Raw genomic sequence first — 72089 nt, forward strand, 5'->3', positions numbered from 1 at the left:
GGAAACCAATAGGAATTAAACAGATACAGATGGAAAAACAGAAAAAAGAACATTCTAGGAAGAGAAAGTATGCAAGTGTCCATTAGTATCTGAGATCAAGAACCTCTTGGGGGACAGGGCTGGAATATGAAGTTCCAGAAAGAATGTTCTAGGAGATGAATCTGAGATCTGAGGTTAAAGGCAGACTTAGAGTGACCTTGCAAGACTCCCTAGGGAATGTGGATTCTGTCCTGCAGATCACCAGAAGATGTTTGATTTGTGCTTTGGAAAGATAAAATGGGCTATTTTGTTAGTTAAGTTTCTGTGACTGTGACCAAAATGCCTAAAAAGAACAACTTAGAGAAGGAAACATTCATTTTGGCTCGTGGTTTCAGAGGTTCAGTCCATGGTCAGCAGACTCCATTGCTCTGGGCCTAAGGTGAACTTCATGATGGAAGGGTGGGCAGAGGACAGCTGCTCTGCTCATGGCCCCTAGGAAGCAAAGAGTGAAGGAGAGGGGCAGTAGAGAAAACACACCTTTCCAGGATGTGTCCTCAGTGACACTCCTCTTCCAGCCACACCCTACCGGACTATAGTTGCTGCCCAGATAGTCCATTCCAACTGCTATGAACCAATATAATTATCATCATCTTATAATTTCACTTCTGACTATTACTGCACTAACACAGGAGCTTTGGGTGAACACCTCATATCCAAACTATAACAGCTCCCTGTGTTTCTCTTCAGATGTCATTAATTTGTCTCCTTTTAGGAAGATCATATGGACTGCAGAGAGGTGAAGGGTCTGGGGAGATCCACGGGGAACAGGGAGACCTGTCAGGAAGCCTCAGATGTGTCCCATCCTCATCTCCTCGGTGTCATTAGTCCTGACATGTCTGATGAGGAGGAGACACAGAACTTAAAGATAATGGACAAAGAAGCAAAGGTGTTACTTTCTACATGGGCCTACCAAGAGGAGTCACTTTGGGACTGGAAATCTGCCTTCAGTGATCTAAGTAACATCAGCAATGTTAATAATGGATAAGGCGACAGTATCACATAAGCAGTGTATCCAGTTCAAATGTCACTCAATATGCAGCGAAGTTCAATAATCGTATGTGGTTCTTTCCACAAACTGCAGATTTTTGGATTTTAATCACCATATTCAGAAGTTTCACTGGGAATCATGGATATTGACGACAAAAGAATGTATTGCTTCACCACTAGATTTTATTAGCAGTAAGGTTCAATGACACATGTCAACCTCCTCCTAACACGGGGTGAGGGTGAGCAGAACGTCCTCCCTCACAGTGTCAGAACTGCAGAACTTGAACCTGTGGAGAGAAAACAACAATAGATCAGGTCTTCCTGGCACCAGCTGGAGTGCTGAGCATGAGGTCAGCCACTGCTCTCCTCCTACATCTGGGTGGGGGGCACACCCTGTGCCCGAGGGTGGACATGGAGGGAAGACTTTTCTTGAAGGACTGAATTCTCCTTTCTGATTTTGTTTTGCAGTTGTGCAAGCAGCAGAGAAAGAAGCTGTCAGGGGATATTCCAAAGAACAGGAAGAGCTCCTTTGTCGTGTCAAGCAGCTACGGAACAGCTGGCACTTATCAACCAAGGCACCTAAGCAAGAGCAGAGCCAACAGCACAAGAAATCAGCCCTGCCTGAAACTGAAGGTCCTCACGCTGGCTAGCCGTTCTTATTTTAATTCAACAATTGAACTGAAATGATCCATTTTTCTCATTAGACTAAACAATGTTTAAGATGTTTGGAGCTAATTTTCTCTAATAAAATACATTAGCATGTGCAAAGTAAAAAGTGTTCAGAATTTTTTTTTCTCTTTATTGTAATTCCCCTCCCTGTGGTTTGATGGATACTCTTGTGTTTGGGGGTATTAAGTAAAATAAGAAGAACTTGAACCCAAGCACAGTAATATATCAACAGTCAGTTTGATAACTCAAAGAGCTACCTAGTAGCTAATGGTGGTGTTTCCTTCATTTTTTGATTCATTGGTTTATAGTTTTTACAAGTTTGATAATTATGGAGCCTTTATTACTTAAAGTGTATTTTTTTCTGTCCCTTCTCCTTTGTGGTCTTCAAAGATAAATACATTAGTGTCACTGAAATTTCCCACAGGTCACTGATGTTCTCTGCATATATTTTCTTTCTGTGTTTGGTTTTTGATGCTTTCTCTTATATTTTCAACTTCACTAATATTTACTTCTTCAATGTCTAACTCTTGTTAATTATCTTCAGGGTATTTTTCCAGTGAAATATTATTTGTCATCCCTAGAAGTTCAATTTGGATCTTTTTCTATATATGCAATGTTTCCCTTGATTTTTTTGAATAAAATGGAATAGATGTTTACTAACTGCTTTACTTTTGCCTGGTGATTCTAACATTCTAACTGTGTCAGTGTTGGCTTGGTGCCAATTCATTGATTACTTTCCTCATTATAGGTATCTTGTCCTGCTTCTTTAACTGGAATATTTGAGTTAATTTCATATAGTGTGAATTTTATCTAGCTAGTGCTGGATAATTATGTATCTCTGTAAATCTTTTGTTCTGGGATGCAGTTATTTGGAAACAGTTTGATCATGTCAAGTGCTGCTGAATCTCGATTAACCATTTTCCATAGGAAAGAAGACTGTCTGATATATTCTACCCCATGACTTTTCCCAGGCTGGGTGGAAACAAGCACTATTAACCCTGAAGGTCACTGGCTCGGTTCTCTCTAATCCTTCAAAAGACTATTTCCCTGGCCGTGGCAACTTTGCCAATACACATGAGCTGACCAGTACAGTGCTGAATACTCAAGGGATTTTCTAGAACTCTAGGATTTTCCCTCTCAAGTTCTCTACTGTCTGGTGGGCTGTGCCATAACGTCCGGTTGCCTTAGATTCACTGATTCTTAACATTGTCTTTTTGACTTAGAGGGTCCACTGGACTTTGCCTGCACTTCTCCTGCCTATTTCACATCTGGAAATTCAAGACAGGGGCAGTTTTAACCCGTTTTAAGGTTTCATCTTGGTTGTTTATTTGTTTTTTTCTATCAGGCATCACTCCCCCTTATTGATTAAAATTCAATGTCTCAACTGTTGTCATATCTTTTGCCTGAATTCTTGGTTGCTTCATCTGTGAAGGTGAACGTGGGGCCTTTACTCCACCTTTACCAGAAGCAGAAGTCCCTTCATTGGGTTTTTATGAGGACAAACGGCCTGACGACAGAAGCACCAGAGTTTGGCTGACACTCACATCCTCTTGAGCTTAAATTGGTACTATTGTGACCATCATCAGTTCACCCTTCCTGGTAGTTCCCTTGGTAAACACCCTCTGTCTCGCACACAGTCCAGTCATGGTCAGGGTGAAGGACTCATCTCCTGGATGTCTGTCTTCACCTAGAGGACCAGTGATATGGAGCACATACCTCTGTTCCCTGATAAGTTTAATGAGTTCCTAACAATTTAAATGACAGTTTGTTGAACCCATGAAGTTTGGGAGAGACACACACATTGATGACAAATACAGCAAAAGGTTCATTTGCCCAACAGATTTTTTTCACCATAGGAAAGCCAGATTCTCATTGTAACACTTAATTTGTATCATATAACAACTCTGACTACAAATCTATCAAAGTTGATTTTCCTTAAGTACTGTACTTTCTCCTAAAGACACAGAAGATATTAGAAAGCAGGTGTGGCTGGAGTACAGGTGAACCACTGTAGGAAGTTTAACTTAAAGGAGAATTTTAGTGGGGATAGAACTGTGAACAATAATACTCAATCCTTCTCAGCCCTTTGGGTTTTTATTACTTACACTCTTCCATCGTTTCTTTCCACTCTGATGCTAGATGCTCCTACTTTGGGTAGTGTTGGGTTGATCACATTGTTATACCAAATAAATTTGACCTTCTGCACATCTCCAACATCCACATCGGAATCAAACTCACTAGTATGAGTCTTTCCTGGTTGGAGGGAGCCCCTGGGAAGTTAAGAAAAGAAGAAAAATATACTGAAACACACCAAAACATACACATAAAAAACATACATGTAAATACATAAATATACATATATATTTCTAGAGCCAGTGTACAATGCAAGCCAAGGTGATTAATAGAATATTTATCATCCTAATGCATTAAATAAATTTACACACACACATTAACTCAGTGGTACGTTTTGACTCGTATTACTTTTAGGTTATCTTTATTATTAAAACTGCACACCTAATACAGTTATCTCATACTTGACAAAGGCACCAAAAATACATGTTGGAGAAATGATAGCCTTTCAACAAATGGTACTGGGAAAACCGGAAATTTATATGCAGAAGGATGAAATTAAGCCCTTATCTCTCACCATGCACAAAACTCAACTCAAAGAAGATCAAGGACGTAGGAATTAGACCAGAGACCCTGCCCCTAATAGAAGAAAAAGTAATCCTTAATCTTCATCATGCCAGGTTAGGCCCCAATTTCCTTAACAAGACTCCTAAAGTGCAAGAAATAAAATCAAGAATCAATAAATGGGATGGATTGAAACTACAAAGCTTCTTCTCAGCAAAAGAAATAATCAATGAGGTGAAGAGAGAGCCTACATTTTGGGAGCAAATTTTTACCACATGCACATCAGATAGAGCACTAATCTCCAGGATATATAAAAAACTCAAAAAACTTAACACCAAAAAAAAAAAAACCCAACAACAACAACAAATAACCAATCAATAAATGGACTAAGGAACTGAACAGACATTTCTCAGAATAAGATATACAATAAATCAACAAATACATGAAAAAATGTTCAACATCTCTAGTAATTAGAGAAATGCAAATCAAAACTACTCTTAAGATTTCCTCTCACTCCAGTCAGAATGGAATACAAGAATACAATCAACAATAAGTGTTGGTGAGGATGTGGGGAGAAAGGCACATTCTTACATTGCTAGTGGGACTGCAAATTGGTGCAGCCAATATGGAAAGCAGTATGGAGATTCCTTGGAAAACTAGGAGTAGAACCACCATTTGACCCAGCTATCTCCCACTCCTCAGCCTATACCCAAGGACTTAAAATCAGCATAGTATAGTGATGCATCCACAACAATGTTTATAGCAGCACAATTCACAATACTAATATGACAGATGCCCTTCAATAGATGAACGTATAAAGAAACTGTGGTATGTATACACAATGGAATATTACTCAGCATTAAAAGAGAATAAAATCATGGCATTTTCAGGTAAATGGATGGAGCTGGAGAATATCATGCTAAGTGAAGTAAGCCAATACCAAAAAACCAAAGGCTGAATGTTTTCACTGATAAGTGGATGCTGATTCATAATTGGGTGGCGGTGGGGGGGGCATGGGAGGAATGGAGAAATTTTAGATAGGGCAAAGGGGAGGGAGAGGATGGGAAGGGGCACAGGGGTAGGAAAGATGGTGGAATGAGACAGACATCATTACCTTAGGTACATGTATGAAGACATGAAGAGTATGACTCTACTTCATGTACAACCAGAGAAATGAAAAATTGTTCTCCATTTGTGTACTATGAATTGAAATGCATTCTGCTGTCATATATAACTAATTAGAACAAATAAATAAATAATTTTTTAAAAAACTACAAACATGTTTTAGTTACTTCTTCTCACAATTATGGTGAAATCATTATATTACCATTCTCACATTTTTGCAGGGAGAATAATTATTTACTGTTGACAATTCAGATATCTGATATCAAAGCAAACATTGATGATTTTCTCAGGAAATAGAGAAAAAAGTTTAGAAACATAATTCTGAAATGTATTAAGGTACCAATATGAAAGAATATATTTCTTTTTATTATATGTGACAGCACTCTACTCCCACAGAGTAAAGAATAAACAAACTCTTCTGTCAATAGCATACATCATACAGGCACAGTATTTCAACACTTAAGAAGCTTAAAGTGATATTTTACTCACTTGTAAACTTCATACTGCTTAGAGTTTCCTCCACTTCCATACAAGGAAACTAAGACATGTCCTGTAACTTTCTTTCCAGAAAGTGTGACAGCTATCTGGTACCGCCAACCTTGATGGGGGAGAAATTTGGCAAAATGTCAACTTATAGAGAAGACTCACTTAAAATAGGTTAATAAGGACCCCACTACCACAGAATTTGGAGTAATTTATATATGGCATTGGTAATTTTATGTAATAGTTATACACACTCCTTTATGTAAGTGCTCAGAGGACAGGTATTGAGGAGTGGGGCAGGGGAGTGGTGGCCAAAACCAACAAGGTTAAATTCTTTTAAGCCAAATAACCAAGTAGTATATTTTACTTTCAACTTATTAACATAATAACTTGCTCTTAAATATTCTAAGAACTTAAAGTTAAAAGATCGTGGAAAAATAACAGAATGTAACATTTTCATTAATTTTATTTTCATCCATCAACAAATTTTAGAGTATTGTCATGCTTTTGTCTAAACACTCTATATCTATTTTTAAAATTCTATATTTCAGTTTTTCATTGACCTTGGAAATGAACCAATTTAGGCAGCCAAAAGATTGCCTTGGTATGAGTCAACAGTAAACTAAAAGGTTTTGCTCTTTAGTGCTAATATAGGAGATGGGAAAACATTTGTCTTGATTTTACAATATTCCTAACTCCACTCATTTCAATTTAAGTATTTTTCTTCCTCTTTACCAGAAAGAAACCCAGGAGTCTGACCTCAAGTATCACTATTCCCACACCCTCCACTTCCCATCCCCCCAAGACGTTCTACCTAAATATCTCTTGAATCTGTCAAACTGTCAGTTTTTCTCTGGAATTACTTTTTTGTCTGTACAAAACCTCATAATTCTGCTGAATGAATTTTTGACTGAATTCAAAGTGATTGGAACATAGGAAGCCTTCTGAATTCAGCCGAATCAACTGTGAAGAAATTCATTCTTGTCCCATTGAAGCCCCACACTGTGTTCTGCTATGCAAATGAGCTATCATTACCTGGAGCACAGCACTGTGCATTTTCCCACACTGTGTAGAACGTGTGGAATTTCACACGTTACCAATGGAAATGATAAAATACATATACTTAGGATTTAAGGTAAATAAAATGGAAACTTACGTGCAAAAGTACTGGCATCCCCAGTGTTCAGATAAAATTTCTGGCCCACTCCACTTGTTTTCCCAGCAAATCTATCAGCAAAGTGACCCATCTGTGGACATCCTCCACTTGGACAGGGGAAGCACTTGTTCTATTAGAAACAAATGATGAATGAGAATGCTTTTTCTTTTAATAGTGCACTATCTTTCCCTATAGGTGACAAATTCAAATATTCTAAAGTGAATACTATTATGATGGTAAAAGGAATTCCAAACTATGTCTTAGCGAAGGTTAACAGTGCATCTCGAGATCTGCAAGGATAAATCAGCAATTTCACTGTTGGATAACATAATAACAATAACCAGACAAGTGGGAGAATTTATGTGCATGTAGTTTCATTTCTCTTTTGCCTTTCTCAGTTGTCCTATTTGCCTGAAGGCATCCATCTGTCTGCAAGGTGTTTAGAATTTTCTTGCTTATCGATTGATCAATTGATTGTGGTCCTTCGGCTAGAACCCAAAGCTTCAGGAATGCTAGGCAAGTCCTTTATCATTAAGTTACATCCCAACTCTTGATTTATTTTGGAAAAATTGCATAAGAAGGAATATCAGAGCCAGTTATGGTGGCTCATACTTGTAATCCCAGCAGCTTGGGAGGCTGAAGCAGGAGGATCATGAGTTCAAAGCCAGCCTCAGAAAAAACGAGGCGCTAAGCTAGTGAGACCCTGTCTCTAAAATAAAATACAAAATAGGGCTAGGGATGTGGCTCAGTGGTCGGGTGGTCGAGTTCAATACCTGGTACCCACCCCTCCCCCATAAAAAAAGAAAGAATATCAGAATATTAGCGTCTGATGCCTACAGGACTATTAAGAGAACAATGGACCCCAAAGTCAGGCTTTTCTCAAAAAATAGAACATTTTCCATTTTTTAAAAGCTTCTATTTAGCATATCAAGAACTGCATGTTCACATCTCTGAATCTCCCCACCTGAAGAGAGAACACTCCAGTTGGCCATTAAGGCTAACCATGAGGCCCGAGTCTCAAGAACACAGATATTATGGGAAAATATCCTCTCTTCCTGGGCCAAGGGATGGTTTTAGAAGGGATGAAGAGGGAGGAATAGAACTGGGAAGACAAGCAATCGCCATGCCAGAGGGGAAAGCTGCTGCACTGTAAGGGCAGGTGGTGGATTCCTGAATCAGTGGACCAGATGACCCACGGCAGGTCTCAGACCCAGCATCCTGCAAAAGCCAAGGAGAGACTGAGCTGCAAGGAAGAAGGCCAAAGCTGAGTGGGAAAAAAAAAAGGTGACAGAAGTATGACCTAGACTCCATGGGGTTGTGGTGATCACTTTATAAACTTGCTGACATGACAAAAGAAAGTTATTTGCTGAGAAGGAATAACTGGGGATTGTAGGAACTGAAAAATAACTGTGTTCTTTTTTCTAGAACTATGGTTTGAACTAAGTTAGTCCACATTAGTACAATGAACTGTAGAAGTTAATTTATTCCCCAATCATAATTCTTTACAACCTATGTAACTCACTTAGACTTCCTTTTTCCCCAGCTTTAAAAGGACCCTTGAAATCCCTACCCCTAGTGGACATATTTTGGTTTCTACTGGATTTTGTGTTCCTCAAATTGCAGTTTAATACCCCAAATAAATGCCCACCCCATTTCTTAACAGATCATCTGTGTCTCTTTGGGTGACATTTTTTGGAGGGCTTTGCCTAACCCGGATTTCATCTCTATGCCATGGGTGTGCCCATCAATAAGGCAGACGAGGACATGGGTCAGAATCCAAAGGAGCTAAGAGACATGCACCAGTGAACCCCCACATCATTTCTTCTGTGGTACACAGGTTGACCACTAGCACCACCACTGCCAGGATTAGCTGCCCAACTGCCTCTCGGAGAGAATTTTAGGAAGGGGATCCAAAGGCAGAGAGATCTACAAGACTGAGAACTTATTTTTACGAAAGTGCTGAGTATCACCTAAAAGGATTGTTGATATTCTTGAAAGTGACTTTGTTTTAACTGAATGAGTCCTAAAGGTTTTTTGTTTGCTTCTTTGTTTGCTTTATTATCCATATTTGGGCATTGAGAGGGACAGAAATAAGAAGTTAAAACAAGGAAAGAAGACAGGGAGTTTCTTGTCAAACTGTGTACATACTATTAACAAAACATGTGATCCCTTCCTCATCATATATTTCCTATTTTATTATGTTTTTTAGCTCTGGGTTAAGTAATTAACATACATCACAGTGTTAACTCCTCCTACCAAATATGTTGAGTCTATCATTATTATTTACATTTATAGATGAAGAAATTGCTTTAAAGAAGTGAAATATTTTGTGTAGAATCATTCAGTTATTTAATGGTGAAACCTGGGTTTTGGTCCTCTCTTAATTGCTAGGTTTGTCTCCTTGGTAATTAGGATGCCACTTGAAATTTTCTTTATTGAATGGCATATGTTAGAAATCCTAATTTGGAAAAAAATTGTAGTGAGAAGAAAATCCAAGTTTATGAAAAAAAATGTGTAATAGATATGTCATTTTCAAGAACACACATGAGAATCCAAGTTAGAGATCAAGAGAATCCCAAACATGTTGAAAACTCAAAGAAATAATGAATATTATGAGGATGCACAGAAATAGTCACATGCTGATAACTATAGTTTAAAAGGTCATCATTTAAGCAAAATTTCCACATAAGGAGAATGTATAGTTCAACAGTTTCCTATAAATACAACTCATCTGTCCATAACCTAGATTTTTGTTGTTGCTGTAGTTGTTTAGGATTACTTTCATAACAAACTGGAGCATTTATCAGATACATAGAGAAGTGATAGGCAACAGGGTTACTGCGATTAAAATAAATTTATATGACTAAAGGAATAAAGGATTAGAGTATAAACATTCATTGAATGCTGTCATGTACGGTGAACCATGCCAGTCATGAGAAGGACAGTCACAAATTTCTTTAATAGAAATGTGGGTACTTACTGCAGTGAAATCACTGTAAGAGGCACAAGAAAACCCAGCAAAGCCGGTGGGGTTGACAATACTATCAGCATAATACTTGTAGCTTCTTAAGTGATTACAGGCCACAAAGTCACGACTTCCTGTGAAATCAGACATGATTACACATCAGTGACAGATTTTATTTTTCCACGTAAATGTCCTGAGTAGAACATAATTGTTGAATAGGTTTCTCTAATTAGTGTGAACTCATGGAGGTCATCACACAAAATCATTTAAACTCATGGAGGTCATCACACAAAATCATTTATGAAGTGTATTTATGATTTGTGAAGCATTCGGAAATTAAATACTGTTTAAGGTTATAATAGTTAGTGCCCCATTGTTAAATGAAATGGAAAAACAGCTTGAGAAGAAAAAGATTGGTCCACTTAGTAATGTATTCCCTGAATTAGATCCTTACAAATTTGACTGCAAATGTACTTTCTTTCCCTCAGTCTCCTCATGCCCATGTGTCCAAATGTGAGCCTGTACCTTGGGGATGCAGTTCAAAACCCTTTGTCATATAAAATGTGAGATCTGTACAATTTCAAAGCAAGACAAAAACGCAAACTTTCCCCCAATGAAAACCCCCCTGTACACTTAATGGTTTACCTTCCCAGATCCCATCTATGTCAACAATCTGAGAGATAATGTTCTTCTGACATCCGGGCATTTCTTTTCCTCCATTTGGAAAGAAATCGAGGTGACCCACTGTTTGGCTCATTCCTAATCCTGAAGAATTTTAAAATTAGGGAATATTTAGTTTACCATATAGAAACTATAAAATGCTCTAATGTGTAGACTTAAAACCTTCTAGAAGAACAAGTGGCACTCACCCATGTTGGGAACCATGGGGGCAGAATCTGTGTGAATTACATCTACAAATTGGGCATCACTGGGGTCCAATCGAACTAATTCAGGTGTATCCTGAAAATAAGGTTCTGCTGGATCCAACCCTAAAGCAAATAAAATATGTTAATAATTATGACATTATTCATGTGTATTATTCACTTTTCTTCACTAGTTACAGACCATGAGTCATGCATGGAAAGAGATAAATAAATCCTTTGTTTTTATTTTGTTTGTTTTCCCCTACATTTTTATTGGTGCATTATAGTTGTACATAATGATGGAATTTGTTGTTACATATTCATACATGCATATAATCCAACAGTATAATAAACAAGTTCTTTCTTGCCTTAGTATTTTTAGAAGGGAATCTTGCTTCTAGTTTGCTATTCACATTAAAGAGAATTTCCCCAAACTATAGACATTGCCACTACTTAGGGGTACTTAGTCCCTGGGAGAATCTTGGTCACTAGCACAGTTACCATAAAAGAGGCAGACCTGGGAGTCATGGAACTAAAAGCTGTTCAGGCTGAGTCGCCACTAGATTGTTTCTCCCATAGGGCAAGGATCATTTTTGTGGTCATGGGACCCATAATCTGCCATGGCACAGTGCCTGGCTGAGTAGGCTGTGGTAAGCATTTACAAATGATGGGAAAGACTATTCTGGAAGATCCTCTTTTCAGAAAATTAACAGACAGAAATTCCAAACACCCTCATCAACCCAAATGTAACCAACTTATCCACAGTATTAAAAAGAGAATCAGCAGGTCAACACAGAAGTTGGGAGATTAAGAGGAAAGTGGCCTTTCCTCGGGGAATTTCAGAATAATCATATCCTGGTTGTTTTAGGACTTGGGTATCCAACATGAGACCCACTGGCTAAGTGCAGCCAGTCTGGGGTTTGCAAAATAGTATTTGAAATATGTTAGCAGCACCAGAACTGGCAGCTCAGGACAGCTTGACCCTGTGTCCCAGTTCCCCCAGCTCTGTAGCTGATGAGATTTGGGCTTATTAACCATTGCTATTGAAATGGAATACAATTAATTTTATACATTTGAATTCTGTGACTCTTATTTCCATATTGTTTAATATTTTATTGTATCTATATAATTCAAGAGACTTGTCTTAGGTAAACACAGGTGAATAAGGTTTATAGATGTTCTCAATACTCATTTTAGGCATATGAAATATATTTACATTTTAAAGAGGGTACTATAAACCAAGATTTGATAACAAATTGCAAGGCCTAATTTATGATCATGTGGGCCAATTCAGAAAGTATGACAAGGTAAAAAGTAAGCTGCACCAGATTTCCATCCTGTATTTCCTTTTAGATCCCAATAGACTACATATAATCTCATTCAGAAGCTTTTGCTTTTATGACCAACCTGTGATTCGTGCAATTGCTCCATTGATCCTCCTTCCAGCCTCCCCAGCAGCATGGGAACCCAGACTATGGCCAATAACGTGGACATTGGAAAGGGAATATCCAAACTGAGACTGTTGGAAAGTGGAGGAAACCAGACTATGTCATCCCAAAATATGTCTCTTTGACATAAATATTTTTCAGCTAAAGGCATCTGAGAATCAACAGTTGCAGAAAGGACTATAAGAACTGTCTTGTCTTACCTGTAGCAAGCCATAAAAGTCCCTATAGAAAGATGCTTTTCCTGTACCAACACAAGATGACCCTTGTCACCAGTGAGTGAGAATTGGTGCTACAATAGAAGTGTGTAAATAAACTTATGAAAATAAACCATAATCTCTACTAGTTTGGTGCTGCTTTACCTACCTCTTAATGATTCCCTGGAACTTACTATCCCTAGCTCATACTCTCTTGTGTGTCATTTTTTTCTCAAAATTCATCTTTTTCTGTGTGTCTAAAGTATAAAGAGTTTCTGTTTTGCCCATTTCTTTCAGTCTTCACTCTCTTGTCTCACCAAGGATAGGTAAAAGTTAACAAACATTGTAATATTGTATTCTTTTCTCCTGTTAACCATTCTTTTGCTGATTATGCTCCTAGGCCTAGACAAAATTCAAAAATTCCAAATGATAGCTAAGATGGGTAGAGGTGATCGACAACTTCTATAATTTCTGGTGAGCCAGCCAGAAGGTTCTGGGTCTCTTCACTCATTCCAGAGTCTGTAGATGGGATCCTGGGGGTTTAGCAAAAGGTATCAGAAAAAGATAAGAATTCTTACTGAGTCAGCTCTCCCTGACATCTGTAGGCAGTGCCTGACCAAGAAAGGATACTGAATTTTTATTTGTTCCTTGCTTTAAAAATTCAGATTGGCAGAAGAACACATGTGAGAACAAACTATTTTATAGAGGTTATTTTTGTGGAGGGAGGTAGGACGTAGAATAAGAATCTTATTGATTTTAGTTGCTTTTTGAATAAACTGGCTATATTTAAAAAGAAATATGTGCACCTGTAGGAAAATCAAATTAAAAATGGAAACAAAGAAGTACAATGGACAGCCTTGGGGATTCCCTTAGCAAGATTAAAGAGGAGAAATCAATTTAAAGCAAAGTTAAAGAATTTTAAATCCACCATAAATTCCTTTCCTCCATGAATTCTTTTAGCTCAGGAGAAAAATTTTTGTAAGAAATTGATTGCTTTAAATTTATATTGGTATGGCTATTGATTTGTTAATGATTACTTTCCTCCTATGGAAAGCCTGTTTTTCTTACTGTGATTTGCCTTTCTGTATATAGGGGAAACATGAGTAAGACAGCCTTAGTTTGGAATATGGCCAGAAAGAAATGTGAGTTGCATCCCATTTGCAGCTAAGTATACTAATTGTGTTTAGATTTTCTAGTCCTTTTGCTTGTCTTTTGGGAATCCCTGTATAGAAGGACTGCATCTTTTTGTTCTTCTTCTAGAGATGTTAATTATAGCCAAAAGTACTTATTAGTTTTCACCTTGAGTCACTTGTGAAGTATACCATTGATTCAAGATTTTGATTTATATTCAGAGTGTGATAGAAATTTTTTTAAAAGTTTAAACTTTCTCTCCTGAGCCAAAATATACTCAGAAAGAAAGACGCTGTCTTACTAAAACATTTTAAAGATAAACAACTCTAAATTTGGAACAAGAAATCTTTTGCTTTCTACCTTAGTTGGAAATTTGCTATGGATAGAAGGGAACAGACTGAAGATAATGCAATTAGGTGTATAAACAGTCCCTTGATGTCACTCAGACTGTAACACAAATTTTTGAGGAATTAAAAACAATTGACCTTAACTTGTAAATTAATAAGTCTTCACAAAAGTAGGAATGTATCTCTAGAAAAAGTGATTCTAGTTTTACCATTGCTCAAACCTCATCTGTTCATCTCAGGATGCTTGCTGATATTGTGAAAAGTCAGGACATTGGAAATGGGGCTGTCCTGCATTAAAAGAGGGCAAAATTTAAATAGTAGTTCCCTTGGACTTCTAATAGGCAAATATAGAGAAGAAAAAGGATATTTTCAAAAGAGCTCCATAGTCAGAAGTCAATTGAAAGTTGATATTCTGGCTGTAATTTTCTTTATTAAATCCTGCTTCTCTCATGGAAACGTTTCAGGGGACTGAAACTCCTCTTCTCCAGTTGCTGCTAACTCTATGTTCTGCCTCCTCTACTTGCTTCTTCTCCTGTTGGCCTGAATTTTGACTATTTGAATAACAGGTAAATGAAAGATCTTGTATTTTCGTTAATATTAGTAAAAGTCTTTAGCCACATCAACAGGTAAGCTTAACTTGTCCCATTTTCAAAAAGAAAAAAAAAATTAACAAAAAGGAAAGAAAAAATTAAAAACATGGTTTGGATCCAACATTCCTTTTCACAAAACAGTGAGGTTTATATTATTACACCTGTCTCATGGCTAAAAATGTTAAATGAAAGTTATGATGCCTATATGTAGGTTTATGTTTATGTGTATGTTTATGGTTGTTTACATGATATGAAATCCTCCAAAGAAATTATATTCAAATTGGTTTACAGATAAATGAATGCTCATAAATTAAATATAGCTAAAACTGCCAGATATAGGAATTTACCCAAATATTTTTTCAAGCTCATTGACTTAGTAATCTTGGATAAATAAAGCTAGTTTAATATTGCTTGAAAACAGAGTGTCTTCTGAGGTGTTAGCAAAGTACCCATGTATTTAATTTTAGGGTTCCTCAATTTTGTGATACTCGCCTGATATGTCCTTGTGACAAAAGTGGTTGATGAAAAATAGCTTGAGGGTATAACTCACTTTATCTAATGCCTCACTTAATTTCCGGAGCCAATTGTTGAATAAAATTAAATTAAATATCAATAGGATAAAAGTTTAAAAATGATCTTTTAAACAATATATTCAGTGACCATACCCTTAGAGTTTTGTTAGTTAAATTAAATATGGATGTTCATTAAATATTTAGATTATTTTTGACAAAGATGAAATATTAAAACATTAGTTACTGAATATGTGATTTAATTTTATCTACTTTTGGCTTATTATTACAAAGAAGTTAAAGATATTGGTTCTGTTAATAAGCTTAAAAATTGCACTTGGAAGAAGCACAATATCTAGAAATTATAAAATAGTTCAGTCTACAGCAGTTGTTTCACAACTGCTAGGAATTAAAATTCTATCTACTAATAAAAACTACAAAAAGGAAACATCTGTATGCAAAACTTACATGTAAAAGAAGATGTGTTTTCCTTATAGGAATATTATAGGTAGAACTGAATGAATATAAAAAATTGAGAAAAGATGGAGAGAGAGAGAATCTTGTATGGCCAGACTGACTAAACTTGAGTGAATTTGTCCTAAAGATTTTTGAAACAAGCTTTAATATCAAAAATGCATCAATACAAAACTAAGAATTTAACCAAAACTTTCTTGTGGTAGTAATATGAGATAATAGTAAAAAAAAAAAATTCTTAAACTCATCTGAGGGAGGAAGAAGAGAGAGATTCTATATTTTGTCAAATAATTTCCTGTGCTTTGTATTTTCATTAGTAGAGCTTTGATTACTTAAGACAATTGAAAAGAGGTAAAGTTTTTTTTTTTCTATAACAATGTACCTTCTTGTATTTGCCTTCAAAGTATTTTGTTATCATTTTGGTTAAATGAACGGCTATTGTTTCATAATGACTTGTGATCCTGTTTTTTTTTTTTTCAAGTATTATCAGACTTTTGAAAGTTTTTGCAAACTTCTCCAAATAAAATTCTAAATTAAGTCTTTTTGACCTGAAACTAACTTTGGGATGTTCCAGAGTCCCCTGTAATATCCAAAGAGAGATAGTAAGTAAGCCAACTAGGGTTATTTGGCATTAAATTACCTGAGAAACATTGCATATAAGAAATGATGTTTACCCTTCTTTGAGTTAAATATATATGGACACACACACACACATACACACACACACACATATATATTATATATATATATATATATATATATATATATATATATATATATGTGTGTGTATATATATATATATATTTTATATATATATATATATATATATATATATATATATGGGGCTGGGGTTGTGACTCTGTGGTAGAGCTATTTCCTAGCACCTATGAGGCACTAGGTTCAATCCTCAGTACCACATAAAAATAAATAAATAAAATAAAGGTATCATGTCCATCTACAACTAAAAAATTTTTTTAAATATATTTAGATATATTATTTATATGTGCCCCAGAAGCTGTATGAAATGCCTAGAAATTTGATATGTTTTGGTGTAATGTTATCAATCACAGTTTTGTTATTAAGTTAAAATGTCACATATCACAACACTTGGAAATAACCAGATTTACATGTGAATTATTACTATGAATTGTCAATAGATTTTTAAACCATGGATCATTCTAAGTATTTGACTGTCCACAGACAGTTACTTTTTAGAATGATTCTTCTCTAAAGGCATTTGCAATCAGCTACAATCTCAAACATCTTTTCTTCAAAAAAATTCATGAAAGATTCTGATAATTACTCTTGACAAAAGAACACAGCTTAAAGAACCATTAGGATGGGTAAAAATTCCAAGAACTCTAATGAAGAAATTAATAGGTTCATGAAACCAGTAGGCTAATTCAACACTAAGCAGAACAATAATTAGTCATGTGGGACTAAACTTACGAAGGATTATGATTTTTCAATGAGTTTTTTTGTTTAAAACATTACTGATTCTTTTTATATTTTGTTTTAAAAATTGATAAAAGAGAATAAAACCTCAAAAAGAGAAAAAATATTTTAAGTTATCTAAAGCTTACAATACTTTGGTAAGATATACTTATATGAACAATTGAAACATTTGCTTTTGCTCCCTACCTGATCTCTCCATGATTCAGAAGCTATTCATGTATTTTTTTATTCTTATGGCAACATGGTTCTTGGCACAAGTCCACTAAGAATCTCTTCACTGTAATGGGACACACTTGGAAACTCTAGTTACATTACAAAGGCTTTGACTGGAATGTCATATTTTCTAATATGACCAGACAGCTTTAAGTGACTGAGGTTGACTTTATGGAGCTAGTAAAAAAAAAAAAAAACAAACCCTGGAAATACTGCACTGGTTCCTTACACACGTGGTTCCTTTACAGTGTTTCTAGCTGAGTGATGAGTAAAAACCACCTTTTCCTAGCCAGCCCAGGCACCTCTAGCTATTTGGGGGAACTTGAGAAGAAAAGAATCCATCTGTCACAGTATGTGGTTGAGTCCTTGGATTGACTTTGTAGCCTCAAGAGACTTTTAAGTGCCTGATCTGAGATTCTTTATCAGATTTTAAGTGTCAACAGAGCAAACTTAACAGAGTCAATCACTATTCTTGTTGCACTTAGGTAAATAATCAGGCCAAGTTCAAGGAGACTAAACTTATTTTGCAAACAAATCATTGTAATTATCTTTGGTAAACATGGTAAATATGATTATATAGAGAAAATAAAACCCTATAGTACATATGTTATTAGATTCTAGCTCATTGTTCTGTTTTGTTTTTTGAGATTTTATTATTTACCTGCAAATTGGACTAAATCCTAATTGTTTTAGTTTCCTCCAGTTTCTGGCTATAAATCTCCAAACTAACATTTCCAATTTTCTCCTGCCTTTCTGACTTGGAATCACTAAGATCAAAACAAAACAAAACAAAAATGTTTTTTTTGTTTGTCTTCCTGAAGAAGAAACTGGTTGACATTCAAACTTTAAACAAAACAAAAAAAAATTGTCATATTGCTACTATCTGCCTTGTTATACTGAAGACATTTTGAGCTCAATATCTAAAAACATCCTCATCTGGCTTTCCTCCAAGCTCAGAAACTAGTTGATAGACTACTCTAATCATTACCCTTTATTTTTGTTCTGTTTTTTATAGAAATGCCTCTTATTCATGACCTGTATGCTTGTACCACATAGAGACCTAATGCTAACGAGATCCTACCTTCAATCCCTCCTTCTAAAAATGAAACACAAGTCTTTCATATTTAATCGAACTGGTCTGTTTTTTGGGACTAAGAGACTGATTCAGTTAGATATGGGATAATGTACTCAAATTTGGTCTTTTCTGCTTATTCCAAACTATGTTTTTCTTCCCCTTTGCTGATCTCTGATACAAGAACCTCTCATCCAAATCTCTGAAGAGCTGCCAAGTTGACTCTTACTATGGGAAACCTTCTGAAAATGAAGCCTCAAATGGGGGACTAGGAAAAACCAGAATGGTACCCCAGAACAAGCCTCCTGGGCATAAATATTTTTGAGCTGAAGGTACTAAAGGAGCAGTTGCAAGAAGGACTATCTGAACTGCTTCATCTTACCTTTAGGAAACCATAAAAGTTTCTGGAAGAGAGATGCCTTCCCTGTACCCACATAAGAAGTTCTCTTGTCACAGTGTCTGGGAATTGATGCTGCAATGGATGGTACAAACACACTTACAGAAACAACCCTGTCCTCCGCTGGTTTGCGCTCCTTCGTGTACCTCATACTGACTCCGCTGGAATTCACCAGCCGTCACCCACACGCCTTTGTCTTGTCATTTCTTTCAAAAACATTGTAATTCTCTGTCCAAAACATATAAATATTTCTGCTTTGTCCATTTCCCTGGGTTGTCACCATTTTGTGAATGTCCAGAGATACATATTAAAAATTAACAAAAATTATTTGCTTTTCTCCTGTTAATCTCTTTTCATGTTAACTTGGTCCTAGACCCAACCTAAGATCCCAAATAAGAGCAAAGATGGGCAGAGCTGGTCCTCAGTCTCAAAAAAAAAAAAAAAAAAAAAGAAAAAATGTATGAATGTTCTGAAGTATTGCAGAATTTGAGGTAGGTACCAAAGGAGCAAACTCCAAAGTCTGGAGGGTTTTTGTTTTGTTTTGTTTTGTTTTTGATACCAGGAATTGAACTCAGGAGCACTCGACCACTGAGCCACACCCAGCCCTATTTTGTATTTTATTTAGAGACAGGGTCTCACTGAGTTGCTTAGTGCCTCGCTGTTGCTGAGGCTGGCTTTGAACTCATGATCCTCCTGTCTCAGACTCTGGAGCCGCTGGGATTATAGGCATGCACCACTGTGCCCGGCTCAAAGTCTGGAGTTTTAATAAGAAGTAATGCTCCTTCAGAGTAAAAGATTTTATGGATTTTGCCCACAACTATATGAAATATAAAAATGATTTTTAAACTTTTAAGCTAATGGGAAAAGGCCTCTATTCATTCTATTGCTATGTAGACAGAACCTTGAAAGGAATGGATTATTACCTAGAGGTGATGAAGCAAGGATTTAAAACAGAAAATCATGAAAGCAGCTACTTAAATATATTCACATTTAACATTTTATATGCTTTAGGGTACCTAATCAGGTTAGGTTGTTACCATATCATACCTCTCTTTTAAAAAACAAGCAAACTAGTTTAATATCAAAGGTAACATTATCATGTATATTTGGTAATGACCAATAAAACTAAAACAAATACTGGTAGAATTCATTAGAAATAATCTGCATAATTGCTTGAATAAGTTCGCTAAAAAAAACAAAAACTAGTTTATGGACCTAAAAAGGTTTGTTGATAGACTCAAATCTAGATTTCTTTGCATTTTTCTTTTTTCATCAACGGGAAGGCCATATTTCAGCAATAAATGTCTGTCAATTATCATAATTGATTTAGGATTGGAATGAGAAAGGGCTTTTTGGACATGTCCCCAGAAGCACAGGAATCAAAAGCAGAAATGTCCAAATGGGATTGCATCAAACTACAATAGCAGAATGAAGAGACAACCTAAGTAGTAGGAGAAAATGTTTGCAAGCATATATCTGACAAAGGTTCACTATCCAGAAGGAACTCAAGCAACTCAACAGACAAAAAAAGGAAAAAAATCTGATTTAAAAATGGGCATTAGACCTAAAATAGACATTTCTCAAAAGAAGACACACAAATGGTCAACAGGAATATTTTTTGAAAAACGTTCAACATCATTAATCATCAGGGTGATGCAAATCAAAGCAACAGTGAGATTCCAGTAAGAATGGACAGTACCAAGAAAACAAAAGATAACAAGTGCCTGCAAGGATGTGGAGAAAAGGGTGCCCCTGCATGCTGTGGGTGGAAAGGTAAATTAGTACAGCCATCATGGAAAACAGCAAAGAGGCTTCATATGATCCAGTAACCCCATCCCTCAGCACATACGCAAAGGAGATGACATTGAAATTGGTATAATTAAGAGACATCTGCACTACCTGTTCAGTCCAGCACTATTCACAATAGCCAAAAAATGAAAGCAACCCTAGTGTCCATCAACTGATGAATGGCTTAAGAGAAGGTGATGCATAAACACAATGGAATATTATTTAATAATAAAAAGATGAGAGCCTGTCATTTGCAGTAACACGGATGAAACTGGAGATCATTATATTAAATGAAATAAAGCAGGCACAGAAAAACCAGTATCACATGACTTCACTCAGATGTGGAATATAGAGAAGTTGGTCTCAGAAGTTGAAAGGAGAATGGTGATTACTAGAAGATAGAGAGAGTAATGGTGGAGAGAGAGGGAAATGCTGATCAACAGGCTCTAAGCAATAGAAAGGTATAAGACATTCTGGTGCTATTGCACAGTAGGGTGAATATACGTAATAGTGTGCTCATAAATTTAAAAAAGCTAGAAGAAATGATTTTGAACCATAAAAGAATGAAATACTTGATGAGATATATGTTTGCTCTGGTTTGAACACAACATAATGTATGCATATATCAAAACATCACATGATGATCTGTAGATACTGTACAATTTTTTTTTAACGTATCACTTAAAAAATAAATTTAAAGTATGGAACCATCCTAGGTGTCCTTCAGTAGATGATTGGATAAAGGAATGTGGTATATATATTTAATGAAATATTACTCAGCTTTAAAGAAGAATGAAATTATGGTATTTGCTAGTAAATGGATGGAGTTGGAGAATATTATGCTAAGTGAAATAAGCCAATCCCCCCAAACCAAAGACCAAATATTTTTTCTAATATGCAGATACTAATTAATAATAAGGGGGGGGGGGGGTCACTAGGGAAGAAGAGAGTTACCTTAGATGAGGTTGAGGGAGCACAGGAAAGAGAGGGGATGGTATTGGGGATAGGAAGGACAGTAGAAGGAAACAGACATTATATATATATATATATATATTTATGTACATGTTGTAGAATCACCTTGGTTTTATATATATATATATATATAAAACCAAGGTGATTCTACAACATGTACAATCAGAAAAATGAGAAATTTTACCCCATCTATGTAAGATGTATCAAAGTGCATAAAGGCATTCTACTGTCATGTATAACTAATTAAAACAAAACAAAAAATTAAAAAAATAAATCTAAACAAGAAAATTAGAATATCAACAACTTTCTTTTGGAAGGAGAACCCAGAAAGCAATAGGTATGAGTGTTTTCAATAACCTGGATGTAGTTACCTGAAGGGTATTGATGAAGTAGGCCACTTCTGCTCCCACAACCCGGATGTTCTGGGTGGCCTGGGTGTATCCGGTCCGGGAGCCGCCTTTCCAGTCCACACAGATGCAGTTCACACTTTCTACTTGGATCATGTTCTGATGCAAGAGGTACAAGAAACAGGCACATAATTCAAGACCATTATTAATTGTTTATTAACACATTTGAGCACAGGACAAATCCCCTCCCTGGTCTGTACATTTTTTATCATGTCACTTTTGACCTTAAAGTTAAGAGCAAAAGGCCAAGTCTGTAATGGATAAATAATCCCTCCTAAAGTTTAAAATTGACTCCAACCTGGAAGGGTGGCTATCTCAGGAGCTGGGTTCTTGGGATTTCTACTATAACAGATGTATAGGTTGACAACTGATTCAGACAATAGTATCAGACAAGGCAGATTGGGTGGTCTCATTAGAACATCTTGAATGCCATAATATTACATTGTCTCTTGCCCCCGAGGACATTGTCTGTCTCTCACTGCTGCATGCTCAGGGTCTAGAACAGTTTTTGGCACAGAGCAGGTGCTCAATTAGTAAACAGTGAATGAGTCGGAGGCAGGCAGGACCCCCTACCCCTTAAACACATAAATACATTAAAGGTAAGGGAGTAGGCTTTTTCATGATGAAAATGCTAATTAGAGTTTTGGATGAGGCAATTTCTTTGCACATCACTGAAGTTACCTCCCCTAAAACATAACCTGCCGGGTATCTACTGGAGAATCCAATAGAGCACAATTATGGTTTCACGAAAAGTAGTTCTGGTAGAAATCGTTTGAGCGTTTGTACATAATCCCAACTTTCCCCGCAAAGAATTTAAGAATAGGGGCTGGTAGCTCAGTGGTAGAGTACCTGCCTTGCATGTGTGAAGCTCTGGGTTTGATCCTCAGCACCACAATAATTAAATAAATATATTGTATCTATCTACAACTAAAAAAAAAAACTATTTAAAAAAAGTATTTAAGAATAATGAAGCAATTTTTGAAATCATCCCCCAACTCTTGTGTTGCAGAAGGAAAAAAAAAAATCTAAAGAAGGAAACTGATTTACTAATGCCATGGTAAAGTATGATAGAGTCAGGACTGGAATCCAGGGCCTTTACCATCAATTTTAATCCACTAATTTTTTTATCATAATGCAACATTATTGCCAAAGACAAAGCAAATGAAAGAAAACAATAATTTGCTCTTGGAATCTTAGAAAAAATGTATTGCAATATCTTAAATTATATTCCCTGCAGTTAAGAATCACATACTTTGTCCTATACTGTTTAAAGTATTTTAGAAAGCAGGCTGTGGTTTTACAGATTATTTCTAAGTGAATGGACTCCAGTGTGCTCATCTAGACAGATTAGCTAAATGCTCTGAGTGAACTCTGTTCTGCCTTTGGCTGGGGTCAGAGACAGGTGGGAAATCAAATGGGCTTAGGAAGGCCTTTGTGTCTTCTTGACACCCCGGAGGAAATGACGACAGCTTTGTGTCATTGCTGCAATAGATACTTGGTAAAGAAAAAGAATAAATATGCAAATAAATGCATCAATGTTTCGCAGACACTAGCAGTTAATAGGAAAGCTTTTTCTATTTGTCTTTTAAATCTTCATTATCTGGTAACACAGCCAAAGGCAAAGTAAAGAAAACAGGATCACTTCTGCTGAAATAACAGAAGCCAAAAATGAAAACTCACTGTGCTTTTCCTAGGTACTGCTACCAGAGATTAGAGGAACCAGTGAAAATGGAAGGGAAAGTGTTAGTTTGGGTAAAAAAGAGTTCTTTAGCTCTTTACGTGAAGGTTAAAAGCCAATGAGCACACAGCAGGGATGCATCTGCTAGGCAGCTTCTGTAGCTTGAGTTGTGAAGCCCCCCTGGAATTGCTATTAAATAATCACTTCCTGGAGCCACCAAGTGCCTTCCCATCTCACTGCCCTGACTGTCCCAGGTGCCTCCACCCCACCTTCTCCTGCACCTCCCCTGGGAACTCAGGGTCTGCCAGGGTCACAGGATCCTCCAGGGTGGTGGGGACCAGCATTTGTCCTCCACGGTTGGGGCCAGAGCCTTACTTGCCCCTGAGACAAGGTTCCTGTACAAGTTCACCAGGCCTCACCTTGCACATGTTGGCCAGCCAGTTTTCTTCTCCCTTGTCTGTGAATCCATGAATGATGAAGCGGGTTTTTCTATTTGTTTTGAAATTGGAACTTCTGATGCTTGATGAATCTGCAGTGATTTGCTGTTTGGGGAAGAAAAGTGTTTCAGGTCAAGTTTCTTATAGCCTCCTCTAGAACCATTCAGATGAGGGATCCTTGTGAGTATAAGTTATCCAATGCAGCCACACTATTCAGAGTCATCTCCAAGTTGTTACTGTAAAGGCATCATAAATTTTTTTTTTTGGTTGTTTAATTGGGATAAAATGTCTGCTATAATATCAGTGATAAGGTTTATCTCCACATGATGGAGGGTCTTTTCTATGTGCATGAGTGTCAATGTGTGTGTGTGTGCTTTTGTATGAATATACATGTGCACACACATACATATGTGATATATATAATCCTCCTATTTGTATTATATCATGTGTATACATATGTGCATTATATAATTATATATATATATAATATACTTGGAAATTTCATAGATATATGCAATAATAGGATATTATATGTATGTGTAATATGAGATTTTTAATCATATATGATTTGTATATATGATATATATGTAAGACATATATGATATTTATGTATATGTGTACATATATATATATATAGATAGATTATATTTACATATAATCTATATGTATTTTTTGTCCATTGTTTTTGTCCATTTCTTGCTGCTATGATAATTTGATAAATCATAGAAGTTTATTTGTCTCATGGTTATATAGGCCAGGATGTCCAGGAGCATCTTCCCTTGTTGGAATTTGAATTGGCAAGTGAGCACATAAGACAGAGAGCCAGACTGCTTTACCTGGAATCTACTACAAGATAACTATATTAATCCATTTTTGCAGATGAAGCTTTCATGGCCTAATCACTTCTTAATGGTCCCTCTTCTTGATGGCAAATAAATTTTGACATGAGTTTTGGTGGGACCATTCAAACCGTAGTATCCCCCATTACTTAGAATATTTGTTAAGGTGTCCTAGAAGTAATACAAAGCCATGATGAAGTTAATGGACCATTTATAAAGTTAAATAAAATAAAACTGATGCTTGTCTTCCCCAAAATCAACAGAGATGCAAATTCCACTATCTGATTAGTTCTCCTTAGGAGGCTTGAATATTTAGTATCTGTTATGGTTTGGATATCCCCTTCAAAATGTTGATATTTAATTGCCATTGTGATGATGTTAACAAGTGGGACTTTTAAGAGATGTCATGAGGGTTCTACCCTTAGGAATAGATTAATGCCATTATTGTGGAAATGGTTATTGTGGGAGTAGGCTCCTCATAAAAGAAGAAGTTCAGCCTGTACCATTCTGTCTCTGTTTAAACATGTACTCTAGCCATGTGATACCTCATTCTATCTCATGATACAACAATAATAACTTCTGAAGATGTAGATCCTTTGGGGAAGGGAGGGTGTCTGGGGTAATTAATGATGGTGGAATGAGATGATCATTATTATCCAAAGTACAGGTATGAAGACATGAATTGGTGTGAATATACTATGTATACAACCAGAGATATGAAAAGTTGTGCTCTATATATGTAATAAGAATTGTAATGCATTCTGCTGTCATATATAAGTTAAAAAACATGTAGATCCTTGATCTGGGAATTCCTTCTATTTTGTAATTATTTACCCATTCTGTGGTATCCTGTTATAGTACCAGGAATTGGAATAAAACAGGAAATTGGTCCCAGGAGTAGGGTTGTTACTATAAAAATTCCTGAAAATGTGTAGGCTGGTTTGGAACTTAGTAATGGGTAGAAGCTGAAATAATTGGAAGGATCAGGCTAGAAATATCTTGTTCTAGATTAATGGAGCATAAGAATGGTACTGGTGAAAGGTCTTCAGAAGAGAACAGCTACAGGGGAAGTCAGAATCTTAGCAACTGTGTGACCATGACCAGACTATTGAGAGAAATATGGACAGTAAAGCTCATTCTGATCAAGTCTCAGGTAGAAATAAGGGTCAGGCATTAGAAACTGGTGTAAAGGCCATCCTTATTATATAGCTGCAAAAAAAAAAAAAAAAAACTTGTCTGAATTGTATCCATATCCTAGGACTTTATGGAATACAGAACTTAAGAGCAGTAAATGGCATATTTGGCAGATGAAATATCTAAGAAGGAAAACAATCAGGCTGCTACATGACTGCTATTAACTGCTATATAGGATGAGGATCAAGATGAAATAAATGACTTAAAGATGAAATTCATAGTTAAAAAGGAAGTTGAACAGACAGATTTAGAAAATTTGCATCCTGGGCATGCAGAGAGTGAAAAGGGGTCATTAAGAAGAGCAAAACAAGTATGTAACCAAGTGACCTTTTTTTTTTTTTTTCCTAAGAAACTATGGATAGAAGAAAGCCAGGTGGGAGTCTTCGGGACAATGGGAAATGATCCCCAAGGCATTTCTCAGAACTTTGAAGCTGTTTCTACCACCCTAATTCTATAGAGGCCAAATGGTTTAGGGTGGGTCAGGGGTGCCCTCCATGGGCTGGCTGCCCAGTGCTGCCTCAGTCTCTGTGCCCGCATTCTACCCCACTGCTCCTCCGCCTTCCCAGCTATGGGTCAAGCAGGCCTAGGTGTGGTTCAGGCCACCTCTACGGAGGGCACACGCAATAAAACGGTGGTGGTGTCCATGTGGTATTAAGTCTTCAGACTTACAGAACACAAGGTCTGTGAGCGATGTGCCTCCACCTAGCATTGGGTGGCCTGGGGCCCATGCAAAGATGGTGACACTGGGGTGGAACCACCACAGAGAAACCCCACGAGGCAATGCCCAGTGGAGCTGTGGGAGTGGGGAAGTCCCAGAGACCTCAGCACTGCAGAGCTCCCAGAATGCATCACCAGCTTGTAAGGATACTAGTCTGAAGACTCCAACCTCTGAGAGCTACCAGGCGAACGGAGCTCTGAAAGGTCATGGGGTGGAAGTCCAAGGCTTTGGAGGCCCAACTCATATACCTGTGTCCAGGAGGAGGCACTCAGAATGAAAGACTAGAGTTTCAAGACAATGTTATTATCACTATAGGGTTTTGGACTTATCTGGGGGCCTTTCACTCCTTTTTCTTGCATATTTTTCTGACTTGGAATGGGGATGTCTCTCTTAGGCCTGTCTTACAATGTATTTTGGTAATAGATAAGTTTGGATTTCACAGGCTCATAGCTTAAGGGATGAATCATGCCTTGAGTCTTACCCGTACCTATTTAGTCTGAACTTTGGAGGTTCGAGTTGAATCAGGAACAAACTAAGACATTTAGGACTACTGGGATGGAATGAATGTATTTTGCATGGGAGAAAAACATGAACTTGGGAGGAACCAGGGCGGAACAGTATGGTTTGAATGTCCCTTCTAAAATGTATGTTGAAATTTAATTCTGATTGTGATTATACTGAGAGGTGGTTAGGACAGGAGGACTCCGCTGTCATGAAGGCATTACTGTGGTTGTGGCAAGAGTGGGAAACTGCAGGAGCGCCCTTTGCAAAAAAGCACAACTTCATCCCACACTCGTCCTTCGTTCTCTCTTCCCACTCTCTCACCAGGTGATGCCCTTTGCTACCTTATGATGCACCAAGAAAGCCTTCTCCAGTCTCCACGCTCCACATGACTTCCCTGCCTCTAATATGAAGTAGACTAGAGACCCCCACCAGAAGACCCCCACCATATTTGTAACATATAAGTTCCTCTTCTTGTCAGAAAGGTTTTTACACAGAATAACAGGGAAAAAAAAAAAACCCACAAAACTCCTGCAGAGGGCATTGTGTTTCATAGATTCCTCTTTTTTGTAAATGCCAGGTTTGGAGAGAAAACAAACAAACTTGTAAAATCTCTGTCTAGTCTAAAAAAAAAAAAAAAACAGAAAGAAAGAAAATGGAACAAAAAGCACTTCTAATGTAAATCTTTAAGCCCCTCCTCCCATTGGGTATAAAGTTCAAAGAATTTCTATTTTCTTGGTCCAGAGAATGTTTTAGGCAATAGCCCTCTGGACCTTGCAGTCAACAAACCTGCTTTCTGACAGTTCCTTGGATACCAGCTTCTTCTATCCTACATCAGTACTGGGAATCAAATAAATACTGATTTTGTAACACAGTTTACCCAACCTGTTAACCTGTTCTGTCACAGAAGCATGAAATAGATGAAGATAGCCTCAGAACATTAAAAAATGGAAGAGAGTGCTGCAAATAGGAGGATTCTTACTTGATAGCTGTTTGGATTCTCGTTTGTGTAGAGGAGGAAGCGGGTGTTGACAATTCCCGGAGCCCAGGGCAACATTTTCAGGGGTCTTATCAAGGTCCCTCCCCATGGAGAATCATCAGTGAAGCAGCCGAGTCTGTCATAGCAGACTTCTCTTCCTGAAATCACCCAGAAGAGTTTCAAGGATATTAGTTTAACCAGATGCTCTTTAATGGCGTCGCAGGCAAAATATGTGTCAAATTGCATTTCATGGCAGATAGCCTTCCTCACTCTCCCAAGCACCCTCCCACTCATACTCTCACAAAGCAGCTTCAAAGGTCAATGCCTCTGTGGCAGAAAAGCTGCTGCTCCTCCCTGTACCCCAGGGGACCCCCTCACTGCCCTGTGTCTCTGCTCAGTCCCAGGCAGGGACTCACTTTAGCTTCTTGACCCGGATGTCATCCTTGGGCCACTGGTGCCCAGGAATGGAGCAGCCTGGGTCCTAACTGTGGTGGGGGTGGGCATGTGTTGAGGCTCCTGGCTCCCAGGGGCAGCCCTGTGGCTTTGCACTTTGGGTGGAGAGGTCAAGTTTCATGCAAGGGCCAGAACTCCACATCTCCACCTTGACTTTGCAGGTAGGTTTCTGACCTAAATTTGAGCCCCATTGTGGATTCCTGTGATGCAGAAGGTAGGCAGAAACAATCAAAGATGTGGGATTTGACACACTGTGGGCTGGCATGCTCCTGCATAGAGGGACAGCTCCAGGAGGGCTCTGGAGAGAAGGCCACATAATAGCACTAGTAGGAGTAGTAGCTGTCTCAGGGCTGCATCCCTCCACATCTTCCCATGTGCCAGCTGCTGGGCACCATGAGCCACTCCTCTTACTTAAGAGTCTCAGTTAGCCCAGGAGACGGGTGATGTCATTTCCCCACTTCACAGACAAGACCCGGAAGCAAGGAGGGGCCTGGGATTTTGCTCAGGGTCATGGAGTTGCAGGTGACTCAACCAAGGTTCAAATCCTTCCCTTGACTCCATGCTAGGGCTGCTACACTCAGATATTAAAATTACAAGTCAAGGGGCTGGGGTTGTGGCTCAGCAGTAGAGCACTTGCCTAGCATGTGTGACGCCCTAGGTTCGATTCTTGGCACCACATACAAATAAGTTAAAAAAATTCATCAACAACTAATAAAAATATTTTTCAAAAAAATTACAAGTCAACTTTGAGCTTCAGTTAAACAGGGAATTTTTTGTCTAAATATGTCACCTATTTGCTCTTTGAATTATTTCCCGCTTATCTCAAATTCAGCATTAATGGGCATTATAGATTTTATCCGGCAATCCTGCTTAGATCTTGAGCTCTCAATCCTGCACCTCTCTGTTTTCCTCCTGACCCCCCTTGTGGCTTAAATCCAGCCCCCAAGGCCTTCTGGAGCAGACTAAGCAGTGAGACTCTCAAGTCCACCTCAGCGCCTTTTCTTACCTGCTACTGCTCCCAGCAGCAGTGCCAGCGACCAGACCAGCAGCATCTGCATGAAGACAAAAACAAGGTTGAGTGTGGCCTAGCGAGGCTTGGAACGTCGGCTTACCCCACATCACTGAGGTCTGTGGAGAAAACGGGTGAAGTCATTATAATAAGTCAGCCTGGGAAGCTCGTGCCCCACTCACCATGGCAGATCCGTCAGGTTCCACGGACAGCTGGACAACACCGAAAGGCCCTTTTATAGGCAGCCTTATCTTTTTGAGCCATGCCATGGAAAAGTGGCATGAAAAGAGAGAAGGCTCCAAGGCCATATTTCTAATTTTAATCTCAGATAAGCCTGTATTGACAGGGGAGGTGGTTTCCACAGTGCTCATGGGAAGATGAGGAAGTGGCAGGTAGGAAAGTTCTCTTCCGATGTGGTGATGCAGTGCTCAGAATCACTGTCCTGTCATTTGGGGGAAGGATCTGAGTGCTCCTTATCTTGGTTTGTGCTTCTCTGTGCAGACAGGGGAGGGCTGGGATGAGCGTGAAGCCTGACTCTTTGCAGGGACTGGACAGTAGCCTCCTGGAAAGCCAACCCTGAGACTCCCCAGCTCCTGCAGCTTTCCTGTCCCCTCACCTTCCTCTCAAACAGCTTAATAAGAGAGTCCTTCAAGAGAGTATCCCTTCTAGAAAGGCACTTGATGACCCATGTTAATACTCCATAGAACTAATGAAGACAGGAGGAAGAGATAAGGCAGGGAAGATAGGAAAATGGACCCCCCAGAGGACGTTCTGGGCTGGGCAGCAGAGCAGCAGCATATGTGACTTGGAGTCCATCGCCTCTTCAAAAAAGGAAAAATGCCTGGTCAGTATTTTGATTGGAGTAAAGGCTACATAAATACCTTGTGACACTGAGTGCCTTACCCAGAATTGGGCAGGGGCCTGACTTCCTTAAACCTATACATCCAACAGCCGGGCACGGTGGTGGCACACACCTGGAATCCCAGCGGTTCGGGAGGCTGAGGCAGGAAGATCATGAGTTCAGAGGCAGCCTCAGCAACAGCGAGGCACTAAGCAACACAGTGAGACCCTGTCTCTAAATAAAATACAAAATAGGGCTGGAGATGTGATTCAGTGGTTAAGTGCCCCTGAGTTCAATCCTGCTTACAAAAACAACAACAAAAAAAACCTCCCCAAACAAACAAAAAACCTATACATCCATATAAACCCCTAGGCAATAGCCATCCATGGGCATATGGGCATCCCTCTCTTGGGACCCCCTGCCTCCTTTTCAGGACCTCTGCTTTCTTTCCATTACTCTGATAAATCCTGTTACTTTGCTCTCCTCACCCTTGCATTCATGGATTTTATTCTTTGAATTCATGAGACAAAGAACCTATCTGATATCCATGTTACACTAATTTATTTCTCAAAAGCATGTAGGAAAGGTAACAAAAGGAGATGGGGGTATTGCTGAGAGAACAGAGGTCTGGTCAGTGATCCCAACATTGGATGAAACTATGAGCAAGAGAGAAAAATAGAAATCAACCTGGAAAACAAAATGATCTGGGAAAATTACTCTGAAAGAACAGTGTTTGATAGAAAAGAACTGAGACTTTTTAGTTAGTGGTAGATTGGTTAGTTGGCTTTTTTTTTTTTTTTTTTTTAGACTTCCTGGGACATCATAATGTTAAGATACAGAATCATTCAGCCTTAGGCAGTCCCAGATTTAGATTCAGACATATGAAATTGCCCCTTGCGTAGGTCCAAGGTGAGCAGATAATAATTCAGTCTTCTGACCAAATTTATAGGTACAAAAAAAGCAACATTTTTTTTTTTTTACAAGGATAGTTCAAGAATGTTTGGTAAGGAAAATGTTAAACTAGGAGCAGAAGATGGGGAAGGAATGCATGGCTGGGTGCCCTGGGAAATTCCTGCAAAGTCCTCCCAGTGCCATGAGAGTCTCTTCAGGAAGTGCTGTCTAGCCCTTCTTTTGATATGAAAGCTTGGTCCTTGTTCCCATGCAATAACAAGGAGGAGGTTTTGAGAAAGAAGAAAGGAGCTAGTGGTGGGTCCTAAACCGAGGGGGGCTGAAATTCTCTGGGCCCTGTTGTCATGACTGAGCACCCAGCCCAGGGCTTGTTTCACGGCAGGCCACCAGCACTCTCTTGTTGAATGAATGAACAAATAAAAAGGAAATGAAATTGGAAAGCCTTTTATTTTCCACAATTGCAACAATCAAATCTGCCAACACAATCTCACAGTAAAGGACTTTGAAGCCTCTTTTACTCAATTAAGCAAAAACTAACCAACCAACCAAAAAACAAAACACAACAAACAAAATTGAAACATCTTTCCACAAACCTCCAAGAACCAAAGTCTTGCATCTCTGCAGTATTCATGCATGGTATTGCTACACTGATGTTACAGTCATATCTGTGTCATTCAAGTGTATCACGAAGGATTTTATACTTGGGGAGAATTACTATGTCATATGATATTTGTAAAGTGGCATTTTAAATGAAGCAAAATTTAACCCATATGGAGGGTGACCTTTCTTCACATATGACCAACAGATTTAAGACCAAATTCACCAAATTTTAGTCACAGTTAAGCCCATACTGATAGAGGAGGTGAAGTTTTCCACAGTGCTCCTGAGATGAGAAAACAGCAGGTGTGAAAAGTTCTCTTCCGTGTTGTTATACAATGCTCAGGAGCACCGCCACTGTAGAGACTAGCGGCTATGGGGAGTCATTCTGTAAACTGAAATAGGTTCACATTTTAGAACATTTGGGAAAGATTCAATTTTCTACATCCACAAAACCCGGGAAGGGAATGGGACACACGAGCAGTAGTCTGTCATGTCAGCCGCACATGAGTGACTTCCCCTTAGTCCAGTCCTGCTGAACTCAGTGAGTCATGAAATTTTATCAGCCATGCTGTTGTATGCAGACCTCTGTGTGCCGCTGTCTGGGGGTGTCTGTGTAGGTAGTCTGAGGCAGAGATTGCTGACGGCTTCCTACTGGGAGCAGATCTAGACTCTACTCCCCTACCCACCTTGCAGGGAGATGGGGCCATGTGGCCACTTCTGGTGATGTCATGGGAGTGCATGGATGCCCCTGCTAAACTCAGTGAGTCATGAAATTTTATCAGCCATGCTGTTGTATGCAGACCTCTGTGTGCCGCTGTCTGGGGGTGTCGTGTAGGTAGTCTTGGGGTGTCCGTGTAGGTAGTCTGGGGTGTCTGGGTAGGTAGTCTGGGGGTGTCTATGTAGGTAGTCTGGGGGTGTCTGTGTAGGTAGTCTGGGGGTGTCCATGTAGGTAGTCTGGGGGTGTCCGTGTAGGTAGTCTGGGGTGTCTGGGTAGGTAGTCTGGGGGTGTCTATGTAGGTAGTCTGGGGGTGTCCGTGTAGGTAGTCTGAGGCAGAGCCTGCAGACAGCTTCCTACTGGGAGCAGAACTAGATGCTCCTCCCCCACCCACCTTACAGGGAGATGGGGCCACGTGGCCACTTCTGGTGAGTCATGGAAGTGCATGGATGCCCCCCAGTTCCAATTCTAATCCTAAAATCCCACACATGGTCCTCCGTGCTTTGATGTCTTGAGGCAGACAAGTACCACTACCCTGAAGACCATGTGCTGAAGCTGGCAGAACCCCAAGATGGAAGGGGCCTGCTTAGAGGAAAGCCTCTCACCAACTAAAACACAAATTTTGGATTTTATCAGAGCAAGAAATAAACTTTTATTATTTTAATCCACTGAGATTCAAGGCCATAATAGTTACTATTGTTAACAAATAGAGATTATTTACTGCATCTCTTAAAGTCATCATGGTTCTCTGACTTCCATGAACTATTTAGGTACCAAAAATCCCATCCTTGACTACAAATTTCAACATGAGATTTGGATGTTATTTATATACAAGAGTCACACTTTGAAATAATTTTTCCTGTAACACTTGGTTTTCAAAATCCCCTTTCCTGCCATTTCCCAAATTTAAAAAATCTGGCTCCTCCCACCATATTAGTAGAATTTTAATTATAATATTCATTTTCTAGTTCATCACTTGATGGGGATCATTTGCCTCACAGGCTGCCTGAGGTCATAGGATAGCACAAAATTTAGTGAAAACTCACCCCCTGTTGCCTGGTGCCTTTGCAGCGATTGACAGGAAGGTGCAGCAGCTCAGTGCTATGGATGCACAGGAGGCTCTCAAATACCAGAGGGGACTGAAGGTACCTCCCAAACCTTGCTTTCCACCAGCCTCAGACACTCACCCTAAAGGTCTTGGGGTTGCAAATTCAAAGGTCAGACTAGAGTAGGGCAACAGACTGGGGCGGCGCCCCCTCAGACACCCACCCCATGGCATTGCAAGCTGAAAGAGCTCCCACTGAAAAATAATTCCGTGTTTCCTGGGTTCAATAACACAGACTCAACTTTGACACAGAGACCCTAGACACTTAAAAATAATAATGCCAGACTTGGAAGTTCCTAGTCAAATTTGCCTCGAAGAGGAGGTAAATTTGCAGAGGAGGTAAATTTTCACTTAAGTAATATTCTGATTCTGGCAACATTGTGATAGCAATCTCCAGAGGGAAAGAAAGGCCCTGGAACACCTGTGTGGCCAGATAACCACACGTTACACAAACTGGGTCTCATTTACTTAGCCTTCAAGGGCCTGTCCTGTCCTCCCCTTATCTAGCTCAGCTGCTGCCAGGGCTCTCCATGGGAAGGAGGACATGTTTTCCTGAAGATCCCAAAGTTCCCTGAGCAGAAAAATGCTGTGATGACAGGGATTGGTATTGCTTCACACCTTCCAGAACAACCATGTTGCCAAATGTGAGGGTCTAGCTCACTCAGAACTGAGGAGTACAACAGAATTATAATCAGCCCTCCAAAATTTACTTACATTTTTTTTTGCATCTAATCTGTCCTCAAACTTGTGGAAGGTTTAGCTACTTTTCTTATGAAGACAGTGAAACTCAAGAGAGTGTAAGCAATGTGCCTGGGGACACACAGTTGGTAAGAAGCAAGCTCATTTGGAAGCACAAATTCTTTTCACCAGCTCTGAATGACTTGTTTTTGTCAAGACATAGAAAGTCACTTTCTCCCAGGGTGTTAGTCTAGAGTTGATCTAACAAATGGTCAAGAATGAGTGCAGTGGAAGGTGTTCATATGGGTGTGTGGACATCTGTTCAAGACTCAGTATCTGATTTGCAAAACAAATTGACACTCATAATTTATTATTATTACTACTTTTAATTAATTTATTAATTAATTTTTGAGACAAGTGCTCACTAAATTGTTTAGGGCCTCACTAAGTTGTTGCTGAGGCTAGTCTTGAATTTGCAATCTTCCTGCCTCTACCTTCCAAATCTCTGGGATTACAGGAATGGGCCACGATGTTCAGCACACACAAATATTTTGGATAATCTGTTTTTAGATTTAGTTGTGTTTCCTTCCCTGCCACTAACATAGTAAATGGAAATTTCATCAGTAAAAATTAAACTTCTGAGATATTGAATATGACAATCATTTCTTACCTGGGCCATCACAGTAGTCTCCTACCTGTTCTCCTGTCCTCAGATAGTTCTCTCTGTGTCTGTCCTGTACACACTGCCAGGCAGTTCTAAAATCCTTCCTCCCTACCCTCCTCCCCCCTCCCTCCCTTCCTCCTTTCCTCCCTCCCTCCCTTCCTCCCTCCCTCCCTTCCTTCCTTCCTTCTTTCCCACCACCTCACCCCTTTATCTCTACTCATCTGGTATCAGGCTAATGCTCATCTTATAGGATGAATGTGAAAGTCCTCTCCCCTCTTAAATTTTCTTTAACAGTTTGAGAAGAATTAATGTAATTTCTTATTTAAATAGGTGGTAGAATTTAACAGTGAAACTATGAAGCCATGGGTTTTTCTTTGTTGGAAAGGTTTTAATACTGATTCATTTTCCTCATTCATGGATATTTAGATTTTCTATTTCTTCCTTTTTCAGTCTTGGTAGGCTGTATGTGTCCAGGGATTTCTCATCCATTCCTGATGACCAATTTATTGGTATGTAATTTTTAATGGTAGTCCCTATGATGCTCTTTATTTCTGTGGTATCAGTTTTCACCTGTGATTTTATCTATTTCAATCTTTTCTCTTTTTCTCTGGTCTACTTGCTTGTTGGTTGCTTTTGCTTTTCTTTTAAAAAAATCAATTATCACATAATTGATGCTGTGTATTTTTTGTTATTTCATTTATTACTCCCCTGATATTTACATTTCCATCCTTCTACTAATTTGGGATTTTGCTCTTGTTTTTCTAGTTCCTTGGAGTACATCATTAGGTGGTTTATTGGTGATATTTCTTCTTTTTTGATGTAGGTAATTATTACCATGAACTTCCTTCTAAGAATGACTTTGGCTGTATCCAGTAGGTTTTGAAATGCTGTACTTCCATTTTCATTTGTCTGAAGAATTTTTTAAGTTCCCCTTTAACCCCTTCATTAAACCACTGGCTGTTCAGGAGCAGATTGTTTAATTTCCATGTATGTATAAAGTAACCAAATTTCCTCCGGTTGTTGATTTCTACTTTTATGTCATTGTGGTTAGAAAACATAATTGAAATTTAAGGACTGAGGCTTTCTGGTGACCTAAAATATGATCTGTTCTGGAGAATGTTTCATGTGCTGTTGAGAAGACCAGAGAAGACAAACCCACAGCTAACATCATGCTGATTGAAGAAACGTTCAAAGCTTTTCCTGTAAAAACTGAGACAAGAGAATGATGCCCACTTTCCCCAATTCTATTCACCTAGGGGAAGCCCTAGCCAGGACAATTAGGCAATAGAAGGAAATAATAGAAATCTAATTTGGAAAAGAAGAAGTCCAACTCTCCCTGTTTGCAGACAACACAATCTTATATTTCAAAAACCCCAAAGACAACACCCCAAACTGTTCAATCTAATAATTAATTCAGTAAAGGTGCAGGATACAAGTTGACATACAAAATTAGCAGCACTTTTATACACTAATAGTGCACTATCTGAAAAAAAAATCAAGAAATTAATCCCATTCACAATAGTTTTTTTTTATTTAGGAATTAATTTGACCATGGAAGAGAATGATCTCTACAAATCTTGGATCTAGTTAACCAGTCAGTGGAATAAGGACATACCTTCTGTTTTAACTCTATAAGGAAAGTAATTTTGAATAATTTTTTGTTCTCTTTTCCTGACTTTTTTTTTTTTTTTTTTTTTGGCCTGTTACTGTTTACAAAGTCAAACCCCTTCTTCAATTCATTGGAACTCTTATTTCAAGTAATAAGATATTATTCAAGAATTGCAAATAGAAGCTATTTAGGTATTTAAATTGTTTTCATATTTTTCTTTTTATGCTATATAAATAATGGGCAAAAATGTTAATTTTTTACTTGCTAGCATTTGATAAGTCCACTTTCATATTTCTCCCAGCTATCCTTTGGGTATTGAGTGTGTGTTATGTATGTCTGTACATGTATCTATGTAAGTGCTATGGGAGTTTGGGGAGAAAAGAAAGTAACTTTGCATAGACTTGTTACATGAAACAAGGCTGAATTCAAGCATCCTGGGTCAGGAATAGAAAGGCTGCCCAAAGGCTGCCCGAAGGCTGCGGAGTAGTGCGGTAGATCAAAAGTAAGCCCTGGGAGGTGGGTGTGGTGCTGTGCACCTATAGTCCCAGCGACCTGAGAGGTGGGAGTGTAAGGGGACAAATAGATGAGGATGGTGGGAACACAAGGTTAAGAGAATAATTCTATAAATGAGCCCATTGTTCTGACTCTCCACATGGTTTCTTTGCCAAAAAGCAATCTGCCTGAGGGGACAGGAAATGTCACATTCCTCAACAAACTGAGGCAGGGGCAGAAGGTCTGGCAGTCAGTGTAGGTAATGGATGATGGGGGTTGAGCAGACCAGGGGCAATGGGTTGCTAACAGCTAACCTCTGATCACGCTTCCCTGGAGTTGCTAAGGATTACCCGCTGTGCTGGTCCTTCCTGCCCTTAGACACACAGACACATGGAGAGGAAACAGAAGGTGAGGGGTGTTTGGGGGTCTTTAGAAGAGCAAGACACATCCATTTCCATGGGCACGCAGACTTGGGCCCCCTTCCTTCCAGAGAAGTCTGCTACTTCTGTCCTCTGTCTCTTTTTAAATAAAACTTGTTTTCTACGCTTGCCTCAGTGTTTCTCAAGTATTTAATCTTCAAGAACCTGTTCCTTATTTCTAGCATTGGTATCAGGAGGATCACTTGAGCCCCAGAGTCTGAGGCCAGCCTAGGCAGCACAGTGAGACCATGTCTTAAAGAAATAAAAACAAAAAGCAAAAGGAAGAGAGGAAAAATTTGATTGCTAAAGTGTTGTTGGGAGGGAAAAACCTAGATCCAGCACTAAGTAGCCTGGGACCTGAAGCTGTTGCTAATTAATGTCATTTCAATAAGCCAGACCAACAATGTAAGGGTCTGGCGAACGTCGGAGGAAGAGACCACCAAGAGACCGCAGCTCATGCAACAGCAAAAGGGGTTTATTGAGGATCCAATCCAGCGCGCTGGGGCTCCGTGCTCACTCAAGAAGGGAGAGCAGCCCAGAGCCCCGAGCAGGGGTTGAACAGTGCTTAAGTACACTTTTTGGGGAGGGTGGGGACTTTACATACATCACAGTCTCCTTTAACAAATCATCATACACCGCAGGAAAATCAAACAACAATTCCTAAACATGATTAGTTCGTTCATTGGCGGGAACAGGTTGGGTGGGAGTGATAGGTGAGTTCTAAGGGGGGAGGTACATTCAAACTGATTGGTTTAGGCCCTGCGATGCCTAAGTGCAAGGCCGCACAGGGTCCTAGGTTATTAAACAACCAGATGGTCAGGGGGGAATATTTACTGGGCAGTTCTGGGTATTGTCCTAACAGCTACAGGAATTTCAGGTTTTGGGGGTGTAGCATAGGAACTTAACAATACCTGGTCCTTTACTTTTTAACTCAGGCCTTGCAGCTTAGAAACTTTACAATGCCCGGTCTTTTACACTTTAACTTCAATTTCTTTTACCCTTACAAAGCAAGTTATGTAACCTTTTTGTGTTTCAGTTGCTTCATCTGAAAATGGGAACAATAAAAGTAGCTAGATAAGAGGGTATAGTCAGAATTAAGTGAGTAACTGTGTATGAAGCACTTAGAATAGTGCCTGGAATGCTTTAAGCACAATGTAAGTGTTGGAAAAAATAAAAACACAGAGTTAGCAGCCAGTTTCCTTCCAAAAGTCCCCTCTTACAGAAGTAGCCTGAACCATAGAGTCTAATTCAATGGTTTTTTACACCTAATCTTAGAGAAAAGAAATATGGTCCAGTAAGAAACATTCTGGATATTACATACTGAAAGCATATAATTTAAATATGGACTTGTCTTTCTTTTCAAATTGACATAGAGTTCCTATATTAAGAGGAGTTCTAAAAATTTGATTTAGGGCTTTAAAAATAGAATTTTTTAAAAATGTATTATGTTCAGAAATAGGTAAACAACTTGAGTAAAAATTTCATGTAAGATAAGTAAAGCCACATGCAAACACTTCATTACGATGAAAACGATTATACTTCTTAACAAGGGTATTTTTAATGGATGTATTTTAAATTAAATGATTTTAGATTCCTTTTTCCATCTTCTACTCAAGTAAATCTGCAGGTAACACTGTTATTCATTGATTTTGTTATTCAAATTCATCATTATAATGAGGTACTCGAAGCAACTATAATTGTAAATATTTGTTAAGTACTAGAGCACTCACATGTATTGAGCATTGTCACAAACTCTTTGCAGAGAAACAGAGGGATTTAAAAAATGCCATCTGTACACTGAAGATGCCAAAGTTTACATGCCTCACCCAGGCCTCCATCCTTGAATCTGTGTTCATGTACGAATCTGCCCACTTGCTGTGGCCCATTGGAAGATGATGAACACCTCAACTGTGACATGACTAAAACTAACCATGTGACTTTCCTTCCCAACTCATTTCTGCCAAAACATTCCCTCTTTCAGCCAATGGAGCTCCATCTTTCCCACCAGAAGGAGGACCAGGAGGACAACTCCTTCTCATGTAGGCATCCATTTCTCCTTCACCTGGTCCAGGCACTGAGCATGCTGACTTCCTCCTATGTCCAGGTGTGGGCCCTTATTGACTTGCAATCAGCACGTTCCACTTTACTCATAACAGGCCAATCAGAGGGTATTTCAGGAGTTTTATCAGGGAAGATGGAAAAGGAGATGCACTTTCTCTCTCTTACTAGCTCCCTCTAAGTGGGAAGTAACCAGCCTTGATATAAAAACATCACCAGACGTAGAAGAGCATGGAAAGAGAAAGAGGTCATTGGGCTGCTGCATCAATAAAAAACATTTCGACGTCTGGACTTTCCAGTTGCATGAGCCAGTACATTTCTTTGTTGTTGAAGCTAGTGTGAGTTGGTGCTTTGGTTTGTGAAAGAGAAAGCATCCTATTTGACTCAGACTGATGGCTCTTCATGCTCAACCTGAATGTATTTTGGTAAAACATGGAATGAAAGGCCTTTTCAATTTCTCATATTTTCATACCGCCGTGTCTTTGCCTATCTTGTTCCCTCTCTCTGGAGTGTCTTTGCCTCTGTCTTTTATTGGCAACTCCCTACCTATCTTGTAAGACCTAGCACAGGTATCCTTTTCTCTTATAGGATTTTATTTTTTCTGACATAGCCTAATTTAAAAAATCTGACATTAGTGGATTCCATTAATGTGATGTTTACCAATGTAACCCCTTTAAAGAGTTTCAGAATGGGATAAACAGAGAAGAGAATCTGTAATTACAATATGTATATACAAGCATTGAGAAGGGGAAGATTCTAGGTGCAGTGGGAAAGCGGAGATTAAGAACTTAATTTAATCTACAGGTTGTGACTAATGGAGATGAAGAAAGTCTTCCTGGACAAAATGATATCTACACAGAGGTTTAACAACAGGTAGGAGTTAAACAGATGGAAAGACAGGAAAGAAAATTTTAGAAAGAGAAAGAGTTTTTACAAATGTCCAGAAGCATCTGAGATCAAAGCCCTATTTGGGAACAAGGCTGGAATATGGAGTTCCTAAAGGAATGTTCTGAGATGAGACTAGAGTCCTGTGTGACAGTCAGACCCAGGGCAACCTTGCAAGACTCACTAAAAAATGTGGATTCTTCCCTGGGAATCACTGGGGGAAGCTTTGATTTGTGCTTTAGGAAGATCATATAGACTGAAGAGAGGCAAAGGGTCTAGGAAGACCCACGGGGAGCAGGGAGACCAGTCAAGAAGCCTCAGATGTGTCTCATCCTCATCTCTTCATGTCATCAGTCCTGGCATGACTGATGAGGAGGAGACACAGAACTTAAAGATGATGGACAAAGAGGCAAAGGTGATACTTTCCACATGGGCCTAATGTGAGGGTTCACTTTGGGCCTGGAAATCTGTCTACAGTGATCAGAATGACATCAGTAATATTAATAATGGACATGATGACAGTACCGTGTAAACAATATTCCTAAGCTCCAGTGCCCCACAGAATATAGCAACATTCAACAGTCATTTGAGGTTCTTCAGACTAACTGCCAATTTGGATTTTAATCACAATATCCAGAAGTTTCACTGGACACACGGACATTGATGACAGAAGACAGAGTGTATTGCTTCACTACTAGATTTATTAGCAGTAAGATGGAGTGACACATGTCAGCTGCCTTCTAACATGCGGTGAGGGTGAGCAGAACATCCTCCCTCACAGTCTCTGCACTACAGAATTTGAACCTGTGGAGAGAAAACAGCAATAGGTCATGTCTTCCTGGCACCAGCTGGAGGGCTGAGCATGAGGACAGCCACTTCTCTCCCCACTAAACCCAACGCAGTCTGAGAGGGGGCATGCCCTGTGCCCAAGGCCAGACATTGACTGAGAGAGACCTCTCCTGTGAAGGACTGAACCACCTTTCCAATCTTGTAATGTGGTTGTGCAAATAGCATACAGTGGAGCTGTTAATCACATCCCAAAGGACTGGTAGGGATCATTTTCCATTTAATATTTTCAGACTATGATTGACTATGAGTAACTGAAACCACCCAGAGAAAAACTAGAATGGGAGAAAGTATTGTACCCAAGAGCCATATGGTTGAATTGTAGTTAGGTGTATGTTTGGCTCTTTAAGAAACTGGTAAACTGCTTTCCAAAGTGACTTCATCATTTTATGTTACCATCAGCAGTGCATGAATTAAAGATTGTTTTTATCCTCAACACTGCTTGATATTATCCATCTTTTTTTTTAATTTGAACCGTTTAAGTAGGTTTATGATGGTACCTCATTATGGTTTTAATTTACATTTTTTCAATCAATGGAGCGCCCTTTTTGGACCTTGCATCTTGTAGAATCTACTTGTGATTTTATATTTAAAGTACATTTCATGTAGGCATAGTACAGTTGATTTTTTTTAATCCAGCATAAATTCTCTGTCATCTAATTGTAGTATTTAGTCCATTTTTGTTTAATATAATTATTGACATGACTAGGTATAAGTCCATTGCCCTTCCATTTGTTTTCTATTTGTCTCCCTGGTTCTCTTTTGCTTTTTTATTCCCTCTTTTAGATTATTTTTTTATTTCATTTTGTCTCCTTTGTTGGTTTGTTTACTGTAGTTCTTTATCATTTTAGCAAATGCTTTAGAATTGACAGCATATATTTTTAACTTATAATATTTTACTTCCAAGTAATATTATACCAATTCATATATGGTATCTGGGAATAATTGGATCATTTCAAGTCTTGCAAAACCTAGATGAATAATTTCCTATAGGAGAGAAGACTGTCCTAAACCTTCTACCTAATGTCTCTTGAATTATAAGCAGGTGGAAACAAGCACTGTTACCAGTCTGAGCACTGTTCTCTTCAATCCTTCAAATGCCTGTTTTCCTGACCATGCCTAGTTTGCTCACAGTCATGCACTGATTGGTACTGTGCTGAATATTTAAGGGGTGTTTCCAGAGCTCTAAATTCTCCCTCTCAAAGTCTCTACTGCCTGGTAGGCTGTGCCATGATATCTGGTTCCTTAGATTCTCTGATTCTTGGCTCCATCTCTTCAACTTAGAGATGATGGATTCTGCCTGCATTCCTCCCACCCATGCCACATCCTGGAGACTCAGGCAACAAGTCGAGCAGGTTTAAGGCTCCTCCTGGTTTGTTTTTTGTCTGCCAGGCCATCACTGTCCTTTTCGCTTGAAGATCAGTGCCTTGAAAACTGTTGTTTTGTATCTTGTCTGAATTCTTGGTGGCTTCATTTGTGAAGGTGGGTGTGGGGTCTTTATGAGGACAATGGCCTGACAAAAGAAGCCCCAGTGCTCCGCCTTTAGGTTTGGCTTAACACTCAAAAACAGCTGAGGTTGCTATTATGATGATGATCATCAGTTCACCTTTTCTGGTAGTTGAGCTTGGTAAACACCCTTCAGCTCAGAAACACCTTACTTAGAATCAAGGATTGACCTATGGTACATTATCTTCATTAAGTTCAGTGATATGGAATAGCCTATTTCAGTTCCCTGATAAATTAAATGAGTTAAGCAATAATTTGGTGAACCCATGAAGTTTGGGGGAGACACAGACATTGATGACATATACAGCAAAAGGTTCATCTGCCCAATGAAACGTTCCTTAGGATGGTGAAGCCAGCTTCCCATTCTAATACTTAATTTGTATCAGATAACACAACTCTGACTACAAATCTATCAAAGTTGCTTTTCCTAAAGTACTGCACTGTCTCCTAAAGACACAGAAGGTATTAGAAAGCAGGTGTGGCTGGGGTACAGGTGAACCACTGTAGGAAGTTTAACTTAAAGGAGAATTTTAGTGGGGATAGAATTGTAATCACTACTTGATTCTTCTCAGCCCTTTGGATTTTTATTACTTACACTCTTCCATCGTTTCTTTCCACTGTGATGCTAGATGCTCCCACTTTGGGTAGTGATGGGTTGATCACATTGTTATACCAAATAAATTTCACCTTCTGCAAGTCCCCAACGTCCACATCAGAGTCAAACTCATTGGAATGAGTATAGCCCGGTTGAAGAGAGCCCCTGGGAATGAAGAAATTGACAAATATGCATAGCATATACATAAAATAATCATATGTATAAATATATACGTACATATGTATTTCTAAAACCAGTTTATAAATTGACTCTAGCAAAAATGATCGATAGGCATTGGTCATTCTAATATATAAAATAAATTCACATATGTATGTTTAATCCGTGGTAGGTTTTGTAATCAGTAACTCAGAGACTTTGAGTCACATCTTTGTTTTAATAACTTATAACATCTTTTAGTCACAATGCCATCCCTCCCATGATTCAACAAATGATGGCATCATTGTATCAATCTTCTCCCCACTGTTTTGTGGGGAATAGTTATTTATTGATTATAAAATCTAGTGCTAGGCATCATAGTAAACTTTAATGATTTTCTTAGGAAAAAAATGGGAAAAATTCAGAACTAGAATTCTGAAATGTATTAAGGTGCAAATGTGAAAGAATATCTTTCTTCTTATTACAGGTGACAGCACTCTATTCCGATACAGTAAAGAATAAATAAACTCTTCTGTTGTTGACATACATTACACAGGCACAGTATTTCAACATTCGAGCTTAGAGTGATATTTTTACTCACTTGTAAATTTCATACTGCTTAGAGTTTCCTGCATTTCCAAACAGAGAAACCAGCATATGTCCTGTAACCTTCTGCCCAGACAGTGTGACAGACACCTTGTACCTCCAACCTGCATAGGAGGTTAAATTACCAAATGTTAGCTTATAAAAAAGAGACACTGATAATGGGTTAATTTCCATTTCACTACTGCAGAACGTTAAAAAACTTATACATGATGTTGGTGGTAATTCTTCAAATGAAACAGTCATAGTCATTCCTTTATCTCAGTGTTCAGGGAATAGTTATTGGTTAGTTAGGAATTTCCAAAGTTAATAAATATATTTTCAAGCCAAGAGACTAAGGAGTACAATTTGCTTAAAAAGTTTTTCAATCTGACAATGTGCTCTTTAATATTCTAAGAACTTTATATTAAAAGGTTGTGGAAAAGTAGTAGAGTGGACATTTTCATAAGTCTTTTTAAATTCTCTTTGATCACCAAATTTGAGAGTATTGCCATACTTTTGTCTAAATGGTTTGAATTTATTTTAAAAATTCTATACTTCAACTTTCCCTTGCCCTGGAAATGAACCAATTTAGGCAACCAAAAGACAGTTCCCTTGATACTAGTCAAAAGCAAACTAATAGGTGTTGCCCTTTTAGCCTAACATGGGACACACTGGGGATGGGATAACATTTGTCTTTATTTTTACAATATTCTTAACCCTATTCACTGCAATCTAAGTCTGTCCTAGAGTCTGTCCTCAAGCCTCACCATTGCCACACCCTCCACTTCCCATCCTCCCTAGAGTTTATGATCCTAAATATCTCTTGAATCTGTCAACTACTTTGCACCCCACCACCCCTGCCATCTTTCTCTAGAATTACTTTTATGCTTATACAAAATCTCACGATTCTGCTGAATGAACTTATGACTGAATAAAAAAGAGTGAAACATAGGAAGACTTCTGAATTCAGCCAGAATCAATTGTGAAGAAATTTATGTCTGGGGTCATTACTAGTTGAGGCCCCTCACTCTGCTCTGCTACCCAAATCAGTCATCATTACCTGGAGCACAGCACTATACATTTTTCTGTACTGGGGAGAGGTGTTTATAGCTTTTGAATGGAAAAACAATTTTACCCATTATCAGTGTCAGGATAAAATGCATAGCACTGAGAATCTAATGTAAAAAATATAGAAACTTACGTGAGAAATTACTCTTATCCCCAGTGTTCAGATAAAATTTCTGGCCCACACCATTTGTTTTTCCAGAATATCTATCAGCATAATGACCCATCTGTGGGCATCCTCCACTTGGACAGGGGAAGCACTTGTTCTAGTGAAAACAAATGATGAATGAGAATGCTTTTTCTTTTAATGGTGCACCATCTTTTCCAATATGTTACAATTAAAATATTCTAAAACAAATTCTTTTCTAATGGTAAAAGGGATTTTAATAGTGTCTCAGCAAAGGTTAGCAGGGCATCTCATGATTCACAAGGATAAACCAGCAATTTCACTGTTAGATAACACAATAGTATAAAAATTGCATAATGTGAGAATGTGTGTGTGTGTGTTTCTTTTCTCTTCTGTCTCTTTAAATGGCCCCTGTTACTTCCTGCCTAGTCATTAAAATTTATTCTGGAAAAATTGCATAAGAAAGAACAGGAGGTGGTAATCAGTTTCTGATATGCAAAACGGGACCATTAGGAGAACAATATGCTCAAAAGTCAGCCTTTCCTTAATTCGCTTCCATTTAGCATATCAACAACCAAAGGATTCAAATTTCAGAATTCTCCCAATTTTGAGAAAAATGTTCCAGTTAGCCTTTGTCTGAAGAAGACTTTTGTAAGAAAATCTTTCTGTACCAAGGGATTCTAGTAAAAGGGAAGAAGAGGGAAGACAGACTATGGAAGACAAACGTCCATATTCCCACTCTGGAGGGGAAAGCTACTCCAAAGAAAAGGCACATGGCAGACTCCTGAATTGGTGGACCAGATGACAGACATGGCAGAGTCTCAGGGCTAGCATCCATTACATTACATAATGGGCAACTGAACTCGTCATGAAGAAATTGCCAAAGCTCTTTAATGACACTGCCCAAACCAAAAAAAGTAGACAAGTCAGAGACTGCATCTCTAAATGCTGATCATCAATAAGGCAGACAGGGATATGACCTAGAGTCCAAAGGTACCAAGAGACCTAGCACCAGTGGACCCTGAAGTCATTCCCTTTGGGAGGCACACTGACCAAATCACCATCAGAATTCCTGGCCCTTTGAGAGAAGTTTAGAAAAGGATCAGCTGGTGAACTACATCACTCATGAAAAGTGATAGTCACAAAATTCAGATGGTGGGGCTTAGAATATAGCTCAGTGATCCAGTGCATGTTTAGCATGTGCAAGGCCTTGGGTTTAATCCCTAGCATCAATAAAAATAAATAAAATTTAAGAAATAAATAAAATTCAAACAGAAGGTAGAGTCTACTTACTGCCGAGAAAACACTATAAGAGGAACAAGAGAATGCAGCAAAGCCAGTGGGGTTGACAATACTATCAGCATAATACTTGTAGCTTCTTAGGTGATTACATGCTGCAAAGTCACGAGTTCCTGTGAAATCAGACATGATTACACGTCAGTGACAGATTTTTCTTTTATAATTTATCATCATGATCAGAATATAGTTATTGAGTAGATTTCATTAATTAGTGTGAACCCATGGAGATCACAGTACAAAATCTTTATGTAGTATATTTATGATTTGTGAAGCAATCAGAAGTACTGTTTTAGGTTATAATAATTAATGCCATTGTTAAGTGAAATGGAAAAATAACTTGAGAAGGAAGATTAGTCCACATGGCTATCAGTGCCACTTAGTATTCTCTGAATTAGATCCTTTCAAATTTGACTGCAAGTGTACTTTCTTTCCCACAGTCTCATCATGCCCTCTTGTCCAAATGGGATCCTATAGCTTGAAGACACAGTTCAAAGCCCTTTGTCATGTAAAATGTGATACTTGTTCAATGTCAAAGCAAAACAAAATGAAAACTTTCTCCAGTGAAAATCCCCTTGTAGATATAATGGTCTCACCTTCCCAAATTCCATCTATGTCAACAATCTGAGAGAGAATATTCTTCTGACATCCGGGCATTTCTATTCCTCCATTTGGAAAGAAATCTAGGTGACCCACAGTTTGGCTCATTCCAAACCCTGGAGAATTTTTAAAATAAGGGAATGTTTACATTACTGTATAGACTCAAGGCACTAAAAAACACTCTGATGTGTAGACTTAAAACGTTCTAGAAGAACAAGTGTGGAACTTACCTAAGTTGGGGACTATTGGGGCACTATCAGTGTGAATCGCATCCACAAACTGAGCATCACTGGGGTCCAATCGGACAAGTTCAGGTGTACCCTCAAAGCAAGGTTCAGCTGGATCCAATCCTAAAGCAAATAGGATTTGTCATTAATTATGTCAGGGTTCACCTTGCTTCATCAGTTACAGACCTGAGCACAAGTATTGGCTGTAATGGTGAGTTTCGAGTTCTTTTCTACCTTATCATTTTCTGAAGGGATTATATGTTTCTAGTTTGTTATTTGCCTGAATGAGAATTTTCCCCAGACTATAAACTTTGCCATTACTTATGGGTGCTTAGTCCCTGGGAGAATCTTGGTCACTAGCACAGTTACCATAAAAGAGGCAGACCTGGAGAGACACAGAACTAAATGCTGTCCAGGCTGAGTCCCTACTAGACTGTATCTCCCACAGGGCAAGGATCTTGACTTTCCAGGACATGGAGTCCGTAGTCTGCTTTAGCACAGTGCCTGGCTGAGTAAGTTGTGGTAAACATTTACAAATGATGGGAAAGAATGTTCTGGAAGAACATCTTTTCAGAAAATTAAAGATAGAAATTCCAAATGCTCCCATCAAATGCAACCAACTTACCACAGTATTAAAGAAAGAATCATCTGGTCAACACAGAAGTTGGGAGAGGAAGAGGAAAGTGGTCTTTCCTTGGGGAATTTTGAAATAGTCACATCAGAGTTGTTTTAGGACCTGGGTATCCAATATGTAACCCACTGGCCAAATGCAGCCAGTCTTGGGTTTGTGAAATAGTATTTGAAAAGTGTTAGCAGCACCAGAACTTTCAGCCCAGGGGAGCCTGATCTTCTGCCCCAGTTCCCCCAACTCTGGGATAGTGGTTGATGAAGTTTGGGCTTGTTAATTACTGCTATCGAAGTAAAATACAATTGATAATAAACATTTGAGCTCTGTGGATTAAATTTCATTTATTCTATTATTTATGGCATTTATTCATGATATATTTTTGTGAATACCTAAAAAATGGGAAATAGATATAAATAATGTTTCTGAATATTCTTAACTCACATGTTAGTCACCTATAAAATATTTAAATGGTAAATAGTGTACTGAACACAAATGATTGACAGCAATAAGAAGCCTTGGGTCAAAGAACATTCTAATTTCTGATCATGAGGCCTATTCAAACAAGGTACTAAACAGGCTGCACCAAATCTTCCTCCTGTATTTCTTTTGAACCTTATAGAGGTACATGAAATCTAATTTTGCAGTTTTTGCTGTTGTGACCAACCTGTGATTCGTCCAATGGCCCCATTGGTCCTTCTTCCAGCCTCCCCAGCAGCATGGGAACCCAGACTGTGGCCAATGACATGGACATTGGAAGGCGAGTATCCTAATTGAGTCTGTTGGAAAGAAAACCTCTTCAAAATGTTTCCAAGTATGGCAGAATTCCTGGTGAGCACAATAGGTGACTACAAAACCTTGATTTTTAAGAAGGTACATATGATTCCTTCAAAGCAATTGACCCTTATGGGTTTATTTTTTCACAGATATAAAGTGGAAAACAATTTAATTTTAAACTAGTGCACATAGAGCTATATTTTGTTTTATTATGATGAAGAGAAAATTCTTGAAGGATATGTGAAATTGTTATCCTAGAGAAGATGAATCAAGTGTTCAGATTAGGAAACTAAAATGAAAACAACTATTTAAGCACATTCAAGTTTAACATTTTCTAAATTTTTGGTCACCCAAGCAGATTAGCTTGTTACCATTGTGCTTCTCTCCAAAAAGATGAACAAAAGCAAAAAAAAAAAAAAAATAGTTTAACCTTGAGGTTAACATTGTCAACTTGGTAATGAGTGGTAAAATTATAATAAGTACTGGAAGAATTCAGTAGATACCATCCACCTAGTTCACTTAGTTAAAAACAAAAACTATACTGAATTAAGTTATTAATGAAACCCAAATCTAGATTTTTTTTCTGTCTTTTGTTTAACTAAGCACAAAGCAATATCTTAGTAGAGAAATGTCTTTATCAAAATTATCATACTGCCACTTTTATTTTAGAAAGAGAATTCAGAGAGCAATGTGCATGGACTTTTTTTGTAATCAAAGGTAGTTACCCGAAGGAAATCAACAAAGTAGGCCACTTCTGCGCCCACGATCCGGATGTTCTGGGAGGCCTGGGTATATCCGGTCCGGGAGCCGCCCTTCCAGTCCACACAGATGCAGTTCACACTTTCCACCTGGAACATTTTCTGAAGGAAGAGATATAATAAATAAGTTAGTAATTCAGGATCATTACTGGTAACTAATTAACAGATTTGAGGATCAGGGTTAAAAATCCAACCTTGACCTGAAAAGTATTAAGTCACTTTTAACCCCAAAGATATGAACAAAACACCTAGTCTGTAATGTATGAAGAATCCCTCCTAAAGTTTAAGATTGGTTCCAAACTTGAGGCATGACCATCATGGGACCTGGATTCTTGGGATTTCTACTGAAACAGATGTGTAGACATTTGATTTAGACAAAAAAATTATCAGATGTGGTACAATGGGTTGTCTCATTAGAACATCCTAAATAACATAAGATTACATTGTCCCTTGCTAGAGAGCCCCTTGAGGACATTGCCTAGTCTAGCTCAATGCCTAGACTAGTTCCTGGCACAGAGTGGGTGCTCAATAAACATTTACTGCATGAGTGGAAGACAGGCAGGACCCCTTAAATACATAAATATATTGAAGGTAAAGGAGTAGGCTTTTCCATGACAGAAAGACTGTCCCAGGCCCCTCCACCCACATCTCCTCCTGCATCTCCCTTGGGAACTCAGGCCCAGTAGGGGTCACAGGAACCTCCAGGGTGGTAGGAACAAGCATTTTTCCTCTATGGTTGGGGCCGGTGTCTTACTTGCTCCTGAGACAAGCTTCCCTTAGAGTTCACCAGGCCTCACCTTGCACATGTTGGCCAGCCAGCTTCCTTCTCCCGTGTCTATGAATCCGTGAATAATGAAGCGGGTTTTCCTATTTGTTTTGAAATTGGAGCTCTGGATGCTTGATGAATCCGCAGTGATTTGCTGTTTGGGGAAGAAACCATTCAGATGTGGAGGGAGGCAATAGGTTAGGGAAGACTACTGGGATTTGGGGTTCTTATGGGTATAGATCACTCCATGGCAGCCACGCTGTCCACAATCCTCCCCAAGTTGCCACCTTCCAGGCATCGTGGTATTGTTGCCGTTGTTGAACTTGGGCTAAGATGTCTGCTATGCTATTTGTCATTCAGATCTAATTTCCACACAATTTAAGCCTTCTTATGTCTGTGGATCTCTGTGTATCTGTGATCTATCCATCCATCCAACACTGTGAGATACATCTATGTATAGATGTCCCCCCATTATGTTTGGATTATGTGTCAATATCTATCGTAAGTTGAAAGTGTTGTAAGTTGATAATGCATTGAGAACCCCTAAGCTGCCAAACATCAGAACTTAACAACAGCCCTTGTAGAGAATCAGTTGTTTACACTGGTGATCTGACTTGGAATCCAGGTTAGCTGCTGCTGTCTTGTGAGTATTGTTGGCGTATCACTAGACAAGAAAGGATCAAGATTCAAAATTCAAAGGATGGTTTCAACTGAATGCATATTGCTTTTCCACCATAGTAAGTTCAAAAAATTATTAAGTTGAGCCATTGTAGGTAGGAACTATCTGTGTGTGTGTGTGTGTGTGCACGTGTGTATAAAATATTGGATATTTTATGTTTCTTATATGTATTGCATATGTATTTTTCCTACATTTATATATTTAAATGGTGTTATAGAGTTAGGACAATTTAATTAATTATTAACTTAACATGAAGTTAATTGATCTTTTATAAACAAATTACATGAATTAAACTCATCACCCTAAAAGTCTACAAAGATACAAACTCCACTGTCTGATTAGTTCACCCAGGTCATGGGATATGCAGTATACTAATTACACAAAGCAGATGGAACTAAGGGCTGAAAACATGAGGAATTTTACTTGATAGTTGTCTTGGTTCTCGTTAGTGTACAGGAGGAAGCGGGTGTTGACATCTGCTGGACTCCAGGGCAGTACTTTCAGGGGTCTTTCCACGATTCCTGACCATGGGGAGTCATCACTGAAGCAGCCGAGTCTGTCATAGCAGACTTCTTTTCCTGAAATCACCCAGAAGAGTTTCAAGGATATTAGTTTAACCAGAATGCTCTTTAATGGCGTCACAGGCAAAATATGTGTCAAATTGCATTTCATGGCAGATCACCTTCCTCTACTCTCCCAAGCACCTCCCCTCCCACTCATACTCTCACAAAGCAGCTTCAAAGGTCTATGCCTCTGTGGCGGAGAGGCTGCTGCTCCTCCCTGCTACCTCAGGGGACCCCCTCACTTCCCTGTGTCTCTGCTCAGTCCCAGGCAAGGACTCACTTTAGCTTCTCCACCCAGGTGTCATTCTTGTGCCCCTGGTGCCCAGGAATGGAGCGGCCTGGGTCCTAACTGTGGTGGGGGTGGGCATGTGTTGAGGCTCCTGGCTCCCAGGGGCAGCCCTGTGGCCTTGCACTTTGGGTGGAGAGGTCAAGTTTCATGCAAGGGCCAGAACTCCACATCTCCACCTTGACTTTGCAGGTAGGTTTCTGACCTAAATTTGAGCCCCATTGTGGATTCCTGTGATGCAGAAGGTAGGCAGAAACAATCAAACATGTGGGATTTGACACACTGCGGGCTGGCATGCTACTTCATAGAGGGACATCTCCAGGAGGGCTCTGGAGAGAAGGCCACATTAATAGCACTAGAAAGAGTAGTAGCTGTCTCAGGGCTGCATCCCTCCACATCTTTTATGTGCCAGCTGCTGGGCACCATGAGCCACTCCTCTTACTTAAGTGTCTCAGTCAGTCCAGGAGAAGGGTGATGTCATTTTCCTACTTCACAGACAAGACTGAAGCAAGGAGGGGCCTGGGATTTTGCTCACGGTCATGGAGTTGTAGGTGACTCAACCAAGGTTCAAACCCTTCCCTTGACTCCATGCTAGGGCTGCTAGACTCAGAAATTAAAATTATAAGTCAAATTTGAGCATCAGTTAAAAAGGGAATTTTTTGTCTAAATATGTCACCTATTTGCTCTTTGAATTATTTCCTGCTTATCTCAAATTCAGCATTAACTGGGCATTATAGATTTTATCCGGCAATCCTGCTTAGATCTTGAGCTCTCAATCCTGCACCTCTCTGTTTTCCTCCTGACCCCCCTTGTGGCTTAAATCCAGCCCCCAAGGCCTTCTGGAGCAGACTAAGCAGTGAGACTCTCCAAGTCCACCTCAGCGCCTTTTCTTACCTGCTACTGCTCCCAGCAGCAGTGCCAGCGACCAGACCAGCAGCATCTGCATGAAGACAAAAACAAGGTTGAGTGTGGCCTAGCGAGGCTTGGAAAGTCGGCTTTCCCCACATCACTGAAGTCTTTGGAGAAAACGGGTGAAGTCTAATAAGTCAGCCTGGGAAGCTCGTGCCCCGCTCACCATGGCAGATCTGTCAGGTTCCACGGACAGCTGGACAACACCGAAAGGCCCTTTCATAGGCAGCCTTATCTTTTCGAGCCATGCCATGGAAAAGTGGCATGAAAAGAGAGAAGGCTCCAAGGTCATATTTCTAATTTTAATCTCAGATAAGCCTGTATTGACAGGGGAGGTGGTTTCCACAGTGCTCATGGGAAGATGAGGAAGTGGCAGGTAGGAAAGTTCTCTTCCGATGTGGCGAGGCGGTGCTCAGAATCACTGTCATGGCACTCTCGTGAAGGTTCTGGTTGAAACTGGAACTTTTTACTTTGTGGTAGATTGCTTTAAATGGCATTTTAAAAGACTGGAACGAGACACCATAATATTAGGGTGCCAGAACCATTCAGCCCAGGGAGTCACAGATTATATATTAAGATGTATGGTCAAAAATGGCCAAATAATAATTCACTTCCCTGACAAAATTCATAGGTAAATATTTCAAAGAAAAAGCAGTAGACATTTTTGTATATGAAAAAAGTTCAACAATATTTGGCAAAGGAAATATTAAAATAAAAACAGATGGCATAAGAAAGGACTCTATGGACAGGAGCCTCTCAAATTCCTGAGAAATTCTTTCTATGTGAGCCTTGATCCCTGCTCAGGGAGGCCTCTCCAGCCCTCCTTTGATTGGTTCCCAGTCCAGCTGAGAAGCCCTCCCTTAGTTCTTCCCCACTTGAGACCCGTCACTATCACTGGTGGGTCATAAACTGAGGGGGCTGGAATTCCCTGGGTCCTGTTTTCGTGACTGTGCATCCAGCCCAGGGCTTGTTTCATGGCAGGCCACCAACACTCCCTTGTTGAATGAATGAACAAACAAAAAGGGAATTGTGTTAGTGAGCTTCTTATTGCTTTCACAAAATACCTCAGGAAAACCACTTAAAGGAGGAATTATTTGGCTTATGATTTCATAGGTTTCCTTCTATGGGCCAGCTTCTTTTCTTTGGGCCTATGGTGAGGCAGTATATCATGATGGCAGGGTGTGGTGGAGCCCAGCTGCCCTCCCCATGGTAGTGGGGAAAGGGACAGGGGAGAGGGAGGATGGTGCCATAGTCTCCAAGGGACACTCCCATGGACCAACTGCCTTCAGCTAGGTCCCACCTCCTACAATTTCTACCACTTCCCAGGAGTTCATTCAGCTCTGAATCCAAAAATGGATTAAATCACTTCATGATCCAATTACTTCCCCAAACTCCATCTCTGAGTATTGCTGTATTGGGAACCAAGCCTTTAACACAAAAGCTGGGAAGGGAATGGGACACAAGCAGCAGTCTGTCATGTCAGCTGCACATGAGTGACTTCCCCTCAATCCAGTCCTGCTAAACTCTGTGAATCATGAAATTTTATCAGCTATGCAGTTATATTCGGACCTCTGTGTGCCGCTGTCTGGGGGTGTCTGTGTAGGTAGTCTGAGGCAGAGACTGCTGACGGCTTCCTACTGGGAGCAGAACTAGATTCTACTCCCCCCCCCACCTTGCAGGGAGATGGGGCCACGTGGCCACTTCTGGTGATGTCATGGGAGTGCATGGATGCCCCCAAGTTCCAGTTCTATTCCTAAAATCCCACACATGGTCCTCCGTGGCTTATGCTTTGATGTCTTGAGGCAGAGAAGCACCACAACCCTGAAGACCATGTGCTGAAGCTGGCAGAACCCCAAGATGGAAGGGGCCTGGGCCCCCTTCTTGAAGGGAATCCACTCAACAGTTATAAGCATCACTTTCGTATTTTATATGGGCAAGAAATAAATTCCTATTATTTTAAACCACTGAGATGTAGGGGCATAGCAGTTAGTATTATCATAACAATTATAAATTGTTTATTATATAGTTTCTTTGACTTCCACAGCAGTTCTGGTACCAAACAACCATTCCTGGACTACATATTTTACCATGATATTTGGATGGTACTTAGGCAGAATGCTAATGCTTTTATAGGATTTTTTTCCTTTAACATCTTGTTTTTTTTTTTTAAATTCCATTGCTTGACAATTTTCAAATTTAAAAAAAAGCAATACAGAATCAAAAAAACAAGCAATAGCAAGAGCAAACTATCCAATTCTTTACCCCATTGTGGTGGAATTTTAATTTCATGTACACTTTTTCAGATGGGGACCATTATTTCATAGGAAATAGAGGCCATATAATACCCTAGGATTTAGTAAAAATCCATCCCATGTTGTCTAGTTGCCCAGACACAATTAACATGAAGTTGAAGCAGCTGAATTTGATGTTCTGCATATGTAGGAGATTCTCAAGTAACAGCAGGGACTGGAGTGTCTACCCAAACCCTACTTTCTACCAGTCTCTGGCACTTGCTCTTCAGTTTTTGGGATTGTGGGCTTGAATGTCAGCCTTATAAAGGATAATGGAACCTTAGAAGCTCCTTCCTCAAGTGCCCCATACCACAGAAAACCTAGGGATCCCACTGAAAATTAATTGCCTGTATCCCAGATTCACCAGAGCATTACATACCACACATTCAACTTTGACACAGAGACTCTAGACACTTAAAAATAATAATGCCAGACTTGGAAGTGCCTGATCAAATAGCTCTATCTATAGTGTAAATATTCACTTGTAATATTCTGATTCTGGCAACATTGTGATACTGACCTCCAGAGGAGGGAAAGAAAGGCCGCGGAACACCTGTGTGGCCAGATAACCACACGTTAAATAAACTGGATCTCATTTACTTAGCCTTCAGAGGGCTTGTCCTGTCCTCCCTTTATCTAGCTCAACCACTGCCAGGGCTCTCCATGGGAAGGAGGACATGTTTTCGTGAAGATCCCAAACTTCCCTGAGCAGAAAAATACTGTGATGACAGAGGTTGGTATTGCTTCACACCTTCCAGAACAACCATGTTGCCAAATTTGAGGGTCTAGCTCACCCAGACCTGGCAAGTAAAATTACAGTCAGCCCTCCACTGAGATGCATTATTTAACTTGTGCAAGCATACCTAACATTTATAGCATTAATTATTCAGTTGTCATGCTTTTTTATTTTTTTGCATCTATCTGTCTCCCAATCTGTGAAAGATTTAGCTATTTTTCTTATGAATACAGAGAATCTCAGAGAGTTTAAGTGACATGTCCAGGGACAAAGTTGGTAAGAAACGGAGCTCATTCTGGAGCCTCTATGTCTGTCCTTTACACACCGTGAGACCAGTGGTTCTAGAATGTAGACTGGTCATGACTTCCTAAAATCCAGTCCCCCTCCTCCTGGCCTTTGCTTTCTTGCTCAGTACTGATCAAAGGCAATATAATGCAAGCCTTATTAAAAATGTAATAAGGAATAAGTGAAATTAATTTTAATAATTTATGTAACTAATATATCCAAAATGTTTGTTTTTCACGTGTGACTCTTGCAATATTGAAATGACTAATGGTCCCATGTGGCTTGTTGCTCCTGTATCAGATAACAATTCAGGTGACATTTACTCTTCTTGATATCACAAACAAGACTTTGTAGTTCTAGTTGTCTTTTATTAGGTTTCTAACCTGATTGACCCAGTTATATACCTATTTGGCCAATTTTCAAGCTCCTGTGAACTCCTTTAGAAATATGAATTCTCAGGGGGTTTTGAATGGGAGCCATTTATAGGTACTTAAAAGAATAACAGGAGCTTCTGGATGAAATTGATGATGTAGAGAGAAACAGAACCTGAGATCCCAGTGTGGCTATTGGGAGATGTAATATAAAAGGAAAACAAAAGAGAAAGAACAAAGGAGAGAAGAAAGAAAATGTCTTAACCAATATGTTCCCCCAGTTCTTTCTTTTTATTCCTACTAATGAATAATTTTGTTGCCAACTTGACTTGGTTTGGGAATGCCTAGAAAATTGGCAAAGTACACTTCTGGGTCTCTTTAAGTATATTTCCAGAGAAAATAGGCTTTTGACTCAGCAAACTGAATTGGGAAGCACATCCCTGAATGTGGGCAGTGCCATCCAATAAACCCTTGGATGGAAGGAAAAAAGCAGAAGGGAATGCTAGCTCGTGCTTGCTTGACCTTTCTTGAGGGGGTATGTTTTTCTGTTGCTGTCATACATGGACATAGATTCCAGTTTTTTAGCCTTTGAATGTGGACTTATACCAGTGACTCTCCAGGGATTTTTCAGAACTTCCTCAGACTGGATCTATAACATTGGCTTCTCTCTCCTTTCAAGGTTTCTGGCTTCTTGGACTGAGCAGATAGCAGCTTCACTGCCTCTTCAGATTTTGCTTCTCTGGGAATCATACCCAGGTTCCCATTCATGCTGGGTGAGCACTGTATCACTGAACTACACCCCTGCCTCTTGATTCTATTTCTTTGGGGAACACTAACTAAAATTCTTACCTAAGATATCTTGAAACCAACATTTAGAAATGATTTCAGAATTCTCATAGAGAATAACACCTCAGCCTAAGCCAGAGGTGTTATATCATGTGCATTTCACAATCAACCTTGTAAGGCAAGTAGCAGAATCTATTTCAAAAACAATAAGCTAAGGATTTCCATTTCTAGCCTTGATGGAACAACTGATATCAGACTTTCCACTTTACCATAAATAATTAAAAGAATGGACAAAATATATGAAGCAGTGGTTTTTAGAAACAAACTAATAAATGAAACTAATTGAGTGAGATATTCAATCAAATTAGCTACATGCCTAGAGTAATTCCCTAGAGTCTAGTAGAGTTGGGGAATCCAAGCAGAGCAAGGTAGACTCACTGAGCTGAGGAGATAGGGAACTGGTATGGGATCCACTTGAATATTTGGGAAGATACTCTGTGCATTCAAAGAGTAATAGTCCATGAGGGTGGTAAAATAACACATATCAGGGAAAGAAAAATTACTGAGGGAATTTATAATCTGAATGATTTCTAGAGCTCACACATGATTAGGAGACATTAAGTCCGACAGAATAACTTTTACTAAATGAGCAGAACATTCAGTAGACATAAGGAGGAAATCAATAAATCTACTAAGAATGGATTTAATGAAATTAAATTAAAATGAAGAGAAGGTCAGAAACATGAAGAAACTATCCATACAGAAGTACTGAAAGAAAAAAAAAGTTGAAAAATTGAATGGAGTCTTGGTGACCTATAGAACAATAATAAGCAGCTATGAGCCCTGGGGCAAGTATTAAATACAATATTTAAAGGAATAATGGCTGAAAATGTCCAATATTGATTTTTAAGAATGAATCTGCATGTGCAGGAATTACTATAATCCCAAGCAGGACAAATTCAATGAAAACCACACAAAGACCTACAGCATAGTAAAATTGCTGAAACCCAATGATAAAGAAGAGTAAACCTTAATGGCAGAAATAGGAGGGGAAAAGATATATCACATTTAGGGAAAATAAAAGTAAGAATGACTGAAGACTTCTCAATGGAAACAAGCAAGTCAGAAGACAATGGAATGGCTTAAAGTGTTGAAAGTCATAGGGCAAAAGGTAAGCTAAAATTAAACATTCAAATAGAAAAGTAGGAGAAACTCTTCAATCTTAAAGTAGACAAAGATTTCATAAAAAGCATTCCATAAGAATAGATAAACTGGACTTCATGAAAATTAAAAACTCTACTTTTCAAAATGTATTTTTAAGAAAATAAAAAGGCAAAGCACAGACTGGGAAAATATATCTGTAATATGTTTCAACAATGGACTTGATTCCAGAATATGAGAAGTCTTATTATAACTTGATAATAACAAAAAACATGTAAATAAAATACCCAAGGAATTTTGTCAATCATTTCACAAGTAAGATATATGAATGTCTAATAAGCATGCAAAATGACACTCAACATCTGTAGGTATCAGAGAAATACAGAATAAAATCACAATGAAATACAATCATAATTCAGAAAAATTACAAAAATCTGAGCATACCAAAGATGTGGAACAATTAGATTTTCATATACTGCTGGTGAAAGTATGAAATTTACAAACACTTCAGAAGAAGTTTGTGAGTTTTTAATAAACATCACTTATGCATGAACCAGAAATTTCATATCTCAGTATTTGTCCAAAAGATATAAGCATATATCCACAAAAAGGACTTACACAAGTGTTCATGGCAGCTTTATTCACAGCCCCACAAGGGAAACAATGTGAATGTCCATCAACTGAATGGATAAGAAAAATCATGCTGTATTCATACAATGGAATGTTACTCAGTTAATAAAGAATGAAGTGCTGATATGTGCAGAAACATGGATAAATCACAAAGATCTTAAGCCAAATAAAAGAAACCCAAGGAAAAATGAACAACATTGCTAAATGATTATGCTTACATGAATTCTTACAGGCAAAAGCTAATCTTATGCTTACAGGCAAAGCTAATATTTTGTGACCTGTTTGTTTATATGGACATATACATTTGTAAAACTGTGTTCTTAAATTGAGTACTTTTTTTTTTGATTATCTAAAAGAGTTGACAACTTCATTTTCACATTTTACAATACAAATGAAAACATGCTCCTTCCCGCTTCTCCTTTCCAAAACAATTTTCTCTTTGAATGGGAAGCAAGTCTTCCTTGTCATGCTGTTAGAAAACACCCAGGGTCACAGCACCATGACCTCCTGGTAAAGTAGAACCATTGGTATAAAATGGAAATAAAGAGGCCTCTCTCTCTGGGCTGGGGTTGTGGTTCTGTGGCAGAGCGCTTGCCTGGCACATGTGAGTCACTGGGTTCGATCCTCGGCACCACATAAAAATAAATAAAATAAAGATATTGTGTCCATGTATAACTAAAAAAAATTTTAAAAAGAGGCCTCCCTCTGTCCTTTTGTGCCTGAGGACATTTGTGCTCATCTCTGGCTGAGTGGACATCATCATGAAACAGGGGGGAGATCTCATCACTGGAGGCTCAGGCGTCATTGGCAGGAGGCCTCATTCTGGGAGCAGGTCCCATTGGCATCATTCCTGGAGGAGAGGTTCCACCACTGGCCTCAAGGGAGGACTTCCCATATGTAGTGTTTGGCATTATAACAAGGTGAGGAGGACCTGGGAGGCTGGAGGAAAGTAGGATCATCACCCCTGCATGGAGGAGCGGAGGATGAAGCAGGAGGTATACTTCCTTGTTGAAATGCAAACTTTGGTACACTCATACATTGCTGATGGGACTGCAAATTAGTATAACCACTCTGAAAAGCAGTATGGAGATTCTTAAGAAAATTTGGAATGGAATGACCATTTGATCCAGTTATTCCACTCCTCAGTATATGCCTAAAGGACTTAAAATCAGCATACTAGAGTGATACAGCCACATCAATGTTTACTGCAGCTCAATTCACAATAGCTAAGCTATAGAACCAACCTGGGTGCCCTTAAACAGATGAATGGATAAAGAAAACGTGGTATATATACATAATGGAATATTAATCAGCCATAAAAAAGAATGACTATGACTTTTGCCAGTAAATGAATGAAGCTGGAGACTATCATGCTAAGTAAAATAAGCCAGTTCCAAAAAACCAAAGACTGAATGTTCTCTCTGATATGGGGTTGCTAACACACAATAAGGGGAAGGAGGAAAGAATAGAAGTTCATTGGATTCAAGGGGGAATGAAGGGAGGAAAGAAAGGATGGGAATGGGAAAGACAGTAGAATGAATTGGACATAACTTTCCTATGTTCATATATGAATACACTACTAGTGAAACTCCACATCATGTACAACCACAAGAAGGGGATCCTAATTAGAATAAATTACACTCCATGTATGTATAATATGTCAAAATACCTTCTACTATCATGTATGTCTAAAAAAGAACAAATAAAGTAAAAAATTTAAAAAGAAATGCAACCTTTGTTTTGTCAATTGGACTTTGAACTTGCTCTTCTATCCATTTCTGATAGTAGTCTTTGATATTCTTTTTGTGTTTCCTACCACTATACTAGATCTTTCTCACTGGTGGAGAGTCAAGAATGAGGAGCATGGATAGTAGTCACAATAAAACTTGGACATGTTGCTTTGCAGGCTATTGGCCACTCTGCTCTATGTTGCCTGGAAAAGATCTTGTGCCCTTTTTGTATGTAAATTATATTTCAATAATGTTGAAAAAATTATATGCCTAGTTCATAATAAAAGTTCAATAACTATTTGTTGATTTGAATCTTTTTTGGGGTGCTTGACAACTGGACAATTCTAACAATTATCTTACTCTTTATATTTTGATCTTAGTAATTCACTGATTCACTCACGCATTCTTCCAATTAGTCAGGTAGCTGTTTTCTGCATGCTCCCAAAGGGTGCATACCTCCTAGTTACTGTCGAATGTCCTTGGGCTGATTAAGACTCAGAATTTTCTCATGTTAGCAGCCAAAATGCTGAGGCTTATCTAGATTCTAGATACATTTTGAAGATAAGACGATAGGATTTGGATGGGAGTATGGGAATGGAGAAGACTCCATTCAGGATGACCCCCAAATTTTAGCTTGAGCAAATGGATATCTGGAGTTGCATCAACTAGGATGGGGGAGTTTGCATTCCAATGGAATAAGCTTAGAGGTAAAGGTTCAGAGGTCAGTTTGGGGCATGCTGAGAATAAATGTCTTAGTAGAGTCTAAGTAGTGGCAGTGAACAGGCAGTTACGCATGAATTCAGGGGTAAAATCCAGATTAGAAATATAAATTTGGTATTCATCAATTTTCCTGAAGCCATTAGTCTAGATGAGGCCACTTAGAGAACTATTCAAGTACTAAGACTTGAGGTACTACAATGTTAAAAGCTCAGCACAATGAGGAAGGGCAGGAGAGCAGGCAGTGAGGATGGAGGAGGACCAAGAGAAAGTGAAGTCAAGGGAGATGGAGAAGAAGATGTTACAGGATGTGATGTCATCAAAAGCCTTTTAGGTAAGCATGAGAACCAAGCATAAGAAGGAAGATCGTGGTGAAAACCATGCTTTTCTAGGTAGAGGCAGACTGAGAAAGATTTCCTTTGTAGTTATAAGTTTCACTTTGTCCTTCAACACTCCAGACATGAAGTTGACTACCAGCTGCTCTCTGAGCTCTAGAATTCTTTGCCACCTCTTATAGTTTGAGAACCACACCCTTCTGTTTTCTGTCCCTACTGATCTCAGTGCATAATTTTGGTCTGTACTTTGGCTCACTAATCATTAATTGAAAATTTAATTAGCAATTAGACAAAAATTGTTCTTCCTTGTGCCATGTGTGCTGGAAACAATTCCTGCTCCCACATGAATGGGGGCATCCTACTGTAATGTGAAGCATCTCCCTGGCACACTCCAGATAATAATTTAACACAGTATTCCAATGATACTATATCACATTCAACAATGTCATCTGATAAGGGAATTTGTCTGATAGTTCATTCTTTGTTTTCCTTCCAAAAATTACGTATATCATCATCGTGACTAACAATATAGGCTCCTCTATAAAGGTATGATTTGTAACAGTTTTCAATAAAAGATATGTAACTTTGAATAATGCCAATATGTAGTTGTGGGTTGATTTCCACCTCTAGTGGTGAAATTAATTGATTTCATCTCGTAAAGTATTTGTCACTTCTACTGGAAAAAAAAAAAAACCACTTTATTTTTCTGAGTAGACTGATGTATTATTTGGAAATATTTTGAAAACATCAACATCATCAACTCCATCTTGGACAAACATGCAAACTACTGCAGACTGAGGGCAGTGTGTAGGACACTGTACATGACCTAGAAATATGAATCTAGCATATCTAAGTTTAGATGCTCATCATATTTTCCACTTGTTCCAAGACATAAAGATTCATATGCAGGATTCTCACTGGAGTCCTGTCCACCATTTGGGTTCTTGAATTTATTCTGTGTTATGGTGTTTGTGTTACCACAATTATTTTCATTGCTGCTTTTTCACAACAATGAAAAATGTTAAGCCATTGATCCCTTCATTTATTTATTTATCTTCCCCAAATGAAAATGTAATCTAATAGAATATGATCAATATAAAATGCAAATTTAATAAATAAGTGAACAACTACACACAAACGATGTCAAAATACTTTAGCCCACAGAACTATTCCTTGGTCAGGAAGTGGGGTAGAGACAAAACATCGGGTACCATCTGTAGCACTTATGGCCACCCTTGTTAAGAATGGAAGGGGGTCTGTGGAAATCTCATAAATTTTGCATCTCAAATGTGTCAAATGTAGGTGAACAAAATTTTGCTCACATTTTGTACTAGAACTGACAAACCACCTTTCTACATATGCCTTTGGCAATACAACTCCCATCAAGTGGTAAAGTCCACCCTTGAATTTGGCCTTACCCTATGATTTGCTGTGTCTAATAGATTGTGGTGAAAATTATATGTTGCTGGTTCTGAACCCAGGAGTTAGTAGGTCTTTCTAAATACGTTTATTTATTTGGACCCTGGGAGCCCAAGGTCAACAGGTCAGGCCAGCCTGCTGATAAAGATTGCTTTAGGAGAGCCAAACCAGACAAGGTCACCCTAAGGTAGCCAGCCCTCTGGCCAAACTGCCAGCTTTCCAGAGCCACATGAATGGGATCAAGCAAGGTCAGCAACTTGGCCCAGATTAGCAGAATAGTCCATCTGACCCACAGGACAATCAAAAGTGCTTATTGTTTTAAGTCACTAAATTTTGGGATGATCTGTTATACAGCATTAACTGACTCATCACCTGATAGATCATACTTTGAGAAACATCAAATTAGAGAGAAAAACTCCATGATTGTCATATTTCCAATTTTAGTTTTCTAACATCTAGACTAAGGTTTGTCCCATCTTACCCCTCTCTAAGTACTTATTGAATCAATGGATTTATCAATTCCCCACCAACACTCCAAGAACATTTAGATTCATGTATTAGTGAACATGATAAGCATCTGTCATAAAACTTCCATGCAAATAGCAGGAGAAATGCATACCACTTTTACTGTTACCTGATCAACATAAACTCCATTAGATATGATAGTAACAACAATTATTAAACTCAAAGAAAGCAAATATGTTTTTCGAGCAAGGCTATTTTATTTATTTAAAGAAAGAGAGAAAGAGAACTTTAATATTTATTATTATTATTATTATTATTATTATTATTATTATTATTATTTTTAGTTTTCGGCGGACACAACATCTTTGTATGTGGTGCTGAGGATGAACCTGGGCCGCATGCATGCCAGGTGAGCGTGCTACCACTTGAGCCACATCCCCAGCCCCTTTTATTTATTTTTGCACTACTGGAGATTAAACCTAGAGTCTTGTACTTATTAGGCAAATACTCTACCACTGAGCTATAGCCTAAGCCCAGTAAAAATGTTTTAACTGGTATGTCCACTACTCTCATTTGGTAGCAACTTCCTGGATCCCTGGGATGAGGAAGACTCCAGGGTTATGTCTTTGGTTGCAGGGGAGAGAACTGAGATAAATGAGTAATGTGAGCTATGGGCTGGGATGAAGGAAAGGCAGCAAATCTGTTCTGCATTTCCCAATCCTACCTTAAGGTATTTGTGAAAATAAGAGACACACAAATCAGTGGTTTCTCATCCTGGAAACCTTACACAATTTTGGATTCTAGGATGTACCCTAGATCTAGAGTATTAGACTCATCAGGTTGACCTATAGGAACTGTGTGTCCAGGAAGCTTGCCTGGTGATTCTGATACATGCACACGGATACCAAAGTTCTGGGTTGGGGAGTTGATTGAAATCTTAGTCCATCAGGCACGATACCCAGGGAACTGTGGAGCTGCCACCAGGGACTTCACAAAGTAATGGCTGAGCTGCATTTTTCCCAAGGGACACTCACCCCTGCCTGCACAGACATCTGAACATTCTCAGGTATTTCAAAATCTGTTCCAAAAAGCAAGGCCTAGAACCTTATCAAACTCAAAATTTATCAAACTCACTTTTAACACAAAGGCATTCATTTTCTTATCATCTAGTAGTTTAGGGTAAATTCAAATCCCTAAATGGATTACACCACTTTGAAGGATACATCTATAGATAAAATCATGATACCAGAGAAGATATCTTTTATCTTTACATAGAACTTCATCATTAAAGGAAGTGCACTAGAACTTGTGAGCAAAATGACCAGTGTCTCTTGTGGTTTGGCACCAACCTGACCCACTTTAAGGCCCTCCCAGACAAAATGTCAGCACAGTCACCTACCTGGGCAGTCACACCCATGTGGGGAAGTTCTCAGTCTCATGAAAATAAATACATCTTTGTGATTTCACCTTTCAGGAATTGGAGTCACTTCCAGTAATCTCTACTTGGAAGGTAAATGATCTTAATAATAGTTTAAAAAACAATCCCTTGAAAGGCCATTTTCCAGGAAAGACATATAACAAACAGCTTTCAGCAAATATGGCCACTCTGTAACAAGGGCCCATGCGTTTGTTCCTCATCTGAGGCACAGAGGGGCTTCCCTGCCTTCCTTCCTTGGTGCCACCCAAGCTCATCTACAGATCCTCAGTCCCAGCCAGCCCTAACCTGGAAGACGCATGCTGCTCTCCAGTCCACAATCCCTTGCAGGCAGTGATGACAGCCTGTAGAAGAGATGAGACCCTCCTTCCTGATGTAGTAGCTCTGAATTTTACTAGATCAGTGGGGGAAATAGCAGGTATGTCCTCTGTCCAGAAGCTTAGGCATCATTCTGCTCTTATCCTTTCCTGTTGCTCAGAACCCCCTCCCAGACTCCATCCAGCATTTCCTCTAGGAAGAGCTAGCAAGGCACCATTTCTTTGATTGCTATTTACTTAACTGCCTGTGGCTTTTCTTATGGCTAGACACCCATTTCTCTGATTGCATGTGGTTTTTCTTATTATAGGAGAGGCCACATTGCCAGATAACCTTGCACGACTCACACTGAGGCCATTTTGATTGGACTCTCTGTTGTACTTTCTCAAATTCATACTGTTTTTCATTCCCTTCACTCCTGAGATCTATAGCAGGAGTTGGTAAATTGTTCCTATAATGGGCCAGGTAGTAAATCTCTTAGGCTTTGTGGGTTGTATGGTCTTGGTTGTTGTTACTCAGCCTGGCTAATATAACATGAATGTAGCCACAGGCAGTGTAAGACAAATGAGTGTGGCTGTATACTGATAAAACTTGATTCATGGGGCATTGAAATTTTAATTTCAGATAATTTTTATGTGTCACAAAAATGTAATTTTTCTTTCAATTAAAAAAATGCAAACACCATTCTTAGCTTGCAGACTTAAGGTGGCAAACCTGTGGATCATTGTTTGCAGACCCCTCCTCTAAAGAATGCAAAACTTTCTACAGTTCTGGGTGAAGTATGTAGGCTTAGAAACCAATTTCCTGGGTGTGAATCCCAACTCCATCATATGCTAATGTGATGTTAGACTTGTTGCTTATGCTTTTTATATCTCAGTTTCTCGTGTTAAATGAGAATATTATAGAACCAACTTTATTGGGTTCTTGTAAAGAACAAATAAGATAGGAAAAGCATGTAGTGCAAGGCCAGACACATAGTAGGCCCTTAATAAATATTACTATTATTGTTACTCTGGTTAACTTTTTCTGTTGTATTTGTATTTCTAAAGGCCTTGCATAATTTACTCACGTAACCTAATTTACTTCCTGTAGTTAAACTCAATGTCTTCCCCTCTTCTAAGTTAATGGATCTTACCTCTGATTAACACACACTTAATACATAATGTGATATTCTAATTGTAAAATGATGTACATCACCAAGTCTCAGTTAAATACATATTTCAAAATCATGATTATAAGGAATAACTGACAATTAACATAACTGCATAACAAAAATCACAATTAACACACCGTGAGATGATGAAGCCAATGACATTTTCCCTCTTACATAGTGATGACAACTTTCTCTAGAGAATATCCAATAAGTGGATGAAAAGTAAATATTTCAGATGAGGCAGTCATTTAGATAATTGAGGTTAAATTAAATTTAGTTTAAAGTTAAATTAGATTTTCTTTAAAATATCTTTTCTTGGGTAAGTAGTTAGGTAAAGTACTTCTTAAATGCATAATGTGCAGAAAATTGTATGAGTCATAAAAATTACTGGAAATAATATGATATTTCCTACTTTTCCCCTCTAAGATTTTATGGGTGATATTACTCCCTGGTCATTGCTAGGACATGCCAAATATTTAACCTGATTAAATATTACAGGAAAAGCCTGGAGACCCTGCAGAGCTATCTGTTGTAGGATACTACCAGAAAAACTATTTCTTAAGACTTGACACACTGTAAGTTCTCTTATGAAGTCAGACTTGATTACACATTAATAACAGTTGTTTTTGTTTAGTGAATATTCTGTTCAGTATATATCGATGCAGTAGATTATTATCAATTGAGTAAGAATTATACTGAGAAACATTACAACCATGAAGGATAATTTGGTCTTATGGCCCATTCTGTAGTTCCCAAGAACTATTTCAAATAGATTATAGATAAAAGTGCAAAACAAATTTAGAAAAAAACGAATGATTCATTTAGATGAGTCTAATTCATTAATGGATAACCTAGACTAGTTCAATGAAAAATTTATAATAAGCATACTTTCTCTAACAGTTTTCTTATTTTCCCTTGCCTGAGGAGAATCCTCACAGACCACTGGAAGTCTTTGAAGGAATGTTTCAGTTCCTTTTACATTAAAGCAAATAAGAACTAGATAATATCAAATATTTAGTGAGTTTGGCAAAACAATGTTTTCCTGGAGAAATCTTTCTATACACATAATAGTTTTACAGTTTCAGACTCAGACTCTGTCTACAGAGTGAAATAATTCTTTTTATATATGATGTTTCTCTTCTTCTACTTGGAAAAAAATCTAGATGACTGCTACTCAAAGTGTGGTCCGTGGACCAGCAGTCTCAGCATCACTTGGGAGCTAGCTAGTTAGGAATGTCAAAACCACTTGGATCTGCTGCTGAATTCAGCACCTGCATTTTGACAGAATCTCCAGGGGACTTTGCACATTGAAATTTGAGAGATGATTTGGATGCCATCAATTTTACTCATTCCAAACCTGATATATTTTAAGAGGGAGAAGGTAAGTTGATAAAATTGCTATCCAAAGAATAATGAAGAATAGCCCTTGAAAACTTGGGTGGAGGAGCCCATCCATCTGGGGATTATGGGAATAGCATCTGCATAACTTGCATTGACTACAAATATAGCTGCTATAGGATTCTCTAAAATGGAAAGATCCAATCCTAAAACAATATTTACACCACTGAGGAACCTGACAATGTGAGAGTACCCACCTTCTTTGAGTTTGCCCGTCAGTGCACTGAGTGTGGAACATTCCTCTATCATGTCGCTGGGTGCTGAGCTGTCACTTGGCCCCAGATACTTCTTACTAGAAGAAAACTTTCCCCATTCTGAGTATGCCGTGAACTTCCATGAATTGCTTAAATGTGTGTAACATTTGGCCTTTGACTGTTCCACCAGTGTATCATCCTTCTCTCTTCTACCAAGGGAATGGGAGTCTTTGCCAGCAGAACCATCACCCTGAGTGGGATATAGGGACAGACCTTCCAGCCATGGGAGACTTGGGCACACAGCACAGTGCTAATCATGCTGGTCTCTTCTTCTGTGAATAGTGTTGCTTCAACCAATTCTTTGCATAGTGAATCCTTCCTGGGGACTCCAAACCCATAGAAGAGGCTGCAGACCCAAGTCTGTAGGCTTCTACTAGTCATTTGGTCTTTGCTGTCCTCACACAGGATTGGTAGCTGGATCTCTCTTCCTGACACATGCTTCATATTGATAACATAGATGTAAATACAGAGGGGCATTGCCTTTGTAGTATGAATATCCCTACCACTCTAGCTATATGATTGGATCTATGTGTGGGACAAGACTCCCCTACCATTTTCTGAAGTAAAATCTCCTAGATTTCCACTTATGTTACAGAGGAAAATCCATACAAATTGCCCCAATTTTCCTACTCCTTTTTTCCTCTGTAAATGGGAACAATAATGATAACTTCATTGCATTATGTGGAGAATGTATGATATAATTCATATAAAGGCAAAGCATGGTCTCTGGCATGTAATAAGCACCCAGCAAATGGCAGTTGTTGCAAATAGAGAAGGATGTCTGATTCTGAAGACCAGCTGCTTCTCAGGGAATTACCAAAATGCTGCCAAGGTTAAGAGAAATGGCTGATTCCATAAAAGCAGCTCAACTGTGATGGGGAACTTCTCTCTAGTGAATAAACCTATTGGAAATTCCAAATGCCAAATTACTTATAGAATACCTGAGAACAATCTAATTTCCTAAAGAACTGGCAATTTTCAAGGAAGCCACAGTAGAAAGGAGAGACTCACATTAGCACAGAGAAGAAGTAATGAAGGGATGGTTTCTGGTTTTTAAAATGCCCTAATCCACTTGGGTATTATAAGAGTAGCATCCTTGTGACTTGAATCTACAATGCCAATGCTTTTAGCCAAGGTAATAGGTGACAGATAGTTTCTTGTAGCCTACAGATGGTCCATAGGTTCTGTACCCTACTACAGGTTTAACTTATTATCCAACAAATATGAATTAGAAGGTCTGACCTCCTTCTCTGCTACTCTTCAGTATTTGACACTCCCTGGAGAACAGCTCTGCATTAATGCGTGATTGAGATTGAAGCTGACTGTAATTAATTATGCATTTGGGGTTTTCCATATTTTACTGGTGTAATTATACATTTTGAGCTCTACAAGTTTAATTCCACTTAAATTACATCATGGAACTAGAACATTGGGAATGGCTGAGTGAATGGAAATATGAATGAGGTCTCCAAAGTACTTCTGAGTCTTGGGTAGTATTTATGTGTGAACCATGTGCTCTGCCAATACCTATACTGGTATCAATAAAAAACAAGCATGCTTAGCACCAAGCTTTCCACCCTGAATTTCTGATCATGTGGTCCATTACTGAAGATATTTGGAAACCACTGTCCTAGGCTAATGCATAACTACTGGAAGTTCCCTCTTTTATGTTCTGCCTGTCATATCTGGGCTGCAGGTTGGACAGATTGGTATTTACCTGATGGCCCCATCTGCTCTCTTTCCTGTCTCCCTAGGAGAACAAGAGCCCAGGGGTCCACAATGATTCAAATCTCAGAATACAAGTGCCCCTTTGTACCAGATTGAGCCAGCAATCAAATATTGTATGAATGAGGGTCCACTCAAGATTATGTATGAGAGCACTCCAAATATTTACTGCCCAGAAATTTTTTTCTCATATCTATATAAGAAAATAAAGAGTATATCTGACTATGAAGGGAGTTGCCATAAGTCATTATCTTGTACCTCTACTATGAAAAGAAAGTTAAATTTAATTGTGAGTCATTACAGGAACTTTCTTTCAAAAGAATTTCTTTAAAAAAACAATAATAAAAGTAATAACTTAATTCCGTGAAGTTCAAGCATTTCTCTTTCTGATAGGTAAGTTTAGCTTTTCATTTACTCCATTAGGTTTCCTATAACACAACCAATTTAATGTTTTGGATGAATTATGTCCATTTATTAAAACTGAAACTAATAATGCATGAAATTCAGATTAAAGGCCATATTAATTGCTTAATTAAATTGATATACATATTTTTTTTAAACAGAAAGGTCTGGAAAATGAGGTTAAAATAGCTTTGGGATGAAGCTGAAAAATAGCCATCGTTTCAGTGCTTTTCTGTTAAGAGAAAGTCAATGCTGAGGACAGGAAGGTCTTTATCAATGATCAGAACTACAGCATTGTGTTAGATCAAGCCACAAAGATCAGAGCCAGTGGGCTCCCAGATGGCCTGGAGATAGCTACTGACAAATGACCATAAGAAATTCCACATTGGTTCTCTTATACTTTGGAACTTGAATGTCCCCTAAAGGTCCCCAGAGTGGCATTATTGAGAGTTGGAAGAACTCTTGAGATATAAGGCCTATTGGAAGGCCTTGGGTGTTAGAGTCTGTAAACACATCTGGATGGCGCCTGGCATTTTGCCAGAGGGAGTGGTTTGTGAAGTAACACCAGCGAGCCATTAAGTGTGGAGATTCCTTATTGGTTGACTGATGTATCTAGTTTATGCTAATTAAGATAAGCTGTGTGGAATGTATAAATACCTCTGTTGTCCTACAATAAACGGCTCCCACTCCTGCTGTATCAATCTACACAAGTTCCTTGTCACACCCCCCCCCCCCCCAGTTATTTTGCTGCAGCCGGACTGCGACACTTGGGTAACTGGGGACATGCTCCTGAAAGGGATCGTGGGACCTGGACCATTCATCCTCCTTCTTGCTTCCTGGCACGAGGTGAGTGGTTTTGTCCCACCACACACACCTGCCATGATGTGCTACCTCACCAGAGGCCCAAAGCAATAGGACCAACTGACCATGGACTGGAATCTGCAAAACTGTGAGCCAAAACAAACCTTTTGCTTTATAAGTTGATTATTCTAGGTATTTTGCTATAGCATTGGAAAGCTGACAAGCACAATTTTCTCACCACTCATTTCTCCAGTCCACACAGGTATGTGTATTTCAGACACCTGAAAAATAGAGGAACCATCTATCTGTGAAAGAGATAAATCATTCAGGATTCAAGTGTCTTCCATTTTAATATATTTAAGGGAGATAGAATAAAGTTGAGTGTATTTTAGACATTCTCATCCACATGGTTAATCTAACAGCAATAAACAATAATTGGGATAGAAAAATGTAAATGCTATAATCCTACATTAATAGTCTCTTATAATTTTAATATTGAATTCAAAATAGAAATTTAAGTTGAGTGAGATATTTAATCTTGAATACTTTACTGTATATGGACATTATATTTTTTTATGAATGAAATGCAGTATCACAGGCTTTTAAATCCGGA

The 72089-nt window shown here is 38.8% G+C and overlaps 2 protein-coding genes across 3 annotated transcripts; both read right to left on the bottom strand.

The window, feature by feature from the left end:
* Positions 1-1249: 1249 nt before the first annotated feature.
* Positions 1250-29775, bottom strand: LOC114088615 (pancreatic triacylglycerol lipase-like). Of its 2 annotated transcripts, none has more exons than XM_027930312.2 (12): positions 29724-29775; positions 28268-28422; positions 24016-24138; positions 21883-22017; positions 12329-12440; positions 10928-11047; positions 10704-10823; positions 10074-10192; positions 7094-7223; positions 5944-6052; positions 3801-3965; positions 1250-1313 (listed from the first exon to the last, which is right to left on the bottom strand). In XM_027930312.2, exons 1-12 carry the CDS (start codon positions 29773-29775, stop codon positions 1250-1252), a joined length of 1404 nt encoding a protein of 467 aa, XP_027786113.2. The 2 variants fall into 2 exon arrangements, with proteins under 2 accessions (XP_027786113.2, XP_027786114.2); XM_027930313.2 differs by having other exon boundaries at positions 24016-24130; positions 28254-28422; positions 29724-29769.
* An 11666-nt stretch (positions 29776-41441) lies between these two features.
* LOC114088659 (pancreatic triacylglycerol lipase) lies at positions 41442-58022 on the bottom strand. The gene is made up of 13 exons (XM_027930384.2): positions 58011-58022; positions 53053-53098; positions 51733-51887; positions 50662-50784; positions 49832-49966; positions 48997-49108; positions 47708-47827; positions 47474-47593; positions 46875-46993; positions 45591-45720; positions 44406-44514; positions 43649-43813; positions 41442-41505 (listed from the first exon to the last, which is right to left on the bottom strand). Exons 2-13 carry the CDS (start codon positions 53096-53098, stop codon positions 41442-41444), a joined length of 1398 nt encoding a protein of 465 aa, XP_027786185.2. The 5' UTR covers positions 58011-58022.
* Between the last annotated feature and the right edge of the window lie 14067 nt (positions 58023-72089).

Source organism: Marmota flaviventris, chromosome 4, assembly GCF_047511675.1.
Source record: "Marmota flaviventris isolate mMarFla1 chromosome 4, mMarFla1.hap1, whole genome shotgun sequence".
Classification (NCBI taxonomy): Eukaryota; Metazoa; Chordata; class Mammalia; order Rodentia; family Sciuridae; genus Marmota; species Marmota flaviventris.

What these genes read in the sequence shown, in the direction of transcription:
- LOC114088615 (XM_027930312.2), bottom strand. Translation starts at nt 29,775, where the DNA reads ATGCAGATGCTGCTGGTCTGGTCGCTGGCACTGCTGCTGGGAGCAGTA. An exon ending in AGAATCCAAACAGCTATCAA is followed by an intron (nt 24,139 to 28,267) that starts GTAAGAATCCTC and finishes TTCCCCAAACAG; the next exon opens with CAAATCACTGCAGATTCATC. An exon ending in CTTACAGTGATTTCACTGCA is followed by an intron (nt 7,224 to 10,073) that starts GTAAGTACCCAC and finishes TGTTTCTAATAG; the next exon opens with AACAAGTGCTTCCCCTGTCC.
- LOC114088659 (XM_027930384.2), bottom strand. Translation starts at nt 53,098, where the DNA reads ATGCTGCTGGTCTGGTCGCTGGCACTGCTGCTGGGAGCAGTAGCAG. An exon ending in AGAACCAAGACAACTATCAA is followed by an intron (nt 50,785 to 51,732) that starts GTAAAATTCCTC and finishes TTCCCCAAACAG; the next exon opens with CAAATCACTGCGGATTCATC. An exon ending in GGATAAGAGTAATTTCTCAC is followed by an intron (nt 44,515 to 45,590) that starts GTAAGTTTCTAT and finishes CCTCCTATGCAG; the next exon opens with GTTGGAGGTACAAGGTGTCT.